The 70,834-nt window shown below is 32.8% G+C and overlaps 7 protein-coding genes and 1 long non-coding RNA gene across 14 annotated transcripts in view; 5 read left to right on the forward strand and 3 right to left on the reverse strand.

Moving 5' to 3' along the window:
- The first annotated feature begins 1,664 nt into the window (after positions 1-1,664).
- LOC108483419 (protein disulfide isomerase-like 1-4) lies at positions 1,665-5,652 on the forward strand. Its single transcript, XM_017786800.2, has 12 exons — positions 1,665-2,384; positions 2,522-2,651; positions 2,843-3,008; positions 3,096-3,214; positions 3,311-3,391; positions 3,556-3,642; positions 3,786-3,860; positions 4,002-4,070; positions 4,166-4,246; positions 4,326-4,460; positions 4,568-4,624; positions 5,201-5,652. The coding sequence occupies exons 1-12, from the start codon at positions 1,804-1,806 to the stop codon at positions 5,390-5,392; spliced, it is 1,773 nt and encodes a 590-aa protein (XP_017642289.1). The 5' UTR covers positions 1,665-1,803; the 3' UTR covers positions 5,393-5,652.
- A 3,488-nt stretch (positions 5,653-9,140) lies between these two features.
- On the forward strand, positions 9,141-10,025 carry LOC108481589 (classical arabinogalactan protein 6-like). The gene is made up of 2 exons (XM_053026420.1): positions 9,141-9,198; positions 9,355-10,025. Exon 2 carries the CDS (start codon positions 9,364-9,366, stop codon positions 9,847-9,849), a length of 486 nt encoding a protein of 161 aa, XP_052882380.1. The 5' UTR covers positions 9,141-9,198; positions 9,355-9,363; the 3' UTR covers positions 9,850-10,025.
- A 1,116-nt stretch (positions 10,026-11,141) lies between these two features.
- LOC108481028 (uncharacterized) lies at positions 11,142-15,301 on the reverse strand. Of its 4 annotated transcripts, XM_053026749.1 has the most exons (9): positions 14,951-15,235; positions 14,778-14,826; positions 13,744-14,232; positions 13,490-13,652; positions 13,054-13,348; positions 12,649-12,721; positions 12,477-12,567; positions 12,015-12,094; positions 11,142-11,772 (listed from the first exon to the last, which is right to left on the reverse strand). In XM_053026749.1, exons 2-9 carry the CDS (start codon positions 14,778-14,780, stop codon positions 11,512-11,514), a joined length of 1,455 nt encoding a protein of 484 aa, XP_052882709.1. In that variant the 5' UTR covers positions 14,781-14,826; positions 14,951-15,235; the 3' UTR covers positions 11,142-11,511. The 4 variants fall into 4 exon arrangements, with proteins under 4 accessions (XP_052882709.1, XP_017639678.1, XP_017639677.1 ...); XM_017784189.2 differs by lacking the exon at positions 14,778-14,826 and having other exon boundaries at positions 13,054-13,333; positions 14,951-15,301; XM_017784188.2 differs by lacking the exon at positions 14,778-14,826 and having other exon boundaries at positions 14,951-15,098.
- Positions 15,302-24,194: 8,893 nt separating this feature from the next.
- Positions 24,195-26,077, reverse strand: LOC128291366 (uncharacterized). The gene is made up of 2 exons (XR_008281170.1): positions 25,657-26,077; positions 24,195-24,922 (listed from the first exon to the last, which is right to left on the reverse strand). It is a non-coding gene; the product is annotated as an uncharacterized LOC128291366 (long non-coding RNA).
- Positions 26,078-28,831: 2,754 nt separating this feature from the next.
- Positions 28,832-34,117, reverse strand: LOC108483811 (zinc finger CCCH domain-containing protein 24). Its single transcript, XM_017787402.2, has 14 exons — positions 33,471-34,117; positions 32,984-33,076; positions 32,565-32,894; positions 32,403-32,475; positions 32,101-32,233; positions 31,876-32,029; positions 31,646-31,726; positions 31,266-31,388; positions 30,932-31,105; positions 30,706-30,840; positions 30,368-30,463; positions 29,916-30,230; positions 29,326-29,369; positions 28,832-29,234 (listed from the first exon to the last, which is right to left on the reverse strand). The coding sequence occupies exons 1-14, from the start codon at positions 34,005-34,007 to the stop codon at positions 28,988-28,990; spliced, it is 2,535 nt and encodes an 844-aa protein (XP_017642891.1). The 5' UTR covers positions 34,008-34,117; the 3' UTR covers positions 28,832-28,987.
- Positions 34,118-36,978: 2,861 nt separating this feature from the next.
- LOC108483271 (UBP1-associated protein 2B-like) lies at positions 36,979-41,181 on the forward strand. 3 transcript variants are annotated; one of them, XR_008281405.1, is made up of 3 exons: positions 36,979-38,718; positions 39,524-40,767; positions 40,932-41,181. XR_008281405.1 is itself a non-coding variant. In XM_017786557.2 (2 exons), the coding sequence occupies exon 1, from the start codon at positions 37,213-37,215 to the stop codon at positions 38,716-38,718; it is 1,506 nt and encodes a 501-aa protein (XP_017642046.2). In that variant the 5' UTR covers positions 36,979-37,212; the 3' UTR covers positions 38,719-38,730; positions 39,524-41,181. The 3 variants fall into 3 exon arrangements, 2 of the variants coding, with proteins under 2 accessions (XP_017642046.2, XP_017642045.2); XM_017786557.2 differs by having other exon boundaries at positions 36,979-38,730; positions 39,524-41,181; XM_017786556.2 differs by having other exon boundaries at positions 39,524-41,181.
- Positions 41,182-42,882: 1,701 nt separating this feature from the next.
- On the forward strand, positions 42,883-51,042 carry LOC108483188 (la-related protein 1A). Of its 2 annotated transcripts, none has more exons than XM_053026756.1 (16): positions 42,883-42,927; positions 43,309-43,553; positions 44,489-45,050; positions 45,238-45,397; positions 45,927-46,017; positions 46,219-46,290; positions 46,631-46,913; positions 46,992-47,181; positions 47,326-47,392; positions 48,482-48,586; positions 48,706-49,046; positions 49,257-49,400; positions 49,627-49,690; positions 50,090-50,235; positions 50,345-50,449; positions 50,627-51,042. In XM_053026756.1, exons 2-16 carry the CDS (start codon positions 43,335-43,337, stop codon positions 50,769-50,771), a joined length of 2,694 nt encoding a protein of 897 aa, XP_052882716.1. In that variant the 5' UTR covers positions 42,883-42,927; positions 43,309-43,334; the 3' UTR covers positions 50,772-51,042. The 2 variants fall into 2 exon arrangements, with proteins under 2 accessions (XP_052882716.1, XP_052882714.1); XM_053026754.1 differs by having other exon boundaries at positions 42,889-42,999.
- Positions 51,043-67,566: 16,524 nt separating this feature from the next.
- LOC108480242 (leucine-rich repeat protein 1) overlaps positions 67,567-70,834 on the forward strand; it is a 3,350-nt gene continuing 82 nt past the window's right edge. The window contains exons 1-6 of the mRNA XM_017783156.2: positions 67,567-68,079; positions 68,983-69,054; positions 69,202-69,345; positions 69,796-69,867; positions 69,979-70,050; positions 70,615-70,834. The exon at positions 70,615-70,834 is cut by the window's right edge and continues 82 nt beyond it. Coding sequence (XP_017638645.1) covers positions 67,871-68,079; positions 68,983-69,054; positions 69,202-69,345; positions 69,796-69,867; positions 69,979-70,050; positions 70,615-70,687 — 642 coding nt within the window. The 5' untranslated portion in view covers positions 67,567-67,870 and the 3' untranslated portion in view covers positions 70,688-70,834. The remainder of the gene's footprint in view (positions 68,080-68,982; positions 69,055-69,201; positions 69,346-69,795; positions 69,868-69,978; positions 70,051-70,614) is intronic.

Consider the following 70,834-nt stretch of genomic DNA (forward strand, 5'->3'; position numbering starts at 1 on the left):
AAATTTTCTTTCTATCAATATGCCTGGTGGGTAAGATGGAAAAAAAAAAGAAAAAACAATTTTTTTTCTCTCAATTGTTCAGTAGAGTTGAAAGGAAATAAAATAAAACAATTGAAAAATACATAATTTAAAATAAGATGCACTTCTTTTGAAATGATTGGTTTTTATGCAAAATCATCTCCCCTCTTATTTTCTTTTTTCTCACTTTTCTTTTCAACCAAACATACTAAAAATTTATTTCTTTTTACTTTTCCACTCTCTCCTTCCATCCCTCTATTTTTCCACTCAACCAAACACATTCTTAATGTTTTATTTTAGTATTAATTATTTATTATTTTAAATTATTTTTTTAGAAAATTGTCGAGCATGCTAATTCATGGGCTAAATTAGCCATGTATTGGCTAATTCACATGCCAAAAAAAATTTATTGGCTAAATAGGTCGATTCTTTTTGAAAATTTAGAGAAATAGACCGTTTTTTGAGAGAGCGTAGGAAAACACGTCCAGTTTTAAGTTGCTTTTTTAAAATTTTTTAATATAATTAGTTTCTTTGGTTAAATGTTATTAATTTTGTCATTAAGTCTTAGGTTCAATTTCTCTCTCACTCACATTTATATTTTTTGTTTTAATTTTTTATATTTTCAATTAATCTTTTTAACATGTTAACTCTTTTGGTTAAATAGTTAAATAATAATTTCATCTTTGAGACCAGGTTCAATTCCCTATTCTAAACACATTTGTAATTTTTATTTCATGTTGATTCAAGATTTTTTATTTTAATTAATAAAATAAATATATCATTTTCAATTTTTTATTTTTAATTAATCTTTTTAATTAATAACTCTTTTATTCATAAAATCAAATAATAAATATGTAATTCTATAATAAAATATATATTTTACATATATCATTATGTTAAAAATATTTGAAATTAATAACTCCTTTATATGTAATATAAACATTAACTTTTTTGATATATTTTTCTTTATATATAATATTTATATGTCAAATATTTATTTTCTCCACATAGATTATGGGTATGGTGATTTTAATAATATAAAATGAAATAATTATTTCAAATATTATTATACTTATATGTGAAATATTTTAAATACGCACACAAAAATATATAATATTAAAATTTACTGCATTCATGATATGAATTGAAAAATAAATGTTACACATATAAAAATTATATTTACTAATAATAATATTTTTAATAATCATTTGATTTTACTGAATAAAAGAGTTATTAATTAAAAATTAAAATAATATATTTATTAATAGAAAAGCTTAAAAACATAAAATACAAATACAAATATATTTAGAAAAGGAGCATTATACCTTAACGATATGAAATTATTATTATTTAATTATTTAATTAAATGAGTTAATATATTAAAATATTAATTAAAAATATAAAAGCTTAAAACAAAATAAAATAGAATATATAAATTTAAGTGAGGAAAAATTGAGCTTGAGACTCAAAGAAAAATATATTTAATGTTTTTTCTCTCCCTCTAAAAAGGACTTATTTTTATAAATTTTCAAAAAAATCTAACAATTTAGCCAATAATTTTTTTTACAGTTAATTTAGCTACTAATTAGCAATGGAAAATGATGAATTAAATTAATCATGTCCGAATCCCGACTGAAAGACGAAAACGACGTCGTTGGACTGAGTTGTTGACCTTCTTGCTCAGTTTGACTTCCATCTTTTATTTCCTTCCACACTATAAACCCTACCCAGATCAGAGATCTCGTCATCCTCAGTTTTCTCTACCATCTCCGATCTCTTCTCGAAATGGCGTCGTTTCGGTTCTTCATAGCTATCTCCCTCGTTTCTCTCATCCTCATTTCAACGTTCACTCCTTCAATCTCCAAGACCGCCAAAAACGACGACGTCGAGCTAGACGACGACGAGGATCTCCGTTTTCTCGAAGAAACGGAGGGAAAAAAAGACGCCGCTCCTTCTCATTCCAACTACAAAGAAGAAGACGGCGGCGACGACGAGTACCCCGACCTGGACGACGAGGACTTCGGGAACTATCGCGATTTCGATGACTCCGATTCGGATCCGTACAAGGAACCCGAAGTCGACGACAAGGACGTCGTCGTTTTGAAGGAAGGGAACTTCAGTGATTTCATTGAGAAAAACAAGTTCGTGATGGTTGAGTTCTACGCGCCGTGGTGTGGCCATTGCCAGGCGTTGGCTCCGGAGTACGCTGCGGCGGCGACGGAATTGAAGGGAGAAGAAGTGGTGTTGGCCAAGGTGGACGCCACGGAGGAGAATGAACTGGCGCAAGAGTATGACGTGCAGGGTTTCCCTACTGTTTACTTCTTTGTTGATGGAAAGCATAAACCTTACCCTGGTGCTAGAAATAAGTAAGTTTTGATTAGGATCATGGGTTTTCGATTATCTATTGAATTCACGATTTGATTTTAGCCAAATCATAGTAAAAATGTAGAAACTAGAATGTACCGTCTTTGTTTAATTGAAGATTTAATCATTGACAATTCAGGGAGGCCATAGTGACCTGGATCAAGAAGAAGATAGGGCCTGGTATTTCCAACATTACCACCATCGACGAGGCTGAACGCATATTGACTTCAGAATCTAAAGTTGCTTTGGGTTACTTGAACTCTTTGGTGGTATGATTTACCTTTCTCTGGTTATATTTCTGTAGTCAGCTATAGTTACTTGTTAGATTGGGGTGGCTGTTGTTCAATCAACATATTTGGAATTGTCATTAGGGGTGGCTTGATGCTCGATCTCCATTTATTAATATACCCCTTTCCCAAATGATGTTGTAATTCGATTCAGCTTGTTCTAATGATGACAGGGTCCTGAGAGTGAGGAGATTGCTGCCGCATCACGACTCCAAGATGATGTCAGCTTCTATCAAACTGTGAATCCCGATGTTGCGAAGCTTTTCCACCTAGATCCTCAAGTTAAACGCCCTGCATTGGTCTTAGTTAAAAAGGAGGCTGAAAAAATAAGCTACTTTGGTTAGTTTCTAGACAGATGCAATATTGATTGGAATCTTGATCCAACTTCATAGGGGAAGTTTTATACCCAATTGCTTTGTCTTGCAGATGGCCAGTTTGTTAAGACTGCGATATCCGAGTTTGTATTTTCCAACAAGCTTCCTTTGATTACAATTTTTACTAGGGAAAGTGCTCCTTCAATTTTTGAAAGCGATATTAAGAAACAGGTATTCGAATTATAACATTTTCTCCTATTTATGAACTTTTGATTTATACATGCCTTGGATTTAGTTTATTTGACACTTAAAACGTTCTTCTTGAAGATTTTGATGTTTGCTGCATCAAACATTTCTGAGAAGTATTTACCATCATTCCAAGAAGCAGCGAAATCTTTCAAGGGAAAGGTAACATTAAATCATCTAAGTTAAATAAAAGTACTCTTCAGTATTTGTTTGTGTTGATTTTAATAAACTATTGGCACGTGCGATTTCCATAAACTTCATTTCTCTCTAGTCCTGTAGATGGTAGTTACATCTTACTAATTTGTGTCTTGTATGTCTATTTGCAGCTTATCTTTGTTTATGTGCAAGTCGATAATGAAGATTTTGGAAGACCTGTTGCAGATTATTTTGGTGTCAGTGGAGACGGTCCCAAAGTATGTCTTCCTTACCCTTTATGTTCTTTTACCCCTAGAAAGTTCAATTTTTTGGATGGAAGATGTGAGAATGGGTGAAATTTTGTTGTATACTCCATTTGCAATGAGTTTGATGTTCACTATGGTGTTATTTTATCACACAGCTCCTTGCATACACTGGAAATGACGATGCTAGGAAGTTCGTCTTTGATGGAGAAGTGACGTTGGATAAAATTAAGGTGGTCTTTCTCTCCATGTCTTACCATATTTAGATTTATCCTACTCTCCTTAATGTGATTGGTTGCCAATACTTACTCTTCCAATCAACTTGTAAGCAGTAATAGTTTGACTTCAATTTAGAGGGTTCTACCTTTGTGTAGGCTTTTGGGGAAGATTTTTTAGAAGACAGGCTTAAACCTTTCTACAAGTCGGATCCAATTCCTGAAACAGTAAGTAACTTCTTTCACTTTATTGAGTTTCTCATCGTTGATTGTAATCTAACTTCCATTTTTCCTTTCCCCCCCTGAATTTCTATTTGACACAGAACGATGGGGATGTGAAAGTAGTGGTTGGCAATAACTTTGATGAAATCGTATTAGATGAGTCAAAGGATGTCCTTCTTGAGGTATTGCTGTAAGAAACAAAAAAGCTTAATTATATCTTTCTTTAAATGCACTCATTCTGTTAATTGCACTGAATACCAGATCTATGCACCTTGGTGTGGCCATTGCCAAGCACTTGAGCCGACATACAACAAGCTTGCCAAACATCTCCGCGGCATTGACTCTTTGGTTATTGCTAAAATGGATGGTACAACAAATGAACATCCTAGGGCAAAGGTAAAAATTAACTCAAATCCGTGCTTCAATTCGTCGTTAAGCTCATGATCCTATTCAATTCCTATTTTGCACTTGAGCTTGAGTGAACTTCTCTTATTTTTTGGCAGTCCGATGGGTTCCCGACAATTCTGTTCTTCCCGGCAGGAAACAAGAGTTTTGATCCCGTAAGTACTATATGATATTCTGCTTACAACATCCTTCCTATGAAATATTTTTGGACAAATTATGGTTTTGGTCTCTCTACTATGCTTAAATTTGGAATTTAATCCTTAGCACTTTAATTTGGTATAATTTGGTCACTCTACTTAATGTCATTAGTAGTCAAAGTAGCTAACATCATTAACTATTCTGATAAAAACCCTACATAGCCAATTGAGACTTAGCTTGATCGGCATGTGCATTGTTGCCAATGTAAGAGGACTTGAGTTCGAGTGTGTTGAAGTGCATTATCTTCCTATTTATGGGTAACTCTAGATATTGTGTTAAAAAAGAGCTGATATAATTAGAACTTATAATAAGATTGTTAGAAAAAAAACTGACATGCTGATATTCATTTTTTATATGTATTTTTTAATTTCAGTCAGTATTTGAAGGGTATCAGCTATTTGAGCTAACTAATAACATTATTAATGGAGATGGATTAAATTATCCCAAATTAAAGTATAGTTTGAGTATATTCATCTGTTTCTCTTTGTAAAAAGATTGAATGAGAAAATGTGTGAAATACTGGGCATTGACAGATAACTGTGGACACTGATCGAACTGTGGTGGCATTTTATAAGTTCCTAAAGAAACATGCATCAATCCCATTCAAGCTCCAAAAACCAGTGTCAGCACCCAAAGCTGAAGCAGCATCAACCCCAGAAGCAAAGGGTGAGGAGTCGAAGGAGAGTGATAAGAGCAGCAATGGTGGTTTGAAGGATGAGTTGTGATCTCACAGTGAGGTTATATTATATGAATAGATAGAGTAAAGAATAGTGAGTAGGAAAGAGGAATCCGAAAATTGTGAGGGTTCCTAGTGTTTGGTGTAAGAGTTTTTTTTTTTTTTTTTTCTCAGAGGACAGCAATTGGCTTTTTAGACATTGAAGAATAAATGGCCCATTGTTCTCTTGCTATCATGCCACCTCATCTAAACATCTTTCCTTCCCTTTTACCTATTAATTTTGATTCCATATTGCTTTCGGGGGCACAATTACTTTTCAATACCTTAAGTAATGTAATGCTAAATACTTCACTTTTGATTGTGAAATTTAAATTAATTTTATTGTTTTCAACTAATTAATGACTCTTTCAATAAAAATAATTTTTTATCATAAGAAAATAATGTATTAAACATATTTTCATTATTGAAAACAATTTTGTTTTTATTTATCAAATGTGTTTTTAATTTTTAAAAATAAAAATCAAATCAAAATTTTAAAATGAGAATAGATAATATTTTCCAAAGCCAAACGAAATTTAAGATTTAAGTTTGTTTTACTTTTGAAATGATATTATCGAAATGCAGCTATTTATATTATTTAAAATTTTAAATTAATTTATATTGTTGCATTAAATTATTTGGTGCATTACCATTTATTTTAAAAATAATTTATATTTATTATTTAAAATATATATTTTATTTATCATTATATTAAATAATTTAAAATCTAAATATTTTTTAATTTTAATATCATATCTAAAATTAATATTGTAATTGTTAACCGCAATGCTAAAACTTGAAATTACAAATCAATACTTTTCACTTACATTTGTAAGGCATTCTTAAATCAGTAATTTTCAATTGTAATAACAACTCCAAATTAACTCTTAAATAAAAATAATTTAAACTCAATGCTAGTAATGAATTTAAATTCAAAATTATTCAAATTTCAAATAACTCGAACAAATAAATTATAATAACTCAAATTAAGTGTGAAATTTGAGCGATAAAATTCAAAATAGTCTCAAATTAAAAATATTTCAATTCAGACAAATTTAAACACAAAACAATATAAACCTAAATTAATTTGAACTCAAAACAATTTAAACCCAAATCATCAAACTTAAAATAATAAATGAATTTTTTAAATATAAATTAATCCAACTTAAAATCAACTTCATTCCTCCCATTATTTGTATCAGTTCACCTTTACAAGCAATACAAGCAATGAGAAATGGGATATTTGGTGGGGAGGCTGAAGAGCATGTGAAATCATGTGCCTTGGTCCATGAGACTCGGAGTTCACCGAAGATCGTGTTCCCTATTACCCGCCGCTGTAATTTGACCTTAATAAATTGAGTCGGTGGGGGTCTAAATGTAATCCTCAATAGGTCCAACAAGTTCAAGTATTAATTCATTCACCAGTTGCCCAATGAAATTTTGAGTTTTATTAGGCGTAAATATTAGGTCTGAATTCTCTTTTAATTATTTTGAATTTAAATCTGATTATTTATGATTTTCTTTTTAAATTTATTTCAATTTTCAATTTATTATGCTTTAGATTAAGTTGTCTCTAATTTTAATTAATCTAACATATATTATTTATGATTTGAGTCGAGATTTAAAAAAATTACAACAGTTTTATTTATTTTCCTAGTTTGCTATTGGTGTTTCCTCTCACCAATAAATTAATACTCTTTTTTAACTTTTTTTAATTTGTTATTAGTGTTTGTGGAGTGTCCAATCCATTAAAAATAAAAAATCTAGAATTAAAATAAAATTAAAACTCATTCGATTAGGGAAATAGGATCAATCTTACATAAATTGATCATTTTATGAATAATTTTGTACCCACGACCTTTACAGCCTTCTAGAAACTAAAAAGGGAAAATTAAATCAAAATACAGATACAACTTTAAGCAAAAGCATGAAAACTCTAGTCTCTAACACGACTTTGATTTTGGTTTTGATTTTATCGCAGATAATAGATCTGATCACGGATTATGCATCCTATAAATCGGTTATAACGATCTAGGAATATCCTTAAACTTCTTCGTAGTGATCAATTAACTACCTCAAACCTCTTCCTAGTGGAAGATCCCGACAATTAGCTCTTGCTCCCACAATTCAATTATTCGACAAGAATAAAAAAATTCGACTTAAATCAACAATCTCAATTATGTGGATAATTTAAACTAAATCACTAATTTCCTTAACATTATTTAAATACATCTAATTAAATCACGCAAATTTATTTTTTAGTAAAATAAATATCAATTACTATCTATTATTCTCGGGCTTGTTCCTAATTCACTTTTATAAAATTAAATATTTATTTAACTAAATAAAAATAAAAGATACGAGTATAATGTATTTTTAATGTGTGAAAATTATAAGTTAAATCTGCTACTAATTTTTGTATTATGTATAAGAATGTGGATTTAGTTTTTATATTTTTAATTTTTAAATTTTAATCTTAATCCAATCAGTACCAATAAAATCGATTAGGTCAAATTCTACTATTAATTTTGTACTATTTGTAAATTGTGGATTTAGTTTTGTTCTCCAATTTGATTAGTTTTAATCTTTACATTTTTTGAATTTTACTATTAATCATGACTAATACAATAGTAGTTAAATCTATTAACAATATAACGTGGTATTTTTATGAGTATTATGTGAAAGTAACAAGCTAATACAACATTACACATATGATAATTTATTATTTGTATAAAATTTTGGAAATAACATAATTTAACTTAATGAATTTAACGGCTACTCTTTGGGTTATTATTGAAATTTCAAAATTCTAAAGTACAATAACTAAAATGATCTACTTAGAATACAAGGATTAAATCAGTAACTTAAACACAAGACAAAGATTAATAGCGGAATTTATCAAAATTATATAAATTTATATTACTCTAACTTATAAAAATAACACAAACACAAACATTGCACGAAAAATAAAACAAATATATACATTATAGATTGTGTCATACTCATTACGTGGGTGAAAGAAAGACTTAATAATAAATTATATTTATAAAAAAATATTTAACAATTGAATCATAAGTGTCTATTGAGTTTTAGCTCAATTGACATCGATATTATTACTAGTGTAGGAAGACGTCGGTTTGAACATGCTGAAACGCGTTTTATCTTTCTATTTAAGGATTAAGGAGATGTTATGGATAATAAACCTCTTTTAGGCTCTATTTCAATCTTTAAACATTTTTTTAAATTGTTTAATTTAAATATTTTATATAAAATAAATTCTTTTATTGAATTGGTATCGAGCTAACTCCTTATATCAATTCAATAAAGCACATTATATATTTTATAGATATAAAACAAGAACACAACAAAATTATGCTAACCATGAGATAACTTGAGACATGACATAAGAATTTAAAATAATTTAAACAAATGATTTCGTGAAAAATCACATAAACACGATATTTTAAATACATGAAAAAATAATAAAAAACACATAATTAACTTCCTATATATTTATGATTTCATTTTAGGCCATCTTAGACGTTATCTTAGCCAACCTTTACAGTTTTATGAAAATAAAGATATCAAATTAAGCTAGACTAAATTGAAGAGAATAAATCTTAGATTTCAACATAATAGAGGGATTAAATCACAATTAAACCAAATGATACTTGTTTTGTCTGTCTTTAATCTCTCATTAATTGCCCATATGCCCCCTTTACTTAATCATTAAGTCCCTTAAATCTCTCATCAAAGCCGTCTCTTTTAATTCATTGTTTGGCTCCGTTCGTTCGCTCTCAACTTTCCGTTCAACGTGTATTCAAATTTTCACATTGTTTCATTTTCGCCCCCCTAAACTCCCGTTCCACTATATCTACCCCGTTTTCGTCCCATTTTTTCATTAAATTCTCCCCATCTTCAAATTCTCTCTAATATTCAACTGCTTCTTTTTTTTTTTTTTTCCTTTTTCAGATTGGTGAAATGGCTAAAGTCGGATTTTGTCTTACCTTTGTTTTGTTCATTGTTGCTGAACTCACTTCTGCTGCTGAACCGCCGGCGCCTGCGCCTGCGCCGTCACTCGGTGCAGACTTACCGCAACTCGCTCCTACTCCGGTGACTGGATCTCCCGACTCCGCGCCATATATCTCACCGGTAATGGATGCTTCGCCACCGGCACCAATGGGGCCATCTCCATCAGATCTGGCGCCAGGAAACTCGCCCGCGAGTTCTCCCGCTCCTTCACCGGTCGATGCCAGCGATATCAACCACAGCGACATCAATGCAGAAGGAAGCGAAGAGAAGAGCCGCGGCGATGGAAGAATGAGCGGCGGAAAAAAGGCGGGAATCGTGTTTGGCGTAGTGGCGGCAGCGTGTTTGGTTGGCTTCGGTGGATTGGTTTACAAGAAGAGACAAGAGAATATCAGGAGATCTCAGTACGGATACGCCGTCAGGAGTGAATTTCTGTGAAGAAGATGATGAACAGTACAAAGGTTTATCATTCAAATGTATTACTAGCATTTGATTTTGATTTGATATTTATTTTTTATTCTTTATAAAGAGATTTAAACTATTTTTGTATGAGATTAAAGATTATCGTAGCAGAAATTTTCAGTGAGTCCCGTACTGTTGTATTTCCATTACAATTATCATCTCTCAACGATGTCCGTTTGTTTTACCACTATAATCCATAGTTATTAATATAATTAAATTTTGAAAAAAAACCGAACAGTTATTAAATTACGTTTTCAAAGGTTTTTTCTTTTATAATTTAAATTATTTTTAGCTATTGTTTTCTAAAATAATTTAAATTATAAAAGAAAGAAAACCTTGAAAACGTTGTTTCTAATTTTAATTATGTAAGTAATTTAATTAAATTAGAGAAAGTTATTAGATTGATTGAGTTTATAATAATTTTGAATGTATTTAAAATTGAGGATGTCATGTTATTTTATTGGTGCTTAAAATTATAGATTTTATGATTTCTTTTTATCTTTATATTAAATTATGATTAGAAGTGATTATGAGTCGGATCGACTTTAGTATAATATTAAGTTTATTTTCTAGGCTTAAGCTTTGTCCAAAAATGACCAAAGCTTTGTCCAAAAATGACCAAAAATGAGCTTAAAAATTTACCTAAATTTAGTTCGAATAAAAATGTTAAAACTTAAGTCCGATTCGGTTCGTGGGATTAATTTTTTTAATATTAATATTTTTATATAAAATAAATTTAAAAATATAATACATCGATACATTAAGAACACTAAAATAAATTCTCAACAAATTAAAAATAAATAAACAAATATTTAATATTTATGCTTAAATAACACTAATAATATGCAACTTAACAATTAAATGCCTCTAAAATAATAATAAATTTAATAATAAAACAAGAATTATACAATATCTAAATAATAATAATAAATTATTAACAATATAATAACAAAATGAATACAAAATGGTGACAAAACAACACTAAAATAGTGGAAACAGCAGCAAGGTTTTTTTTTTATTGGCTTCAGCCAATGTGGAAGGTGTTAATGTGTTAACAGCAGTCTCGAAGGAAATTCTTGAAGTCCTTAATAGTGATAAGGCCAGTGATTTTATTGATATTGTATATTTGTATAGAAAGTTTAAAGTTTTTTAGTCTTTTCATCACAAATATAGTGAAATATAGAGAGTGGCTTTTATAGATAGGACCGACTGTATAAGTACTAAAATTTATCAAATTACAAAACATAGATTAATAAGATAATTTAAGGTTTAATTTTTATATTACAATTTTCATTTTTTATTTTAAAAATTAAATTTTAATTAGTAAATAATATCTCACACAAATCCTATCTTACCTCCCAATATATTTAGGGAAAAAAACTTATCTAAACCCAAATTAGACATTCTAGGCCGAGCAAATTTCTCGACCATTAAACTAAGTTTACTTCAACCCTAATTTTTCCTTTGCTTCTTCACTACCTAAACTCTAAAAAAAAAGCATTTTACAGCCTTGGGAAACAAGAAACCGCAGTAAAACAATGCAAAATTGCAACCATGTATTTCATTATATACCCCTTTCCATTTTGGCCTAAATGAAATCTGGATAAATTTCATAATGTAGTGTTGGAGAACCTGCAATTAATTCAGCTCCCACCGAACAGTTTCTGTATTTTGCTGGTTTACGTTATTAGGATCCGTCCGAGGCGAATTAACAGCTCTAGGGGATTGGACCGGAGCTCGAGTTATCACTTGTGAACTATGCTGTTGCTGCTCTAACCTAGCCCGCTGCCATCTTCTGCTACATCGTTGGATCTCAACGATGATGGAACTCCCACTCATTGTGACACCAAACCCGGAAAACGTTGCGAGGAGAATTGATAGTATTGCTTGTACCTTCACCTGCATGCCGCAGAACATTATGAATGAAACGGCTTTACGAATCCACCATGTCTAGAATGTCCCATTTTGGGTGCAAGAAGGAAGCTATAGAGTCAAGAGTATGTGGTCTAATCACCATTGCATTGAACCCGAAGCTTAACTCATTTCATTCATGCAGCCACCCATAAAAGATGACATTCCGGAAACCATTTCATTGATATTCCGGAAAGAGGAATGTCCTTTAATACAAGATAGACACTTACCTGCGAATAAAATATATGAGCAAAGATGACCACCAAAACAAATTGAATCGATGCGTAAATCCAGACAAATCTTCGTGTAGCTGAATACAAAGATTCGAGTAGTTTTAAGTCAGAGAACCTTAAGAGAACAGTGTGCCGTAATTTCTTATCAACTTTTTGAACTTCCTATAAAATTCAGAGTTTTGACAGTCAATGGTATTCCCACGTTTCCCAGCCTAGTCTACTATGGCTTCCTGATTGACATCAAGTGTCAGCATTGTGTGCAAGCATGTATGTGTGTTAAAGTTAGAATATAACTTCTAACCTACAAAATACATCGGTGAAACATGAAACGAGAGTTATAAACAAAAACTTAGACCAATTGGCGACGATCATATTCTGTTTCGGGTGGATGGACACAAAAACATGTTAACCGGACATTGGCAATAGTAACTTATAGCTCAGGTAAGTTTGCGAGCCTACCCATTGTTGATGAAGTCATGGATGAAAGGAGGCCTATCACACAGGCGAATGGAAGAGATATAGCAATTGCACCTATGCCCATTTTAACAATCTGCAGGCGAACGAATAATATGTCGAAAGTATAAAGTAGTGAAACTGGGGAAATATACAAATGAGAAACTACTTATCCTACCAGAAGCTGCTCAAGGAAACAAAAATATGATAGCATGCTGAGGAAAACAAGAATAGGGACCTCATGCCAAACCCTGCAAACATCTAACTGAAATTGTTACTTTCCTCTTGGTCACTTATTGAGCTCACGATAAAGAAGAATAAGAAAATATAGAAATACACTGCAACAATGAAACAGGCGAGGGATGAAACAAGTTCGTAAAACACCCTTCCTCGAAAAAGTGCATAACATACTAGATGTGATATTATTCATGAGTATTGCATCTCTTTACCAACACCGAAAATAACTTCCAACGAATGATCTAATCAATGTTCGAGACATATATACTAGAGTCTAGAGGTATATGTATATAAGGCCATCGATGAGGAGAAAAGCTAATGAGTCGGTAACAAATTGATTATTTACCTGTATCCTGGAACACCAGCTCCAACATTTTGAGGTCGAGTACTTTGGATTCGTAGAAGAGTGACGGGTAGGTTCTGGACCTCTTGGTTACACACATCACAGTTCTTGTTCCCTTTGATGGTAAACCATTTCACAGCACAGTCTTTGTGGGCCAAAGCGAGTTCGCCTCTGCAGCTGCATTCCATCTTAAGCGTTTCACCTCCTTCACATAGTTCAACCAGACAAATTCGGCAAACAGCCTCTTCTTCGGGTATGTCCTCACCATCATGATCACTGTTTTCTGAATAACGAGATGCTGTTAAGACATCAGCTGGTACGATAGTTACGAATAAATGTAAAACCTATGGTACTAATAAAATGATGACCGGAGGCAAGTTCGCAAACTTAAACTTATGCATACATATGTATAAATGCATAGACAAAGATGGAGAGATACCAGTATCAGGTCCCACCGAAGCATTCGAGTTTATTTCTCCATCCTTTACTCGTGAAGTTGAGGGAACCACACGAAAAAATGAATCCATTCTCCTTAAGTTTCCTTCTTTGCGGTTGAGAGGAAGTGAAAGTGAGCGAGAAAACTGCCACATGCTTCCCTTTCTCTGCAAGGAAAAGTTCTACTTCACATTAATACATACAGTTTCGTACGCTATTTATTCAAAATAAATCATGACAAAATATCACAAAACTTGCATTAGAAATACTTAGGCTTCCAGTGATTGCAGACTCCGAGTTCAAATGTGCAATACGAGTTACAGGCATCGAGGATGTCCTTTTCATCTGAGGAGTAAATATCTTTGTAAGCGACAATGTACTTGCAATGACGGGTTTCTCCCCTTGTGAACTAGAAGAAGATTCGGGGTCAAAGTTTGCGGCCTTTTCGATGTCTGAATTAGGATTTCTATGCTTAAAGCTTACTTTTGGTAAAAGACTCTTCAAGGACGACTTGCCTCTCGACGAGGAAGGACCCGAGGACCCCGTAATTCTCGCATCGGAGGGACTAGGTGTCAAGAAAAAATTCACTCTCCTGGGAGTCAAACTAGGTGTTGGGGGAATCTTTATTGCCACGGATTCTTGACAGGGTTCTTCCAAAGGTCTTGAGGGTATCTCTAGAACGAGACCACTTCTCCGTCTATTATGAACACAAGCTGTTTCCTCGGTTATTTCTAATGAATCTTCAACCTGAAAAACAAATCATCATTATGCAAGGAAACATAAAAAGGAGACTGCAGTTGATAGATACTTTAAGTAACTATAAGACCAGCTAACCTTATTTCTTTAAAGTGCATCAATCAAAAGAAATTTCTTACAAGAAAGAAGCTTTAATATACATACACACACACACACACACACACACACACACACACAAAAGTACAGAAGATTCTAATTCAAGCAGGGGTTTGAGGAATGCTCTGGCTGCAATTGACATATAGACTAGCTCTGAGTTTCGATCAGTTTCAGATCCGGGTTAGTCTCACATTCGGGTTGTTGACTTTTATGGTCAAATGTGTCAGGTTCAAATTCAGGTTCCTACACTCATATCCGACATACAGATATAGAAATATGAACTCCAAGAATTTCTGGAAAGAACTTAGAAAACTTCTATCATACACGTCGGACACATACACTTAAACCCGAGTCCAAGTAACATAAGTTGCATCAATGATCAACCACAAGAAGAAAATGAATTTCAAAAATGAAAACAAAAAAAGAAAAAAAAATCAAACCATAACTGAAGTTGGCCATGAAAATTTCTCTGCAAGGTCTCAAAAAAACCTTCGGAATGAAAGTATGAAACTAAATTCAGAAACAGTAGCAATCAACCAAAACATTAAAAAGGAAAATGGAACTTAGATTATAATAGAAGATTCAAAGGTGAAACAAAGAAGCTGGAAAATACCTGTTGAAGGCTATGTTCCTCCTCCATAGCTTTCTCTTCTGACCCCATTTTTTTCATCAACAAAATCAAAGAAATATCCCAGAGAGCTCAAAAGATATATAGAGAGGTGAGGGATCCACTTGAATAGTTATACACTGTATCATAATTTTTCTGCCATTAATATTTTAATAATTTTATTAAATTTATAAAAATAATTATATTTACCAGTTTCATAAATTTTTGAATTATTTTAATATTACATTTTTATAGAATACTTATCCATAATTAATCTTCCCTAAAAAACTTCGTTCACAAATATGCATGTGAAAGTGAAGAATAAAATATGGCATACTTATTGACACTCTTCTTGCCAAACTACGGTCCACAGCATCAGTAGAAGTTATAACTTATTCATTTTAGCTTTTTGTTATTCGTAACAATCCAAAAAGTTAAATTTTAGGTTAAAATTTATTGTTAGTCCCTATGTTTTGATAAAGTTTGAAATTTAGTCTCTACAAATATAAAAATAAAAATTAATTTCTCTCACCTTTTTCAATGTAAAAGTTTTAGTCGTTAATATTTTCTAGTTCATTAATATGGCATGTTGATTACGCCAACTTTATATGATATGGTATGCGGTTGATAGAAAATTAACATACTAGATTGAAATATTTTGACAAACAAAAATTAATAATGTTAATTATTGGATTAACATTTTAAATTGAAAAGGTAAAAAGATTTTATTTAGAGACTAAATCTTAAAACAAACCAACTATAGGGACAGGTAGTACATTACAATTAAATCTTCAAACTAAAACATTATCCCAATCAAGTCCTATCAATTTATTCGTAAGCTTTGGTATTAAATGTCAATTTTATGTAAAAATATGTATTAATTTCTACAAAAAGGAATCATATTAGATTCAAGCTGATTGTATTTTAGTTCTAGGATTCGATTGAAGGGCTATAAAATTTAGAGGTTGATTTAGGATTGACTCAGAGTTTAAGGATATTTAATGTAATTAATCCTAAACCTAAGAATGAAAGTGGGAGGGAGTGATAATTTTAACTTGGAAAAAATAATTACTCATAATTGCAGTACTTATCCATGAAAGTGTGTCCTAACCAACAATTTAAAAAAAAAATCAGAGTCATCCCGTCATCAAAGGGGGAGAAAAAAAGATCACCATAGGTAACTGGAAATGCAAGAAGCAAGGCGATTGCACCTGTTGTTGGCGTGAATACCTCTATTAAGAGACCATGCCACGATCACCCCCTCCCTTCACAAAAAAAAAAAGTTGTCGGTCACCAAAAAAGTTAATCGATGAGCGGCGATGGAAAAGATCCACTGACCATGAAGTGGACTCGACTACCAAATAAAGGTGTGCGGTATGACGGAACCCAAAAACCAATGAAACTCTGGCAAATGAGAAAACCTAGTGGTAACATCCAATAAGGAGATCGGTGCCTTATCGGTAAGAAAACGAGCCTCGACAAGAAAATGAGCCTAAAAAAAGAAAAAGAAAAGGAAACTACCCCAATCTCGAAGACTGAAAGCTAAAAAAGGAAAGGGGTGAGATTGGTCGACCGCAACCAACCAATGTAAAAGTAAAACGCACTTCAACGTACTTGAACTCGTAGTCAAAGAAAAACACCTTTAGGCGAGACCAAAACAAAAAGTGTTGGTTTTTTTTTAATGTTTATTTTCACTCATAATCCTCATTATCCCTTAAATCAGTAAAAAAATGCTTAGGTTCGCTTGAATTCATGTCTTTCTCATTATTGCAATAACTATTATGTCGATTGAACTAAGTTCAATGAACATAATCATGATTATTTTTACTTATAAGAAATCGGTAACAAAAGATAAATCAAATATTGAAATCTTGATAAATTAAATTATGATTAAATCTATTCAAGTGCCTAGTGTAACACCCCTAACTCGTATTCATCACCAGAACAGAGTTACGAGGCATTACCGGACTTATACGCTAGCATTTATAGAAAACAGAGTCATAAATTTCCATTCTAAATCAAAACTTTTCAAATTTCACCATAAAGTCCTTAATATAGACCTACGGGGCCCGTTACATGCTTTAGAAGTGAATTGGAACTAAACTGGTAACTTTGGAAAACTGTGAAAAATTTTCCTTGAAGTTAAGGGCATACGCCCGTGTGGCTTCCACAGCCGTGTGGCCAGCCTGTGGGCAGTTCTGACTTGTAATTTCTTAAGTATCAGAGAGGCACACGGCTTGGGCACACGCCCATGTGGTTAGGCCGTGTGATAATCTGATTTTTTACCATTTTTAGGCCATTTTCACATGATTTTGACACACGACCGTGCTTGAAACCCGTGTTCTTCACACAACCAAGGCACACGGTCGTGTCTTTTGCCTGTGTACTATCCTGACTTCATATTTAAGGATATTGGGGACACACGGTCTATCAACATGCCTGTGTGCAAGCTGTGTGTCTCACACGGTCTGATCACACACCCGTGTGACATGCCGTGTGGACTCAAAATGAACCTTATTGTTCAAGTTTACCAACCCTGCAAACCTTGAATAATAAGTAATTTAAATACAATCTTTGAACCAGTCCAAAACATGATTAAACATATCTAATACTATAATAGTACAACAATCCAACATAAGTATATTATCAACCATTAAACAAAGCAACTTTAAATTTACACTTAAGAACCATTCAAATTAGTTTAAAATGGACTATGTTATATCATTCACTTTACATCTATGAGCTAGCTATTAACAATCTTCACTAACATCTCTTATGTTCAAAATAACATCAAAAACAACCTAGGTTCATGTCATTCCTCAAGATAAGATACATCACCAAGTATTTGAGTTCGGGAGTTGGCTTGGATGCTGAGACGTTAGTCACTTTGTACCTAACCTGCGCACGGAAACAAACCGTACGCTGAGTATACACTCAGTGGTATTTCTATAAACCAATACTTAATTTATGCATTTATACTTAAACCATATATTTCAAAAAATAAACACATCATGAACATTTAATTAATTATCTTCATTTCATAATAACATTTATCATTAGAATTGAAACCAGTAAGATATACAATTTAGTCAATATCATTCAGTCTTCAATGCAGTAATTTACCCGTATTAACATAACTCAGACCTAGATGGATACACAGACCCAACCTATACACCGAGATAATATACAGTGTTTCATCAATGAAACCGAATACACCGTAATAAAGATAAGATAAAGAATAACGATACGATACGAGTACCTCATCGGAACAAATCTAGAACAGTAACAGTAACAGTAAGGAGACACTTATAGTGTCTCATCTACACAAAGTCGGAATATCCCTGAACACTTCCAATCCTATGGCATTCTAACTATATCTAACTAGCCCGACACTGTTAATAGGATTTTCATTTCACTTACAATTCATCATCAAAAATCAATATACATTTCAATTCAAATATTCATAAATCAACACAATACCACAATATCAATACTTACCTTAATTTCAATAGCCATACATAATATCAATAATATGTATCAAAATAACTATTAAGTTTGATTATAGAAATACAAACAGTAATTCTCGAGTTTATTCGTTATCTTCGCTCACTTTCTCTTTTCCCTTCTTTGATGACGTTTCCGGTGCTACGTTAGCTATGGAAAAATTAACATTTAAAATCATCAATACATATCATTTAAAAACACACTCTTCTATTTTCCATGTAACTTTTACAAAAATTCTAATTTAGTCCTTCCATCATAACCATTCTTTTTCTTCAAATAAATCTCATATTTTCATTTAATACCTACTTTAAACAAGTTTCAGCTCTTCATATTCAATATAAAACATCAATTCTACAATTTAGACAATTTAGTCCCTACTATAACAAAACTTATATCTCTCTTTACAATTCAATCCTTCTCCCACTTTTAACTTGAATTTGTATCATTTTATCTCATAATTCATCTATTTATTCAACTTAATTAATATCTAAAAATTCACTAACTTCCTAAATTTCAACATAACTTTGTTCTAGGATTCCAAAAACATCAAAATTATAAGAAAATGGACTAAATTAACTTACCAATTAAGCTTTAACCTTCAAAACCCTAATTTCCCCTTTTCTTTTTCGTTTCCTTTCTTTCTTTCCTATTTCGTTTCATTCTCTGTTCTCTTTTTCTATTTTGTTTCTTTTATTTATTTTAACTATTATATTATATTATTATTATAATAACATATTATATATATAAATATCTTATACTTAAAATATAAGTAAATACATATATATTTTACATTTGTATAAATAAAATTATTACAAATGTATTAATTTATACCACACATTTGTCCCCTTTTGGTTTATTTACTAATTTAGTCCCTTCACTTTTCTTTAGTCTATAATTAAACTTTTACACTATATTCAATCTAGTCCTTTCACTAAATTAACATTAATTCAAGCTAATTCGCCTAGCCAAAATCTAATTAACTACACTGCTAGCTTCGTAAATATTTCTAATAAATATTTATGAATTCATTTTACGGAAATAATGACCCAAAAATTTGATTTTTCGATACCTGTAAACTTTGGGTCATTACATTTCTCCCTCTCTTAATAAATTTTGTTCTCGAAATTTACCTGAAAAGAGATTAGGGTACTATGATCTCATTGTATCCTCTGGTTCCCACGTTACTTCTTCAATATTATGACTTCTCCACAACACTTTTACTAAGAGAACTCGTTTATTTCGTAATTCATTTACCTCACGTGCCAGTATTTTAATCGGTTCTTCTTCATATGACAAATCAAGTCGAATCTCCATATCTTCAGTTGAAATTACATGAATAGGATCATATATGTATCTTCTTAATATAGAAACATGGTAAACATCATGAATCTTCTATAATTGAGGGGGTAAAGCTAAACGATATGCCACCGGTCCAATTCTTTTTATAATTCCATACGGTCCAATATATCGTGGACTCAATTTACCCTTCCGATCAAATCTCAAGATTTTCTTCCAAATAGAGACTTTAAGAAATACTTTATCTCTAACTGAGTACTCTATGTCTCGATGTTTCAGATTTGCATATGATTTTTGCCTGTCAAAAGCTTCCTTTAATCTTTCTCGAATCTTTTTAACAGTACTTTCTGTTTCTTGAATCAACTCTGGACCAATCACTTTCCTTTCATGTAATTCTGTCCAACACACTGGTGATCGACATCTCCGACCATATAAAGCTTCATACAGTGTCATTTGAATACTTGATTGGAAACTATTATTATATACAAACTCAACTAATGATAAATAACGTTCCCAACCTGATTCAAAATCAATGATACAAGCTTGGAGCATGTCTTCTAAAATCTGAATGACTTGTTCTGACTGTCCATCAGTATGTGGATGAAAAGCTGTACTAAAATGAAGTCGAGTACCAAGAGACTCATGCAACTGTTTCCAGAACCTTGATGTAAACCGTGGATCCCGGTCAGAAATTATCGATATAGGAATACCATGTAATCTCACAATTTTCTGAATGTAAGTTTCTTCTAATTTCTGAAGTGACCAATCCGTTCTAACTATTATAAAATGAGCTGACTTTGTGAGCCAATCAATTATCACCCAAATAGCATTTTTCTTACTTGCTGACAATGGTAACTCGGTTAAAAGTCCATCGTGATGCAGTATCATTTCTATTCAGGAATATTAATAGGCTGAAATAATCCAGTCGGAACCTGATGTTCAGCTTTAACTCGTTAACATATTAAACATTTAGCCACATATTCCACTATATCTCTTTTCATACCTGGCCACCAATACAGTTCTAGTAAATCACGATACATCTTTGTTCCTCCGGGATGTAATGTAAAAGAACTGTTATGTGCTTCTCGGAGTATTAACTCTTTCAATTCTGAAGTAGTTGGAATACAAAGTCGATTTTGATATCTCAAATAATTATGTTCATCAATGCTAAAATTTTCTATCATATCATTCTGCACCATCTTTCTCTTCTTCATTAGCTTTTCATTTTTAACTGTGCTGCTTTGATTTGATCAAACATTACTGGTTTTACTCTTAATTTAGCCAGAAGAATTCCATTATCAACAATACTGAGCTGTGCAAACATTGTTCTCAATTCAGTTGCAACCTTCCTACTTGATGCGTCAGCTACCACATTAGCTTTACCCGAATGATAGTCAATAACACAATCATAATCTTTTAAAAGTTCTATCCACCGACGCTGTCTCAAATTCAATTCTTTCTATATTAGAAGATACTTGAGACTTTTATGATCAGTGTAGATATAACACTTCTCACCATACAGATAATGTCTCTAAATCTTTAAAGCAAAAATCACCGCTGCTAATTCCAGATCATGAGTCGGATAGTTACGTTCATGCGGTTTCAATTGCCGTGAAGCATAAGTAATTACCTTTCCATTTTGCATCCGTACACACCCGAGACCATTTAAAGAAGCATCGCTGTACACAACAAAATCTTTTCCCTACTCCGGTAAAATAAATATTGGTGCTTCTGTTAACATTTGCTTCAACGTTTCAAAACTTTTCTGACATTGTTCACTCCAAACAAATGGAACATTCTTTTGTAGTAAATTTGTCATCGGTAAAGCTATCTTTGAAAATCCATTTACAAATCTTTTGTAATATCTGGCTAAAACCAAGGAAACTACGTACTTCTGATACATTTTTGGGAACTTTCCACTGAATTATGGCTTCAATCTTCTTTGGATCTACTCTAATCCCATCTACTGATGCTACGTGACCAAGAAATACAACCTTCGGTAACCAAAACTCACACTTACTCAATTTCCCATACAATTGCTTCTCTTGCAATATTTGCAAAACAATTCGAAGATGCTGTTCATGTTCAGTTTCAGACTTTGAATATACTAGAATATCATCAATAAAAATCACTATGAATTGATCCAAATATGGCTGAAAAATTTAGTTCATAAGATCTATAAAAGCAGTCGGAGCATTTGTTAAGCCAAATGGCATTACCAAAAATTCATAATATCCATACCGTGTACGGAAAGCTGTCTTCGGTACATCACTCTCCTTTACCTTTAACTGATAATATCTCGACCTCAAATTAATTTTTGAAAATACATAAGCTCCCTTTAGTTGATCAAAGAAATCATCAATACGAGGTAACGAGTATTTATTCTTAATAGTCACCTTATTCAACTGTAGATAATCAATACACAACCGCATCGAACCATCTTTCTTTTTAACTAATAACACTAGAGTTCCCCACGGTGACGTACCAGGTCGTATAAACCCTCGGTCCAATAAGTCTTGCAGTTGTACCTTCAGCTTCTTCAACTCAGTAGGTGACATTCGATATGGAGGTATTAACACTGGATCTATACCCGGGTATACTTCAATTACAAATTCCACTTCCCAATCAGGAGGCAATCCAGACAATTCTTCAGGAAACACATCAGGCAATTCACATACATTTCGAATTTTACTACACTGACTTTCAACTGAATTGGAATTAATAACATATGCTAAGAAAGTAGCACATCCTTGATAAAGAAGCTTACTAGCTTTAATTGCTGCAATAACACGAACTGATCTACTGGTCTGAATACCATTTTTACTTCAATCTGATCACCATTCTCATTCTGAACAGTAAATTTCTTTCTATAACAGTCTAAAATTACTCCATGTTCTGACAATCAATCCATACACAGTATAATGTCAAAGTCGCTGAATGGCATAATTAACAGATCAACAGAAAAGATTTTATCCTGAATCATTAATGGACATCTTCGACATATCTGATTCACTAATATAGTTTACCCCAATGGACTAGACACTTCTATCGTTATTCTAGATAATTTAGGTTTTAAATTTTTCGTCTCTACTATTTTTTATTAACATAGGAATGTGACGATCTTGGATCTATTAAAACATAAACGGGTTCTAAATGTAATAAGAATATACCTGTCACTACATCATGAGCATCTCCCTCATCTCGAGTTCTTACAACATATGCTCGGGCCGGAGCTCTTACTTTAGATTGTTGTGTAGCATTTTCACTAGTATTTCTAGTACCTCCTCTAGCAACTGGACCACTTTGGCCTGATCCCTGGCCTGTAGAAGCAGATTCAGATCTTTGTGATACCGTTGGTGCTACCTTACCAACCTTCGGACAGTCTTTTACAAAATGATCAATGTATCCACATCGGAAACAACCCCCAGTTAATCTTCTACATTCATCCCTATGTCTGTTCTCGCAATGTTCACATTCTAGAATTTCAGTATAATCATATTAGGGTTTTAAGGCAACTAATAAAATCTTTTAGGGTTCATGTGTACGGTTCACATAAGGCTGAAGCAATAAAGTTTTGTTCGAGATGTATCACTATAACAGTTCAATTTTTATTGGTGCTAGAAAAAGTAGTTTTGGAATCTCATTTTCATAAATTGGACCCGTAAAATATTTACGAGATTGGTATAAAAGTTTATTAAAGTTTAGCCCAACAATTTGTCTATTAATTGCTTGATTAACGTATATGGATCAAATTGTAAAAGTCTTATCACTATAAATTTTTAATTGGTCAAAGAATTAGATACTTAAATTACAATTAACCGAAGGTCCCAAATGATAATTAAATCATTTTATTTTATGACTTAGTGGATTATGATGTAAGAATCCACTTGTTTTGATTAATGATGATTATGTTTAATTAATTAAAGTTTAATTAAAATAATTAAGTAATTATAAAATTTGGTGGAATTTTACTCTTTTCTTCTTCCTATCTTCATCAAAACAAACGTGAAAACCTAAGGAAAATCATTTTTAGCTAAAAATTCAATCCCTAATTGGTAAGTTTTTGTCTTTTTTTTTGTAATTTTTATATTTTTGAGATTATGGGAGCTTAATTTAGTTAGTTTGTATATCAATTGTAAAATTGTTAAAATTTTTAAAGTTTTCATTATTGGTTTCTTCCAGAATTTGGTGTTAAATCAATATATTTTAAGCTTAAATATGAAAAGGACTAGATTATAATGTTTAATTGTTAGTTTTGTTAAAAAATCAAAGTGAATAAAATGTAAAATTTATGTGAAAAATATTAGTAGTAATGAATAATAGAGGATCCCTAATGGATGTAATTGAGATCGATTTTAAAATCAAGACTTAAAATTGAATAATATAATTATTTTAATTTCAAGGACTAAATTAAAATTTAAGGGCATTCAGATGGTACTTGTACTTTCAATTTATCCAATTTGGTATCTATACTATTTTTCCGGTGTTAAGTTCTGACAATAAATGACTTGTGGCCCACTGTTATAATGCCACATGGCCTTGTGGGCCACAGCAAAAATTGAACGTTCTGACCATAGGGACTTGGTAGAAATTATCCATTTTCATTTTTAAGGTCAAAATCATTTTTTAAAAATAAATAAATTAAATTGAAACGAACTCCCTTTTGGTCGCCGCGGCTGTCGACCAGACTTCCAATTACTTAATCCGATCACTGGCACCAACAGAGTCTTCCTCCTCCTCTCTTTTGCCTCTTTGCCTTCTCCATTATTTGGATCACCATCAACCTTACCACTCTCCTAATCTCCCACACCTCCACTGCTCACCATCTCCTCCTCCCAACAACACCAATTTTCACTCTCGCCCCCTCTCTAAACTGCACCACTCACATCCCTTTAAAACATCCAATCCCTTCTCTTGATTCCCACACCGTCTTTAACCCTAAATACTACAACTTACACTGCCCACCACCATTACACTAACCACACAACCTCAAAGCCCCACTCGATTCCCATACCCACCACGATCGTCCCCCAACCCATTACCCGATTCCATCTTCTAGCCCCAATCTTGTCAAAGACTCACCTAACCCATCATGAAAACCCAATCAAAATTCAACCAATAAGCTCAATAAAAACAATCAATCTTCAAAGAGAGAGGAGGCTTCAAATCTAGCGCAAACTGGAGAAAGAAAGGGAGGCTCTAGATTAGTTTACAAGGATAGGAGTAATCAAGGAAAAGGGAAGGGGTAAGAAAAAAAATTATTTATGAATTTTAATAATTTTTACCTAAAAAATAGTAAAGGGAAATTTTTTATCAAGTCCTTATTTTGCTTTTTAAGTATGTTCCACAATGCCACACTTCTATGTTTTAAATTAGCGGTGCTAGATTGGAGTACCAAAATAATAGACGGAACAAAAGTACAAGTATTACATTGATTGAAAAACATAACTACCACAATGAAAGATTTGGTAGAGTACAGGGGTAATTTTTGCTATTATCCCAAAATTAAATATACTTTTAACTATATATAATGATAATAAAAGATATATAAACGTTCTGCAATCAAATTTTTATATTAAACTTGACATTTACAAATTCAAAATATTTCAAAAAATATTTTCGTTGAATCTGAAAATTATTTTTAACAAACATAATTTTGAAAATGATTTTTTGGTATAAAATAAATTAAGTCATGCCTATAAAATAGCAAACTTAATGCTTCTACCATCTTCCACTATTATCTGGTAGATATTCTAATGTGATGGATAATCAAAATAACCAAACGATCTATTTGTCTTCATCTACTTTAGCTAAATAATCAATAACTTGATTCTCATTCTGAATGCACCGAAATTTAACTTATCGATTCTTGGAGCACCATATATCATTCTAATCTCATCAATGTTACTTACTGCTGCTAGATTGTTTCGAACAACTTTCCAATTCCACTTGTCTAAAGCATCGACCCCAAGTTAGTTTCAGACCTTCTAGGACAGCCCAAGCCTCTCACCACCTCACCTATTGCCGCCCTTGATCTGCTTCTTAACACTGAACCATCCCTGTTGATCTTAACCCATCGAGGAGGAGCCGATGGTTGCCATCTTTTTACCGTCATGGACTTGAAAATGATATTAAAATTGGTGAAAAAGCTATGAAATCATGTGTTTCCATTTTTTTTCAAAACCTATGGAATCATGTGTTAATCAAGAAGTGATGTTATCTTTAATAGCTAATGTTTTTTTATTCTCCTCTACCCAATAGAGAAAAAGCCAGAAAAAGAAAAAGGTGTTACTGTCAATCTATCAAGATTCTGGGAATAAAAATCTATGGTTTTAAATTAAGTTTGAGAAAGTTTTTTCTTTTTAATAAATATTTAATCAAAGTGGCCTGAAAAATGAAATTTGAATGTTGGCCACCACTTCTTGTCGTCGTTTTGACAGCAACTGCAGCATCCTGTTTTAGACTTTTGATTTTGAAGTCAAAATTATCGTTTTGTGAATTTCGATTCACTGTGAATCACAATTTTTCATTTTTTTATTTATTTAAAACAGATGAATGTGCCAGAATGAAATCCAACAGTGGAATTTATTATTGATCTTCTATATGTTTACGCTTTTAATACATACTAAAATTATAAATATGTGAATATATTATACTAAAATTATATATACTAAAACCATGTTCCTGAATAAATTATAGTTTATTAATAAAATAAGTTGATCAAATTTTGTTATAAAACCTTATATTGTGCTCAAATTATAAATTTAATCCTTGTACTCAAATATAATTAATTTTAATTATTATATTTTTGAATTATAAAACTTAACTTTTAACTTAAAGTGTAATTATTGAAACCACTAACTAAAATAGTGTTTGCTTTTTTACGAATAATACGTAAAAATAATAAATTAACGTGACATTTTATATATATGATAATATGTTTATTGCATAAGATTTTGAAAGTAACAAATTGAAACAATTTAATAGAAGCACTTATATCGTTATTAAAATTTCAAAATTTCAAAATTTGCAAAATACAACTATAATTGACTAAATTATAATACAAAGCAATGTTCTTATAATCAAACTGATGATCAAAACAGTGAGGTGATCAATACTCTATTCAAATGGTTCAACCATTACAAATTAAATTTTTTAAAGTTTTTCTTTATTTTAATAAAATAAGAAAAATTAATTAACACAAATAAATAACAACATAAAAATTCAATTTATAAATTATAATAAATTAAACATTTATATTAAATTAAATTGGACTCAACTAACACTTCACTTAACCAGTTGAACTGATTTTACATAAGTTAAATCCTTCTCCAAATTTATGGTAAGGATCCCATCACCAATTTTTAATTGGTTACAACTGAATTACAAAGACTAAACTTGACAAGGATAAAAACAAAACAAAAAGCAATTATAAATGAGTGACATCCATGATGCTAGACATTAGCAGAAGTAGATAAGGCAAATTTGGTATCTCCAACAAGCACCAGTTGAGACTAACAAGTCAAATTTGGTATCTCTTGGATTTCTTTGTCTTACTGAGAAAGAGATGTCTACTTTTCTTTCAATTTCAATGTGGGTTGATGTCAGCCCACTACTTTGTACCTTTTCATGCTTAACACCTTAAGCTCTAGCAGTAACTAATATTTATTACCATAAAATGATGTCAGAATCTGTAATTTTTTAAAGATAATTTGGCGGAAGAGTGCAGTCATGTAAGAATGTTCCAAACATGGTGGGGGTGGAGGGAATAATTTGGATAAAAAAACTGAGGGGGGCAATTAAAAGAATATATAATAAATGTCCAGAGGTGGGAAAGGGAAAATGGAGGGACCCCAACAAGACTTTCAAGGCAGCTAAGCGTTATAATGGTTGAAAGAAAATAATATACATGTATTCATACAAGAGTTCAGAAAAAGGGACACCCCCCACTAATACTATCATTAGGACTAGATGCACACTCAAATTTCTATTTTTCATTAACAAAGCTGCAAGATATTTGTCAAGAAAGAAAACAAGGGTATATATATTATAGGTCAATTTATGACATTGATCCCTATAATTGGATTTCTCTACTTATATATTGTAGTTAATTAATCCAAATAGTTAACAAAGTTAACTATTCCAATTAAAATGCTAGAGTGAGTTTTTTTTTTATTTACAACTACCCTTCCAAAAACAGCATTATGTCAGCTCAATGAGTTAAAATCATTATTACGAAGAACTGACTAAAATATTGGTCCGAAGAGTTGCTTTAAACCATTAGATCAAGAACCAATACAAACCAATTAAACTGCTGATTGAACCGTGTTTTTTTATTTTTTAAAATTTTTAATCAAACCTATTAGACTGATCAAACTGGTGGCTAGACCAATTCGACCACCAATCTGAATTTAAAAAACATTGGTTAAAATAGGTGTTTTTAAGAAAAATCCATGATAATATTTTAACTGGAATAGTTAACTATGTTAATTATTTAAACTATTTATAATGAGACTAACCTCAAATTTAAACATTTAAACATAGTAGAGAGACCAAGACCATAATTTAATCAATATAATATACATACACACATCAAAAGTGTTGAAAAGAAGATATGAACCATGAAGAAGTGCAGAGAAAACCAGTTAGTCTATAACTATGAGATATGGGTTTTTTTTTTTCCAATATTTAAGGTAAAATTATATGAAACAAAAGAATAAACAGACAGAAGGAACTACTGCATAAAGATATAAACGTATGAAAATGGTGGGATGGAACTTGCCTTGGGAGGGAAAGAATGGAAAAATAAAGGCCAGGGCAGGCTCAGCAAATAAAACTCAAGCGACTGCACCACTATCATATCCCACAAGTCCCGTCATCCACGAAATCTTACTATTCATGGTGGAGACAAGTCCGTCCTAACTTTTCCTCTTTGAGGTCCACTAACTCCATTAGTGTGACAAACAGGTTGAACCAACGACATATTAGTAAGAGAGACTTACCAGAATCAAGGGGTTCAACTTCAATGTTTGAAGCAAGGTCGACCAAGAGAATTCTTATAGTAGCATATATGAGAGAGACCAACAATAAGAGGAAGTTCACCCATGCCAGGGAAATTTCATTATGGAATTTAAAAACAATAGTCAACATGAAGGATTCAACTTTGAGCATCAAAATTTATGTTGCTAGACTGTCGACTAAATCTTCTGCAATATATTCATGTTCCACTGAGTGTAGGCCATACTATCGCTCCAAGAGCATTACCATTTCACAGTGTGGAGTATGCGGGAAAAGGTCGACAGCCATGGCTTTTACAGGTTGGAAAGGCTCTGAAATAGGCATAGACTTGGCTCTGTGCCGTGCTAAACCGGCACTACTCATGTTCCTCCAGCCCCGGTTGTCTTTCTTCCCTTTCTCAACTTTCTCGGGAGATGGTGTGCAGAGCTCAATGGCATTTGCCACTAAGCTTTCGGGATTGCAAGAAATATACCTACGAAACAGAATGAGGGTCGAATTCAGGTTTGCTAAAAGAGGGAATGAAACAGCCAAAATAATAAAATAAAAAGCTCACAAGAACTTACACAAGCCTGCGTAATGGAGCATGAGTTCTTAAAACTTTGACCACCTGAATTTTCAGAAAACAATAAATGAGATCCAAGATTACAAGATGAGATAGATTTGCATTTAATTTTTTTTAAACCTATAGGTTTGCAAAAATTAACTGATAGTAGAACAGTGTCTAATACTAAAGCCATCCAAGGTTTTCAAACTGGACCTGTTGTCAGACAGGTCAGGCCACCAATTCTCAATCCGACTGCTTTGGCCGGTTCAATTGAATAAATTATTAAAAATCATAAATATTAAAAAAAGAAAAAAAAAAGGTTCAACTGCTGGTTCAACCAGTTCGTGGGTCAACTGGTCCAACCCCTTGTTCCAGACCGGAACCCAAGCTAATTCCTGGTCCGACCGGATGGTCCGGTCTGGTTCTGAAAACAGTGAAGCAATCTAATTTTAGAGAGAACTCAGTATGGATCCAGAATCTTCAAAATAACTGCTACTTGACAGGGATCAAATTTAAACAAGGCAATAATGAAATACAGGTCATAATCATAGAACTTAAAGGAATTGGAACAAATAAAACTGCTGGTATATCAAGAGTACAAATACTTACAGTGGGATGAAGTCCCATACGTGGAGGATCAACAATAGCAACAACATTTTTGAATTGTGGCACCAAAGAATTTCCATCTTTGGATGTGGAACTTTCCTGAAGTTGATTTTGGATCTCTTTTCCATCATTTTCTGAACATTTTTCAGGCTCTTGGCACGAGCTCTCTCCATCATTATGTGCATTGGTTATGCATGTATCTATCTCTTCACCGGTTAATGTTCCTTTCTCACTACTTTCTAAGGCACTTGAAAGTTGACCTTGTTTTTCAGAAACATTGAGGTACTCTTTCAACAGAGACCCTATTACATCCTCAGCCTGTTCCTCATGGAGAGCAAATAAGTAAATAACGAAACAAAGAAATGCAGTTGGACAACTATACTCCCTCTCCCCCCCCCCCCTCCTTTCTCTCAAAATAATTAAATCAAGCAAGGAGGCAAGCAGGAAAATCAAACCTTTGAACATATGAATCTACAATTTTTTATCCCATTAATCTCAGCATTCTTATACGCATCTTGAACTGCAGAAGCATTCATTTCAATGCCAATAACCTGCAGATTTTAATGCCGAGACAAGTTCAGCTATTAAAAAGGGAGAATCGGCTATGTATATACAGTTTAACTGAAATCATAATCAACTAGTTTAATACTTCACAAGAACAACATCAACAAGCCTCAGCATAGTAACTCTTTTCAATTATTATCCAACATGGAGCTCAATCTATGTCATATATTCAGGGATGTAGAGTCTCAATCGTGCATGATGAAGGGAGGGAATTGGATGGTGTTATTACCATACCAACACGATGCGCTAACGTGAGTCCAATCGTGCCGGTCCCACAGCATATATCAAACAGTAAGGTATCAGGACCCAAACCAGCCCACTCACCAGCAAGTGAGTATAATTTCTCAGCAGCAAGAGTATTGACCTGCAATAGAGTTGCAGTTGCAAATTATCCAGATTTACCACCAAAAACGTTTCAACCAGAAAAGAAAGGAACTCAGGCTCAAGGTCCGAACCTGAAAAAATGCTGTTGGAGATATTGAAAACCGAAGGTTGCTTATACAATCCTGAATTCTAGCTTCTATGATGTTATTGGCTGTCTCTAGCTGAAGGCTGCTTTCCGTCTTCGGGATGGGTATTGAACGCAATGGAGCATCAGTTGGTGCCACGTTTGATATTCCTTGATGATCCTGGACGAAAACAATGACCACAGGGAAGAGCCATTAGATGAGGAGACAACATATGCTACCTGGCTTAGATCACGCAATTACAATGGTAGAGAAAAGAATTATGACTGGATGCAAATATAGAATTCTGCAGAATACAAAAGAATTATAATGGAACAAGTACCTGAACAACAAAAACATTTAAAGGCAGAGGAGGAGAATTTGCGGCAGCACCTGCTGCAAATGCTTGAGCGAGCCTCTCAAACTCATTGGTTACTTGTGCCTCATCAAGCCCAACTGAGCAAACCTAAGCAATCAGTACATAACAAATAAGTTAGCAGATATGTAGTATATGTTTGTCTAAGGTAGTATATTGGTCATTTAACTTCATCCATGATGAAAAACTTAGTCTACCCACCCAACTGAAAAGATTACAGCAACTTGAGGCTTAAGTATTTTCTCCTTCCATTCTTAATCAGAGTACTTCCATGCATCTTAATAACAAGATACGGCTACAAAAGTAACCTGAAAGATAAGAATTGAGCTTTTGGAATAGACACAGACCTGAACAATGAGCATGACCTCTGAAATATTGGCCTCAAAATTTTCATCTGCAACCTTCCCAGCTGATCTTCCTTCCCGGACCTTGTAAATTGAAATAGAATTTGAACATACAATTAAACAGACTTTACCACCAATTTGATTTAATGCAGCAGAACTAAAGGCAGCAATAGTACTAGTACTAGTTTGGTAAATTTGTTATGCTCAAAGCCATTGCTCAAGAAAAAACATACCGCTAACTGACGCCAAAATCCTGTATTTTTAAATCTGTTCCAAATTGGGAAGCTTGAATGTTGCAAAAACTCCTGAAAGATTGAAGCATATCTGCAAGCAATTTTAGAAACATTTGGGCAGTCCACAGGTTCTTCAACAGCTGTCACACCCTCCCTGAAAGGATTATTGTCTTTAGAGAAAAATACCAGCTAAAAAGAGGTTCCCAAGCAGGTTAGAAGTATTACCTAAAATTCCCAAGCATGAACCCCACAGTTGGTTTTCCCTGTTGAGAATATCCAACAGAAAACTCACACTTATTACGGTATCCATTTACAACTGGTGATTCAATTATACCTTCTACTTCACATGGAAGACCGCCTATACAAATCAAGATTAAAGACAAGCACAGCCATTAGTAACCCTACCATTCATTCTGATTTAAAGAAGAACTGATGAAGTACTTGTTGAACTGCAAATTAAAATTATTATAATCAACATATAAGCTCAATGAGAGGATCAGTTTTTAATGAGTAAATGTGAAACATACCTCTTTCCCTAGATTGAAGAACCCACTGAGGAAGTGAAACACCGTTAGGACATGCTTTACGTGCATTTCTCGTCTGCCAAATAATAAAGGACAGTGAGTCTGATATAATTAATAACGAAAATCATCCTAGCAAAAACAGAGCAGAAGAAAAGCGTTTCTAACAAGTTTTTTGAGCATCTGCATGACAGAATTCTTCTTGTGCTCCAATTGATCACTATAAGGCATATGAGCAAGGGGAGTGACTGCATCACGTGCACATTTTGCCTTTGAGGTGGAATCATCAAGTGCAGAACCATCATCATTTGTAGCACCATCTTGTACCTCGTTTGAAGCGATAGGGACACCTGCATTCTCCTTGATCGATGCATCATCAATAGTCTGTTGAGAGCTCAGAGTCGCAGCCATTGCCGATTTCACTTTCCTCTCGAATGGTCGAGGAATGACGTTTGCAACTTTCAAATTTTTGTTGCCAAAAGATTTCCCTTCCAATTCCTTTCAAATTGAACAGAATTTATTATGCCAGTCAGAAACTTACAATATTGGATCACTGGGTTTCTATATAACTGAAACATGAGATATACCTCAACTGCACTTTTCAATTGTTCTGCACTTTCAAAACTCACAAAACCAACCACCATGCCTTTCTTTTTCTTTGCAGATTTAAAAGTAATTCCCTAGGAGAAGAAAACAATTCATATGAAACACAAAACCAAAAACAAACAAAAAAAAAAAACTTCGGGATACATTCTGTTGCAATGCATGGAATTTATCAAATTATGCAAGTCATGAATGAACTTTAACTATCAACAAACTAGGTCACTTGTCCAACTTTGGTGAACTATTTTAATGTAAAAATTGCCTTAACATGATTTAGGACTTACTTTCTAAACAGAGTGACAAATATATTTGGAGCTAACTTTTCATGAGAATTACTTAAAATTAACATACATGACTTAATTTGTTAATAATAGATCTACGTGAAAATTAACATTAAATTAACTGTGTAAAATATCCAAGAAACTTCAAACCGTTTATATGAAGACTTCAAAATTAATAAAACACACTTACTTGTTCACTAAGAAACTTCCTCAAATTATCCGCATGCCATTTCCTTGGCAAATGCACCAAGCATTTACTCAATTGAGGGTCTCCACACGCTTCACCATCCTCCCCGCCAACCATAACCATCTCCGTCATCATAACCTCCTGCTCCTCCTCTTCCTTCGCTGCCACCTTCTCCCCATTCTCCCCTTTCATTGCCTTCTTCGCTCGCTCTGAGGTCGGGTCCCACGTGTTATCCAGACGTGGTCGGAGCTCCTCCTCGCCGTGCGCGTACTTGCACGTGCTGCCATGAGTGCAGGACCCATCTTGACGCCTGAAGTAAGAGCAAAGGGTGGTTTTCCATAGAGGGTGGGGAGACGAATTCTGGGTCGGGTCATCGTCGTCCCGCTTGCGCTTCTCTCCGGGGTTGGTGTCGGCCGTTGATTGGGGATCGGACGGCGGGACTGATTCGCAATTAGGTTGGGGTGAATCTTGGCCGTTGGTTTGGGCGGCCGAGTCTAAGGTTTTAGTTTCAGAAAGTTGGTTTTTTGGTGAAGCCGCCATGGGAGTTATCGGAGGACTACTAGGTTTAGTTCAGTTCAGTTTCAGTTTTTCTAAAGTGACAAACGTGATTTTATTTATGCCCAAATAAATGGTTATAGGTAAATAAAAGTTAACTTCTTTATTTTGTGGGTTTTTTTAGATGATAATAAAAATTTTAATTACGAAAATGAGAATGTTGTAAATGATATATTTTTATAGTGAATTTAGATTACTTTTTTTTAAGAAAAGAGATAGTAGTAGGTAATTATAATAATCAATTCATAAATTAGATGAATCTAGATCTATTATGATCTTCAACCAAGAAATTTTTAATCGAAACTGGCGAAACTATAAATAAACGGAGCAAAGAGTCTCTTGTATCAGCACATTTAGCCATATGATCAACAATCCCATTTTGATCCTCAAAATATGTCAGACACGAACCTCTTATCTTCACGGTAACAATTGATGTAATAACCTTAATTCCACTAATCTACTCATCATTCCAAGCATCCTCAAACAACTATACGCTCCTCGACAAATTGAGAATCACCTTCCATAAGAGTTTTCTCGAGGATCCTTTTAAGGTCACAAACCAACTCTTTTATTGTCGACTTCAACTCAGTCGAATCATGCAAATGATTCCCCATCATCTCATCCGATGGTCTTCCTTGCTACCCGGAAATTATATTATGAACTCTCAATTGCAACTCTTGAGAGGTGTCACTTTTTTCACTGAATCTAAACATCTCATTTTCCTTCCCATTATGCGCATGCAGCGTACTTCTATTTCTTCAAATACAATGACACATCTACTGGTTGCATGGCTATGTTTTTTCCCCAGTCAATAGCACCCACAAGTCCTAGTTCTGATACATCAACCAAGTCCCAACTCAGGTAGGGCTAATTAGATTAATAATCTTAAATTTACTAATCAACCAATTTTTTTATATTTTAATGTATTTTTATTTTATTATATACACTTTATTATCTTTCCATCAATTGTATATATACTCACAATTTAATCTAATATTTTTGTACATTTTATTATCGTATATATTATTTCATGTGTTATTATGATTAATTAATTTCAAACCATATGTTTCATTATTTATTGTATATTATATATAAACACGCCTATATTCTAAATCATGGTTTCCATACGCATACATGTTATAGGATCTCTAATTTTATTTAAGAATTATAAATTCTATCACATGCCTACGCTCAATGGAAACTAGTATTTAAAACACAAAGGTTAGTTTAAAATAATATATAATAAATAATAAAATGTGTGGTTTGAAACTAATTAATACATTAAAGTGTGAGTAAAATAAAATTTAAACACGTTAATACATCATATTAATAATACCAAATGCACTATAGTTATTTATCACAGTGTTGTCATCAATCTTGCATCGATGATCACTTGAGTTTGTGTCAATTTAACTTGTGACATCAACTCAATCAATAAAATTATTAATACTTAAAAGTATGCTAAATTAAACATGTCTGTTAGGATCGACCCGATTAAGCAACGAACAAGAAAAATAGCAGAATAAATTGAGAAATTGACACACAAATTTAACGTGGAAAAATCCCTCCAAAGAGGATAAAAAACCACGGGCAAAGATAATTTTACTATAATTGCAAAAGAACAAATAGTACAAAAGATGGAGATAAAGACTAAACCCCGAAAACCCAAAAATAAAGAACCCTCAAAACGTAAACGCAAAATTCTCTAAATGTGTTATGAGTTCTAATCTCTAATGGGTATATTTTTCTAAGGTTGTAAACAGCTTATTTATAGGCTAAATTCATATGTCAAATAATAATAAAATAATTTAAACTAATCAGTGTTTGATTGAAACAAGTAACAGAATTTAACTGAAAGATTATTTTTCAAATTTGACTGAAAATAAGAATCATATTTAACAATGTCAATTTAAAATATTGTTACAATATAACTATCATCGTCTTTTATATTAATCTTTTTCTCATTCAATCTATCATTATCTAAACCCACTTACTTTTTACCCAGCCCAACTCATGATCATGAGTAAATTTAATTATCTTTAATCAATACTAAGGCATTGGACTTCTGATGCAATCAATTGCTTCAGAATTACAAATTATAATTACAATACTATATTAGAAAAATATATAAATTAAATTTAATCGGAACATTCACATTAGAGAATGATACGGGGAGGTAAGGGTGAATTTAAAACAAATTCAGTATAACATGTATTGTGAATTAAATAAATATGTAATGACGATGAATGGATATTACAATTTTATCTCAACATTAATTAAAATAATATTTAAAATAATATATATAATTAATAATTAATATCCTCAATTTTATAGTTCAAACCAATATAAACTCTATTTTATATAAAAAATCATATGATTTTATCTATTATAAACATTATTATTTATTTCATTTTTTAACGTCATATTACTATAATGTATTTATGATCATGAAGGCACTAAATTGTTTGTGTCTGTCACTAATATTAAAAACTCGATTATCTATAATAAAATTCATTTTCGAGTTTATTTATATGCCCTTAATATATATATTCTTAGGTTCTCAAATTATAAAATATTATCGATATTTCGAATTTAAATAATTTTTGAAATAGATCAACACCTAATTAATAGATAATTACTTGAGTACAACTAAGTATATTTTTAAACATATATAATGTTTAATATAAAAATATTATTTGGACACAAGAATTGATTGAATTAATAATGAAAACTTGACCTATTTCAATGTGTGGGTTGAATTCATTTTAGTTAAAATTAATTGTATCGGTTTAATTTAAAGTTAGAATTAAGTATTAAAATTTTATTATTTTATTAAAAATTATTACTAAATTTTATAAGTGTCCAGCGTATCAAGTGGAGTTATGTCAATACGACATTACTTTGGGTTTCAAATGTTGTGTTTTTATTACCATTCAAGTTGAATGGAATTAAATTCAAAGGGATGGAGTTGAAGTTTTGGTTGGAGTCAAAATTCACTCTTAAATTTTCTTAAGATGTCGGGAAGATAAATATAGATAAAAAGGCCCAAATTTATTGAGCCCAACAAATCCATGGGCGCCCGATCCGACCCATACAAAATATGATACCAATACTTAAAAGAGTAAACCCTAGGCTGTCCCGATTCTCAGTTTATCCCTAAATTTGATTTTGCAAATCTTTGAATTCCTCCATGGCCAGAAAGCGAAAGCAAAGCTCCTCTGATCCAGAACCCCCGAAAATAGCGTCGGAACCTCAACCGGCCCAAGAAAAACAGCAGCAACAACCCGTATACATACCCGAAGATCCGAACCCGAATCCAAACGTGGACGAAGAACAGCAATTACTAGAAGTGGAAGAGGAAATCGAAGAAGAAGTAGAAGTAGAAGAGGAATTTGAAGAGGAGGAGGAGGAGGAGGAGGAGGAGGAGGAGGAGGAGGAAGATGACGAGGACGACGAAGAAGCGGAAAACGAAACCTTAGTAGGTTCATCATACGCCGCCGTTTTAAACGGAGCACGAAGAGAAACGGGTCGAGAAGATGAATGCGACGACGAACCTGTCGAGAAACTTCTAGAACCGTTCGCTAAAGATCAATTGATTACCCTTATTAAAAAAGCGGTCGAGAATCACCCGGATTTTATCTCGTCGGTTCGGGAGTTCGCGGATGCGGACCCGGCCCATCGGAAGATCTTTGTACACGGGTTGAGTTGGGATACCACTGCCGAAACCCTTACCGCCGAGTTTTCAAAGTACGGCGAGATCGAAGAATGCAAAGCGGTTACCGATAGGGTTTCCGGGAAATCGAAAGGTTACGCTTTTATTCTATTTAAACATAGGAGTGGGGCGCGGCGGGCTTTGAAACAGCCACAGAAGAAGATCGGTATTCGAACCACTTCTTGTCAGCTGGCAGTGCAAGGACCGGTTCCTGCTCCGCCTCCCACGGGTCCACCGGTTTCCGAGTATACCCAGAGGAAGATTTTTGTTAGTAACGTATCGCCTGAATTGGACCCGGGGCATTTGCTTGAGTTTTTTAAACAGTATGGGGAAATTGAGGAAGGTCCAATGGGGCTTGATAAGCAGACAGGAAAACCTAAAGGGTTTGCTCTTTTTGTATATAGGTCGGTCGATAGTGCAAAAAAAGCATTAGAGGAGCCTCATAAGAATTTTCAAGGTCATGTTCTTCATTGCCAAAAGGCTATTGATGGGCCAAAACAGACTAAAGGTGTTTCTGGTGGGCATCATCAGCAGTATCAGCATCATCACCAAGGGCAACATCAGAGCCAGTCTCATCACCATCATGCTAAGAAGGGAAAGTATTCTACTGGTGGGTCAGAGACTGGTCATTTGATGGCACCATCAGGGCCTGCTGGAGCTGGGTTCAACCATGGTGTTGCTCCTGCTGGGTTTAACCCTGGAGTGGCTGCTGCTGCTGCACCGGGTTTAAACCCTGCTCTGGGACAAGCTTTGACTGCGTTGCTCACTTCACAGGGAGCTGGTTTGGGGCTCGGTAATCTGCTTGGAGGGTTTACTGGTGCGGCTGCGAACCAGGGAGCACATGCTGCCGGTTATGGGAATCAGGTTGCAGGAGGCTATGGAAACCAGATGGGGGTGCAGGGTGGGTATCTTAACCCACAATTGGGGCAGGGCGGTGCTGGTAGGTCTCAACCTGGTGGTGGTGCTCCTTATATGGGCCATTAGGTAAGCCCCAAGGTAAATGTATAAAATTTCGTGGTTGCTTTTATATAATTTCTATAGCTATTGATTTGCATGCGTAATTGACCTTCAAAATGATAAACCTAATATAATTGACTGACTTGTGATACTGTATGAATCTAATCATGAACTCACACTGTTTGAGATGAGTAGTGTCTAGGATCAGGTAATGTAATTTCTAAGCATAAAAAGGAATTGCATAAAAATGTAGTACAAGCTTGCTTTGCCTTTCTGAAAGCACATAGGTGTTTATTCTGTAAGTTCAAAAGAGTTCAATTGTTGATTGCTTGAGATGACTTATGTTATATTGTTTGATATTTTAACTTTAAAATTAATTGTTTATAACTAGTATTAAACAACTGAAAAAAAGCTCTTAGTATGTTTTAGCTTTGGATTTAATTGTTTAACACTAGTTTTACAAACTAAGTTTTGTTGTTTGAGAAAGATTGGTCGTCTTAAGACTGGTATATTGAGTCTTAGCTTGTCTATCTCCCGTGCCATCAAGGGTTATTATCAATTTCATAATCATCAACATTTTGTTTAAAATTCATTCATAATTTAGTTCCTTTCAAAGTTAAGAGAACATCATCTCACTTTATTTTATTTATTGAATTTCATTTTGTATTCTTGCATTTGCTGCACTAGAAATTTTAGTTAGTTAAACCATGAAAACAGAGTCTTATTTGGTTTTGCCTAAGATATGAAATCCTAGTTCATCTTTCTCATGTACCATTTTTCCATGAATCTTTTGTTTTATAAACTCTTTTTTATGCTTCTATTTATTGTGCAGATTCTCTCATAGATGCATCAATCATTTTGTTTTCGACACTGGTGATTCTGAAGTTACTGGCACTCTTTGCAAATGTGGTCTTTAAATTTGTAACAAAAGTCAACCTCAAACCTGTATTTTTATTTCTATTTAGAACTCTTTCCCCCTCACGTGTTTTAAAAAAAGATGTACTATTTCAGCTTGGATATTCGTTTCTTGAAAAGTGTTGGGGAACAGGTAGAATTTCTTCTCAGAGGACACAATTGCTGTTTTCAGGTTTTCAAGTGTTACGCAAACAATGACCTTTTTTTTTTTTTTTTTTTTTTGAACTTTTTCTTAAATTGACAGATGTTTTATGGTGACTATTTCTTATATGAATCAGAATGTTTTTAATTTAGTTTTATGCGAGACAAAACTTTTCCACGGTATTGTTACATTTTCTTGGTTTCTTGTGATTTTTTAAACTAGTTTTACCTTATCATAAATTGCCCTTTTTTTTGCTGGCGTTCCTCAAGTTTAACTTCATATGGATTGCTGTTTCCATTACTTTGATGGTAGTCTCTGTAGCATACCAGATTGTGAAGTCGTTAGCTCCAAGTATTGGACAAAATGAGATTTCGAACTGCAGGTACAATGGCTATATATAGTCCTGACCGTTGCTTTCATGCTTAGGCTTTGCTTGGTATGAAGAATGGAAAAGAGTGCAGATGGATATTTTGTTAATCTAATGATTAAGCTACAAAGTATAAAATGATAATGGATCTAAACAATTTGATTAACAAATTTTACATCTTCACTCCTTTCCATCATTCGTACAAAGCAAAGCCTTACTATATTCCTAAGTTAGGCACCCCCAGCTCCTACCAATCTCCCAAGTTCCCAACCCCTTTTCTCCATATATTTCTCGGTGGTTGAGGATCCTTGCCTTCAGAATGAACAAGTGAAGTTATTGATGTTCCTTTCTACAACGACTTGTGAACTGGCACCTTTGTCTTCAATGACAATTGTTTGTTCATGTAAATTATTTTGGTCAACATATTTTGTACTCGATTCGAGATGGGGAATGGAACCAGCCAACATGTTTTGAGGATGCTCTGACCTGTTGTTTATTTTAAAAATAAACACACAAAAAAAAAAGTGCCCAACATGTCTGGAAATTGTGCCTTCATCTTGTTTGAGTTGATAGAGTTGAGATTCATGAGGCAAAGAATTTGTTGTTAGGTGAGTTGCTGGGACCTGACAGGCAAAGGATCTACTTGTTCCAGGTATGGAACTGGTCTTGGTTGGTCCTCACCCCTTTATGAAAGTGAACTGTCTACCTGCCTGCATCTTTAAATTGGTTGCTCCTAATATTAATGCCTTCCTTGATGTACATATGTTTATACGGAAAGATAAGTGTTAAAGATAGAAAGGAAATCGACTTGTGCAGGTAATGATTTCATCGTGACAATGTGCAAAAACAAGGCACTCCATGCATTATAATCACAATGTCATGGCATTACAATATGTTGTAATTATAGAACTAGAGATAAAATTTATAATGTTTTTGAAGATGGAAAGTTGTTTAGTATTTGTTTAATTTAATTTCTTTTTTATTTAATAGGAAGATGTGTATTCTAATAAGATGTAAACAATTTAATTTAACAAAAATACCTATCTATGAATTAATTTTAAGTAAACGACTGTGATGTGATTTGAGAATTTCATTGACCTTTTAAGTAGAATACTAGATTCTTTTCTCATAAAATGCGTTTATTTTTGTAACTTATAAAATGAATAATATAAAAATTTAGAAAGGTAAATTATAATATTATGTTAAAATAGAAAAGATAAAACAATATGTTATATTTATGATTCATTATAAGTACAAAAGATATTAAATATGAAGATATTTAAGTTAAATTAATAAATACATTTAATAAGGATAATTAAAAACAATGTTTGAGGTTTTATATGGTCGATATTTTTAAATATTGATCAATTTAGTAATATGATAAAAATAAATGATATTTTCGTCCTACTTTTATATATTATAGATTAAATATTAAAATAGAATGTCTTTGTTGATCTATACTAATATTATTATGGGTAAATGAGTTGGTACGCTATGTGTGGGCAAGAAATATTTTCCAAATGAATGATAGGTTATAATGTAAGTGATATTTTAATAAAGGTAGTTATTCATATGAAAGTGTATTGAATACTTTAAATTATTTATTTGTGTTAAAAATAGGATTTTTTTAAATAGAGTTGGTGATATAAAGGTGTTGTTTGATAAATTAGGAAATAAAAGTTAAATTTTTAATGTTGAGTGTAATAAATTATGAACTTAAATTATAAGAATAGTATGGCATTTATGGAACATTAAGTGTTGAAAATGATATATTATTTGATAAATATAATTTTAAAAATGAGAAATCTAAAATGTCAAATATTAAATAAAAAAGTAAACATCCAAATTAATAAAATATTTAATTTAAATTATTATGGTTTTATTTTTATTTATGGAATCTCTTGATATTTGATTTTTAATGTAATATTTAAAGGTTTTTAATGAAAACATTGAAAATAATATTTTATAAAATATAAAAGATAGAAACTCTTAATTTATTTATTTTTTTGAAAAATAAGAAGTTCATAGTTATTTTTAATCAAATTGGTATTCATCTGCTTAAATAACACCATCTCAATTAAGAGTTAAGATAATAGTATAGATAAATTGAAATTCTTTTGGAATGAATTATCAAACAAGTCCTAGTAATATTAAATCCAACAGTATTAATAACATAACACTTTAGCTGTATTTTTAAATTTAATAAATAAATTAAAATTTAAAATATAAAAATGTTTTTAAGTGAATAGTTATTTTTATTATTAAAAATTAAAATAAAATATAAATTTAAAATTTAGAATGAGTAATTTTTTCTTAATCAAAAGTGTTTACTGGTCGAACGGCTCACTTGAGTTTAATTTTTAAATACCGTTGATTTGATTTACCATTCAAAATTTAAAATCTATAAAAAATAAATTTATATTAATATTTATATATTTTTATAATATTTCTACCTTTGTCTTATTTTAATATCGTGATCTTAATTTAAACATGTTTTAATACGTTCGAATTTACGCCTTTCTATGAAGATATTAATCAAAGTAGAACTCATAATTTGTTTTTTTAAATAACTGTAGGTGTGTTTTTTATTTATTAATAATAATAAAAAAAACCCTACATAATTTGGGCCATTTCTAAATATATAAGGGTCTCTTATTATAGAAACGGATCCGGGCCGACCCAAAAGCTCTGAATCTAGGGTTTTTGATGTGACCCATCCTACGCAAAATCTATCTTCCCAAGCCACGTTTTCTTTTCCTACTTCCAATCCAATTCTATTTCGTCTCCAGCAATATAGATTGCGTTAGCTCAAGTGTGTAAATAGTGAAAACTTGCCCTGGCAATAGTTATTTCTCTCTCAATGCTATAAAACCAAAGCAAAAAAGTAAAGCAGACATTCATGCCTTTGTTGGCTTTTTGAAGTTTTTAACCCTCACTACTCTCACTTTTGCAAACTTCCTTGGTCTCTCTATCTGCAACTGTCAATCTTTCTCAAATACTTCCCAAAAAAAAAAAAAACCCCACTTTTTTTTACTGTTAAAAACCCACCCCAAAACCTTTGATCTTTTTGAATTACACCTTCATTTAGTGAATCAAAGAGTGCTTTTTTGTTTGTTTGTTTGCTTCTTTTTTTTTGTTCTTGTTACGAATTGAATTGATTTACTGACTTTGGGTTTTTTTTGGTTTGTTGGAGAATTTTGGTGGGTGGTTGTAGAGATTATGGTAATGGCTGATAATGAAGCAGGGGATGGTCATAACGAGGTCAAGTCACCATGGAAGACTCCTGCAATTGATGGGGAGAAAGTGGGTGATGCTCCTGTTATGGGTACCCAATCTTGGCCTGACCTTGGTGGGAATCAACAAACCCCTCAAAACAACAACCCTCAGGTTGCTGCTGATGTGTGTGCCCCAGCAGCTCCACACCCATCAGTAGAGCAGGTTCGTCATTGCTTTTTGGGGTTTATTTTTGTTTAATTGGTGATTGATCGCTTTTAGGAGTGAATGTATAAAAATCTTTAGATGTAATTTGAGTTTGTTTTGGTAGACTAAGTGTGTCATATGGAATTATTAGGTTTAATGTGGTCTCAAATGGACAATTTTAAAGACCAGTTTTTTAGCCTCTTAGAATTTTGATTTGAATATCAGTTTATCTCCCAACCCTTCAGTAGGTCAGGTTAGTCTTTGCATTGGTGATTGATCACTTTTATGAGTATGAAATTTGGATAAATTTGATCTAGCTTTAGGTGTAATTTGAGTTTGTTTTGGTAGACTAAGTGTGTCTTATGGAATTATTAGTGCTAATGTGTTTTTTTTTTAATTTAGAAAAAAGGACAATTTGAAAGACCAGGTCTTTAGCCTCTTTTACTTATATATTTCATTTGAATATCAGTCAATTGCTTTCTGGTTTCTTAAATTTCTTTGATCACTTTATACCAATTAAAAGTCTTCTGGAGAGACTAAGCTATATTGACTAATGAGCAATGACCACCCTTTCATGACCTCCGCTTGTTAGACATGTTAAAAGGATGATTGTAGGAGTTGTTTTCACATGTCAAGAAGAATTGAAATATAATGTCAGATGAGTGTTCTTAATAAACCTTTGTGGAATATATCTTTCCTTTGAAGAATTCCCTATATCATTGAGCCATTTCTGATTCTCAGTCAGTCTGGTTGTCTGCGTTTGCTTCTTCTTTGCATTTTCCGTTACCTTTATGCATGATTATATTGCGGGTCATCATATTGAGGCCTGATATATTTAGTTGTTGCCAATGTACTTGTTTTTTTCTTCCTTGCAATTAAGAAGAAAAATTGAACAAATTGTTATCTCAGTGTACCTTAATTTTATCATCTTTCTCATTTTTTGGGTCTTTCAGAGAGCAGCTGGGCAGCCGAAATCAAATGGATCTGGAAACCCCAATGCTTCTTATAAGCATTCATCAGCACGCCATCAGAAGTCAGACTCTAAACGCAATCCTAATGCTGGGCCTCGTTTTCCTGTACCTTTACCTTATTATCAACCACCGGTGCCAGCTGTTTTTCATCCTATGGTACCCCCACCACACATTGCAGTTCCTGGACCTGGGTATGCTTACCACCCTGTCCCTGGACCTTTTCCCGGTATTGATCCTCAGTTGGTAAAATCTGGATCTGAGACAACAATGCAAGCCTTTGGTCCCCCGGTTCAAGGTGTTGATGCCAGCAGAAATATGCAGCTTCCTCCCAGAGGAGATCCCAATGCTTATCCTGCCAACTTCTCTAATAGAAGACCCAACGTGCAAGAACCTGGTGGACATTTTAATCCTGGCTGGAACCATCAACGGGCATTTAATCCTAGAGAACCCATTCCCATGCAGCCGGGTGTTGGACCGAGATCTTTTGCTAGACCTCCATTCTTTGGTCCAGCTCCTGGGTTCATGATTGGTCCAGGTTACCCTGGTAATATCTCAATCCCCGTATTTTTGTTTAAAACACTACAACATGTTTCATTACTTCTTACTTTGTCAAGCTTCCTTGCTGCTTATGTCTGCCAGCAAGGTAAGGCATGTATTATGCCATTTGTTCTTGTTTCAGCTCTTGTTTTGTATTATGCCTTTCATAAACTCCTTTTTATTATGACCTTCAGGAGCTTTGTGCTATGTGCCTATCGCTCCTCCAGGCTCCATTAGGGGACCACATTCTCCACGCTTTGTTCCATACCCTATAAATCCAGAGTCTACTGTGCTCCCTCCGGAGATGGTAACTTTGAGGGCTAATATAGTGAAACAAATCGAGTATTATTTCAGGTGAGGAAGGCTTCTTTGCCTCCTATTTATTTAATATCTTTTTGTCTGGGTACCACAGTCTAGAATTGCTTCTAAATTCCTCCACTTCCGCCATTTATAGATGCCATTATCAATGTTGGCATTTATGGGTATTTTTACTTAGTGCTTTGCTAGTAAGTGATTGATTCATTCGCCGTAAATCTTTGCACTTCCAAGTCTGATTTTGTGCACACGTTATTAATGGGGCCACTGAAGGACAAGAACTCTTACAAAAAACTGATATTGTGGTAGCCACTTTAGAAAATTTTCAACCTATGACCTCATATCAATTATCTTTTGTATGTCATTGGAGTTTTTGGTATAGCAATCATAGTCTTAGGTATTTGGCATAAGTTTCATGCACCATGTAATTGGCTCACATTGAGAGGCCAAAAATATGAACTTTTTGATTGTTTTTCATTAATGATTTCCGTAGAGTTAATTGTTTTTCCAGCTCTACATAATGTGCATATCTTTTTGTTTACCTTTCTTACCCTCTTATTTTTTTCAGTGATGAAAATCTTCAAAATGACCATTACCTGATTTCCTTGATGGATGATCAAGGTTGGGTTCCAGTCTCCACAATTGCAGACTTTAAAAGAGTATGTTAACTCACTACTACTTAGCTTATATGGCGGCATGGATTATATGCCACTGCTGTATTTTGTGTTGTTGGGTTTTTTCTGTTTTATTTATGGTTGTTGCATCATTAACTGATTGAATAGATTTTCTATCATCTTCATTTTTTTCCTTAGCCCGAGAACTAAAGCTTTTGTGTGGTTTTTTCACTTTCTGAGTTGCAGGTTAAGAGAATGAGTACTGACATACAGTTTATCCTTGATGCTCTTCAGAGTTCTAGTACTGTAGAAGTGCAGGTTAAGACTTTTATTTCTCTTTTGGGTCTACTGTTCTGAAATTTGATCTTTTACTAATGTATGCAAGTTCGGATCAGGCCACATGTTCAATTCTGAGCTCTGAATCGATATACTTTTATCTTCTCCATATGGTTAACTTTATTTTACCCATTGAACCAAATTCATAGTAATTTTGGTTAGCTATCAACCGATGGTGGTGATGGTGCTTATTTTCATACCTTAAGGTTTAAATTGTGTCTTATCTGTCATTGTTGTGTGGGTACATTGGTTAGTGATACTGCCTTTTGATGCTGTTCTTCACCTCAATGACCTTGTCTCTACTTGGTAATTGATATTTTAGGGTGACAAGATACGAAGACGTGATGAGTGGTCCAAGTGGATCCCAGTTGGTTCAACAACATTGTCGTCAGAAGCTCCGGCTACTCAGTACCAGCCAAAAGAGAATGTTACTGATTCCTGTGGAAATTATCTGAATGAAGATAATTCAAAGGACCTCTGTCAAGAAAACTTTAATATTCCTTTGGAAAGCGGGAGCTTGGATCATGTACCAGCTGAGGGAAATCATGCAGAAGTGATGTATAGAAGTAACAGAAAACATGCAGCCGTGCAAGTTCAATTAGATGGTGAGAAACGAGCATTTTCTGGTGGAAATGGTAACTTGAACAGGAAATTAACTGTTGATTCCAACATTAAATTCTCAGATATTGATCAGTTACAAGGAATTGATCGCATAAGGTTCAATTACCACAGAACTGAAAGTGTGGAATTATCGCCAGATGTAATAGTACAGAATGCTGCTGACCTGTCAAATGATTTTGCACATACATTTATGCTGGATGAAGAGCTGGAGCTTGAGCAAAAAACAACAAAAACTCTTTCTGCATTTAACAGGTACTAGATTGTGTTTGTATTTAATTGGCTTATCTCTTTCAGTGTTGAGCTAGGGAAATTTTTCATCTGTATAAAGGCTTATTTCGATGCTTTCAAATGCTAATAATGATCCCTTGAACATCTGAATGGCATTTTTTTTTTCAGACTGGATGAGGAAGAGGATGACATGGTCAATGATCGGGATGTTCAGAGACTTGTGATTGTTACCCAGGTAATGCCTTACAGCTCTGTATGGATTCTTTTTCAGCCTTATTATTATATTTAATGTTTAAAGATTGGTTCATCGGAGCATCTAAGTTCGTGTTTTTACTTAGTAATTTATAATAGTTGTTCTTACTATCATGACCTTCAATAGTATCATATTGATTGTTCAATATCATCAGAGAAGATAAGAATCCCCGACTTATATTTGCTATCCAATGGAAATCCAATTCAAAAAAGAATATACATATGTATAGAAAAATTACCCCATCTAAATCAGTTTTTTCACAGGCATTGAATTTATGAAGCATATACATGAATTATGTAATGCTTCCATTTTGTGAAGTTGAAGCATTCTAAACTTCATTCAAGAGGGACAGTGTTCTTCCTCAGGTGAAATTGATGGATAACTTTTTTTTCTTTTCACATCGGTAGTGATTTAGCTTTTAGAGACATTAAGAGCAAATAGTTGGCTCTGCTCACTCCTCTCCCCTCCTCTTTAGGGGTGTAATCAAGCCGAGTCAAACCTGAATAGTGGCAAGCTCGAGCTTCACTTGAAATTCAAGGCTCGAGCTTGATCAAACATCAATTTCTAAGCTCAAACTCAGCTGGAGACATAATTGAGCTACTCAATCTCAATTAAGCTTGTTTGTTTTTAAGCTCGAGTTTGTTTGTACTTAAAACTATTTCTATATAATAAGGGTAAGAATGTCATTGCATAATATAAAAATATATTTAATGAAAAGCTTGATTAGGCATGTGAGCCATATGGTGCTCGAATTGGGCTTTGATCGATAGCTCGAGCTACTTGAGTTGTAGCTCGGCTCAATAATTACCGAATCAAATTTGAGTTCTTTTCAAGTCAAACTCAAGTAGCTTGCGAGCATCGGTGTCTCATTACACCCCTACTCCTCTTTCATCTCTTTCCTCCCAATTTCTTCCACTTTTCTTTATTCTTAATTGGGACTGGTATGTTCTCTCTGTTTTTAGCTTATGCCTGTAAGCGTATGCTTTCTTTGGGTAATGTTTTACTTGTATTATACCGTAGAATGGTTCTGGTTCCATTTTTACGGAACATATCTTTTCTTCTGATGTGCAGAATAGTGGGATAACTGAAGGATCAAAAGCTGGTGCAAAAGATTCAAAGGCCATATCCAGTGAGCTTGCTGCTATGATAAATGATGGTCTTGTCTTCTATGAACAGGTTGGCACTAGTTTTTTTCTTATTTATTTCAAACTATGTTATGGTACATATTAATAAATTTCTCGTTTGGTGTTTTATTTTCTGTAATCTAATTATCGGAACATGATTGTTGCAAGCAGGAGCTGAAAACTAAACGATCTAGTCGTAGGAAGAATAATTCTAATTATGAAAATAAAGACGGAAATCCAAGGTCTCCAAGGGGTGCATTAGGAGTATCAAATCTGAAGACGGGTGAAAATGCTGCTGGGAGCAGTAATCTTGAAGAATCTGGAGGATCAAGTTCCCGAAGGAAGCAAAATAAAGGCTTCTCCAAGCAACAGTCATTCCATAAGCAGAGATTTTTCTCCGGCAATTCAAAGAATCATGGAGCTAGTCGTAATTCCATTGCAATAATATCAGAAAGTCCGCCAAGTAATTCAGTTGGATATTTCTTTGGTTCTACTCCCCCAGATAGTCACGGGTTAGTTATAAGTGACCATTTCTTCACTTTAAATATCATGACTTCTGTAAGTTCTTTTTGCTTTCTTTCAGTAGTAACTTCCATTACTTTATGAGTGCAAGAATATAGACTTGTTGCTATAGGTTTCAAATATAAATTAAACCTAATTAAATTGACTAGATGATGAGATTTTCCTGAGTTAATTGATGTCTAAGCTTCAATTTTTTACAGCCCTAGGCAGCCTTCGAAGTTGAGCTGTTCACCACATGGGAATCTTTCCAGCAGTCCACCAATCGGTTCCTTGCCAAAGTCATTCCCACCTTTTCAGCATCCAAGTCATCAGCTATTAGAAGAAAATGGTTTTAAGCAACAGAAGTAAGGAATGGTGGATCTTTTCCCTAATATATATGTATTTGTGTATACTTTTGCTTTTGCTCATCATGACTTGATGAGATTTTTGTTGCACGAAAAAAATATACTTTGTGGTTTGTTCTTGAGTCCGTCAGCGTGCACTTGTACTTCCTTACAGAGGGGAGGGAGCGATGGAGAGAGAGCACTTGTGAAGAAAAGTTGGCTAATTTAGTTATATTTTTACATTCAGGTACCTAAAGTTTCACAAGCGCTGCCTGAATGACAGGAAGAAGTTGGGAATCGGATGCAGTGAGGTTGACTTTATATTTGAACTTTCTGAGCTATTAAAGAACTGTTTTACATTAAATGAAAAAGCCACTATTGCACAGCTTATATTGTTTAATCTCCATTACAAAGAAACAAGTTGTTTGGTTTCTTTCGATTTTTTGCCCCATGGATACCATTTGCAATCACTGTACCACAACGGAAGCTGAAGCCCTGAATATGTGTTAATGTTTAATAGCTGATTTATCCTCGTACACACATATATATGGTATTCCTAAGACTTCATATCTGTTTGGACATGTTTCTTGTTTCTTTAAATCATATCATCATCAATGCTGCAAAGCTACTCTAGCTAAGCATTTGAATGCATTTTTCCAGTTGTTAAGAAATATAACTTTTCTAATGGTTCCCCTTGGTTATGCATGCAGGAAATGAATTCACTATACAGGTTTTGGTCGTATTTCCTCCGGGATATGTTTGTCCCTTCTATGTATAATGAGTTCCAGAAACTTGCTCTTGAAGATGCAGCTGCAAATTACAATTATGGGATAGAGTGTCTTTTCAGATTTTATAGGTAACATTGATGGTTATCTAAAAAAAGATAATTTTGGTTCATTTTTAGTTGTTTTCTTTACTTCTTTCTTTTCTATATGTATACTGATTGCGTTCTTCAATTTTTTCAGTTATGGTCTAGAGAAGAAATATCGAGATGATCTTTATAACGATTTTGAACAACTTACCCTTGATTTCTATCATAAGGGCAATCTTTATGGCCTTGAAAAATACTGGTAATTTCCCTTTTTTTGCCTAACATTTATGCCTTTAAATGAGCGCTGCATGCTAATGTTTGAAAATGAGTATGTAGAAAAAGAATCCTGATTCTTGGAGATGACATAATATTTCGGGTTTCTTGCTTGCAAATCTAAGGCTGTTAATTGAACTAGTATTTACAAAATATCCGGCAGGGCATTCCATCACTTCCGAGATCAGAAAGAACTGATAAAGAAACATCCCGAACTGGATAGGTTACTGAGGGAGGAATACCGGCGATTGGAAGATTTCCGTACCAAAGAGAAGAATACTAGTAGCACAAGAGAGGAGCGCCATTAATGAGTGACGTAATTGATCCCTAGTGTTATTGAACCCCAATTTTGACAAGCAACTCTGATGACCGGATCAGAGAGTAGGAAGGAGTTCAAGGTCTATATGAATTATGGTTTGGTTTATGAATGCAGAGGGAAGATGAGTTGTGTAATGTATATTGGAAGGGGGTCAGATAAATTCTGGTGCGGCTGCCGATTCTGGAGGCTATCCATTTTTGTGTTTCCTGATATTTGTGTAGGCTTTTTTGGCTCGAGGGTATATCTTTTTTCTTGAGTGATCTGCCAAGCTTGTGGAGATGCCATGTCAATGGCAATGGCATGCCTGTGTTTTTCTTTGATCATTTTAACTTCCCCCTTGAAATTGTTGTACATAAAGGAAACTGGACAAGTTTCAAGTTTTAAGCCCTCAACCCCGCCCCCACCCCCCAAAAAAAAAAACCAAAAAAAAAAACGTTGTAAAAACCTGGTGGAAATTGAACAATAAGAGATTTAATTCTTAATCTTACACTGTAAATCATTTTCTTTCAACTCGTTTTTACTCGCTAATATAAGATCATATATATTTTGGTATGGTAAAGGTTTATTGTGGATGAAGTTGGCTGGATTTTATTTATGAATTACCAATGATTGGCTTTTTATGTTTTGAGGTTTCTCCGGCATACGTTTAGATGCATTCACTAGATCCCTTCTTTATCGGGCAATGTGATGTTTTCCGTCCTGTTTGATCACGCTGAGACCGCAAAGGTTGTTATGTTTCATGGTGTGCATGCTACTTAATCTATGATATTTCTTTTAGGGTAAATTCCACGCATGATTGTTTTTATTTACCTTAGGTTACGTTTTAGTCACTTATGTTTGAAATATTACGTTTTAGTCATTTACGTTATCATGTTGTAACATTTTAGTCACTAAGTCATTAATCGTCGTTAATGGTGTAACGGTAAGCTGACGTGGCACATTAAATCATTATTTCAAACATAATTTTAGGTTGAATTATACAATTGATTCAATTTAATTTTTTCTTTTATGTTTTTTAAATTTCCCTTTTTTTTTTCATTCACTTTTGTTTCTCTCACTATTTTCATACCTTTTCTATTTCTTTTAACATATTAAGAAGTCGAATTGGTAGTGAAAAAAGAAGTAGGAAGTCGACTATCATCATTGCTTATAACCAAAACCCATAAACCCATACCATGCTTCTTTCTTCACTGCCAATTTGACTTCCTAGTATGTTAAAAGAAATAAATAAGGTAGGAAAATAGAGGGAGAAGCAGAAGAAAATGAAAAATAAAGAAAAAAGAAAAAAAGTTAAAAGAACATAAAAGAATTAAATTGCTCAAAACGAAAAATTATAGGGATTAAGTGTATAATTTAACCTAAATTTTTTGTTTGAAATGATAATTTAACGTGCCATGTCAGCTTACCGTTACACCGTTAACGATAATTAACGACTCAGTGACTAAAATGCTACAACAAGATAACGTAAGTGACTAAAACGTAACATTTCAAGCATAAGTGACTAAAATGTAATATAAGGTAAACAAAAATGACTATTGGTGTAGTTTACCCTTTCTTTTATGATAATAATAATAAGTTAAAAATGTTGAGGGCTAGAGACAGTGGCTGAGTCAAGGTGGGGCTGGTAGTAGTTTTGCTTTCTTAAAATAGAAAATTTTCTATTTAAATCTTTTATAGTTTATAAAATTTTAAATTAGTAGTGATAAAATTATATTTTGGTCCTCAAAATAATAAAATTTTAATTTAATCTTTTAAAATTATAAAGATATAGACTATTAAAATAATAAAATTATATTTTTACTATTATAAAAATATTCAATTTAGTTTCGCCTCTTATTATTATTATTTTTTAACTCCACCACTGGCAAGAGATGGAAGGATTTTAATTGGGATATAGGTTTATGCATTATAGTACAAAAATCTTGATTTTTATACTTTTAAAATGACCGCAAAGATCCCTCTACTTTATAATAACAAGCAAAATAGTCCTTTTGTAATAGCAGAAAAGAGATTAAAATTATGAAGTGGGCTTAATTAAATTATGTGACTTTAGTTTAAAATATAACATGAATAATTTCTATCTAACACGACACGTTAATTATATTCATTGTAATTTAATCGGAACCATTAAAGTTAATCAATGAATAGAGTATGGAATCATGTCGACTTAAAATAATAATTCAAGTTAAGCTATAATGAGTTGGGTGAATATACCATCAATAAAAGTTCACATTATGTAATTAGACCATTTTAATTTGATAATTCAACTAAAATATTTTAAATTTTATATCAATTTAAAATATCAACTCATAATTTAAGAACACATGTTGCAGTGAATGAAATAGGGCTGAGAAAAATTTAAGAAAATAAAAATAAAAATATTTAATTTTGATTTGATTTTATCAATTTCGGTTTAGTTATTATGATTCAATTCAATTTTTAGTATACAGGATTAAAAAAGCTTTTATTATCCAAACTGAATAAAATTATATTTTATTTAGCTTATAATTAGTTTTAAATTTTATATTTTTATAATAAAAAATAAATATTTAATATATATATAAATGAATGAAAATAACTAAAAGGGTATATATATTTTAAACTTTTAGAAATTAATAACTGGTAAAAATTTGGTTCGATTCAGTCACCTTTAATATTTAACTAATATAATTTTTGTTGATTAAATCTTAAGTCGATTAGTATCCATATTGTTCTCAGTCGGGGAGAACGTGAGTACAAAGGTTAAAATATGCTTCAAACCCCTATGTAGTTCATAAATTTCAAATTTAATCTCCCTACTTTTATTTTTTAAGAATTTAATCACTCTACTTTTCAATTTTAAAAATTCAAGTCTAGTTGTTGTCATCGCTAAAATTCTTTTGTTAAATTTACTGGTGTGACATTTTAATTTTTTTAAAAATCATTTGATACTAATGTAACAAAAAAAATAATGTTGAAAATGCTAATGTGGATTTCTTTTTTAGAAACACCCTTTCAATGCCATCATAATAATTTTTGTCGTCGTAATAGTGTTATTAAGAAACAAATGACATCAACATTGTAATTGAAATAGTTAGTAATATTAACTATTTAGGCTAACTAATGACATTATAAAAGTAGAGGGACAAATTATCTCAAAATTTAAAGTAAATGGATTCAATTCAAGTCTCAACATAATATAGGGACCAAAACTAAAATTTGACTATTTAATTATAATGTAACAAAGGAAAATCCAAATAAGACCGTTATGGCATTCAAATTATATATAATCACGTAATACTATAATAGAAAAGTTAACAATATTAACTAATTGATCTAGCTAATAAATTATAAAAATATAGAGATCAATTTATTTTAAAAATTAAATTATAAAAATTAAATTTTAAATTTAAGCATGATAAAGGAACTACAACTGAAATTTAACATTTTCATATGGTATAAAAAGAAAAAATCATATACCGAAATCACCTTCATTTTATATATAGTTTTGAATTATTAAATTAATTCCTGTTAATATTTTGCATATTAAATATATAAAAAATTTAAAATTTGCTTTTATTTTAATTATTATTTTTAACATATTAACTTTTCTGGTAAGATGGTTAAATAATAGTAAAATAATCTTTGAGTTCTAAGTTCAATTCCTCTTTCAAGCACATTTATATTTTTATTTCATATTGTTTCACGCTTTTTTTTATATTTTTAATTAATTTTTAATTAATAAATATATTATTTTTAAAATTTTTATTTTAATTAATAACTCTTTTATTTATAAAATCAAATAATTATTGTAAATTAGATAATAAAAATATATTTTTTATAAAATTGATATTTATCATTTTGTTAAATATATTTTATTTTTAAAAACATCAATTAATTTTTTGATATATTTTTTTATATATAATATTTTTATGTCAAATATTTATTTTCTCTACCTATATTGTTGGTATATTGATTTCTAATATTATAAAATTAAATAATTATTTCAAACATCTTATTATTTTTATATGTAAAATATTATAATTGTTTTTCACCGTGAGTATGATATTTCAAATATTTTTATATGTGAAATATTTCAAATACACATAAAAAATATATATAATATTAAAATTTACTACACTCGTGATATGGATTAAAAGATAAATATTACACATATACAAATTATATTTATTAAAAATAATGATATTTAGAAATAATTATTTGATTTTATAAATAAAAATAAAAATATATTAATTAAAAATATGAATTAGAAATAAATAAATAAAACTTGAAAACAATATGTGCTTAAAAAGGGAATTGAATCTAGAACTCAATGAATTGAACCCGAAATTAAAGGACAAAATCACTAACATTTAATCATTTGACCAAATGAGCTAATGAGCTAATGTATTAAAAGAGTTAGAAAATGCTTCCCACGTTTTCTGGTTCTCTCTCCAAAATTTAATTATATATGTTCTTTTTAACATAATACCTAAAACTATCTATAGTTCATTCCTAACCCATAAATAAGAGGATAATACGTTTCAACATACTCGAACCACGTCCTTCTACCTTAACAACAATGTCCATACTAATCAAATTAAGGCTCAACCTATATTTCCGTAAATATATTTTAAAATCCACATTTTCTCCCACAAAATGTGGAGTCCAAAATTACCCATTATTCATTTCCGCCAAAAACCCATCACCATGGCAATGCCATAAACACTAATTTGAATATATAGTTATATAAATTCAAATTCAATTATTTAAAAATTAAAATAACCATAATTTCATATTATAATCAATCCGAAGTCAGAAAATAATTAGGCGCTACAGCTTTGTGCGTCATTTTCATATGACAAGCATGTTTTCCCTTGATTGTCGCACAAAATTTCGTCCCTAATTTCCCCTTTCCTCATAAATCAACCTTTTCGGTGATTTTATGTGTATATTTTAAAATTAGTCTTTATACTTTTAATTTTAAGAAATTAATTTATTTTATTTTTAAATTTTAAATTCAATTATTAATATTGTTAAAATTGTTCAATTAAATTTAGGTTAATTAGAACACAATTTTTATTTTACATCACTATTAATTTTAACAAAAAAGTTAACAATAATATTAAAAGTCAGACCTAATTTTTGAAATATAAAAAGTAAATAGAATAAATTTTTGAAAATAAAAGTATAAATACAAAATTTTAAATCTATGAAAATATATAAACCCGTGACATATTTCAACTTTTTTATATAAATTATGGGTAATTACATTAGATACAAAGCTAAATTTGAAATCGAGTTGATCCAAATTTTCGTTTTATTGATTTTGGAGTTAAAAATTCCATTTAATATCTGAGTTTAGTTTAAATATTTAATTTGATATCAAAATCAAATAAAATCATATGGTCCAATGCATATTTGACACACATGTTCTAGTAAAAAAACATAAGTACTTAATTGGGATAGTAAAAAAAAAAAAGTTTAGGTACCAAATTAAACACTAAAGCTAAATTCAAGTACTTGATTATGACAAAAAACTCAAGTATCAAATTGAACATTAAAGCCAAACTCATGTATCAAATTGAGACAAAAATAACTCAGATACTGAATTAAACATTGAAGCCAAATTCAAATACTTAATTGATACCAAAAAAACCCAAATATCAAATTGAAAAAACTTAAATACTAAATCAATCTTTAAAACTAAATTCAAGTAATAAATTAAAAAAAAATCAAATTCAACATTCTCTTATTTTTATTTTTTGAAGTAGTAGATTCCACTACTACCACCCATATACCATTTGATGATTACAGTTGTCTCCATTTGCCTGAAAAATGATGAAACTTTTTCATACAAAAAGGTGTATGGTACCAATTTGTCTCTAATTTTGTTTGCCATGGATTTTTCTCCCAATTATGACTTGCTTTGGATTAGGTTTTTTTTTTCTTTTAAAAGTTAATTTGAAAAAAATCATTTAAGAGAATGAAAGAATATATCAAGAATGTAAAATAGTTAAATGATAATATAGTCTTTAAAATAATTAAATCAAATAACATATTCTTTATTGCGTTTTATGTACTTGTTGAAAATAAATTTTATTTTAAATTATCTAACGCATTTAATAAATTAAATTATTAAAATATTATTTTTCGATTAATTAAAATTTCCAGATACTTAATTTATATGTATCATAATACAATTTTTCATATAATGTTTCAAAATTTTAAATAAATGTTTGAAGATATGAAAGATTGAAAATATTTGTTACCTTTTTAATTATAAACTTCTAGATTTTTTAAAAAATACCTTTTAGTTATTGTATTTATAAAAAAATTATATCAAAATTTTATCAGATAAATATAATATATTTAAATAAATGTACTATACTGATAAAAAATTAATTTATTGTATAATTTTATGAACTTTTATGGTGTGTTTGGAGGAAAAATTTGTAGGAAACATTTTATTTGTATCAAAATTTTTAAAATTTTAAAATAAATTTATTTATTTAGGTAAATATATCGGAGAATTTCAAAATTGATAAGTAATATTGAGAACTCAATTTCCTTTTTGAATTCCACTTAAAGAGGTGTTTTTTTAATCTTCAAAATTTTATTTAATTAATACAATTTAAAAATATTTTTATTTAATTGTAATATATATTTTAAAATTTTATTTTATTAAAATATTTATAAATTTTTACATATATAACTATATCCATATTAAATATTTTTATATTTTTATTTTTAATATAAATAATTTTTATTCGTGTTTTTGGTTTTTGATAAAGAATTATGACCCGTTCAATGTGCATAATTTTAGGTGTTTTTCGTTAACTTTTATATATATATATATATATATAGCAAATGGACCAACTATTGCTAGGCTTGTCTTTTTCCATACTTTAGTGGGTCGCACCTTTTGAATAGAAATTACATCGAGTCAAATATTTGCATTTATTGAATTATTTAATTTTAAATTTTAAATTTTACTTAAAATTTGATTTATTCATCATTAGTAAATTATTAGAATATTATTATTTAAATTTAAATTAATATTATTATATGTGAGATATTCAAATCCTTAGAAATTTCAATACTTTTTGAATATCTAAATCCACAAAAATTCAAACTGGAATATGTTAAATTATTTGTAAGTAAAAATTATAAGCATTCTATAATGTGTGGATTTTGGTATTCGCATTTGAATACTCATCCATTATTCGAATAAGGGACATTCGATGTATCTATTTATATCCACTTCAAATTCGCAATATCTAAACTTAAAAAGAAAATGGACATCTGCAAATATCAAAATCCGCAATCCAATTTGCAATTCCTAGTTTGAACTCAAGTTAGGTTTGATATTACTTTGGTCAAAATTTGGTACGTGCTTCTGTCACAGACTTAGAGTTTTCACAAGCAATCCGTGCGGCCTTAGGCAGTTTCTTCGCTAAAAAAGGCCTAAGTCAGCCTAACTCGCAACAATTGAAGATTCAACAGAACTCCTCTAAGGCACCTACAAAGAACAACAGAAGAACAATGTAAGAACAAACTTCAAAGATGAACAAAAGCCACTGAAAAGCAAGAACACTTGAGAGAAAAGTTTGAGTGAATACTTTTATAATTTTATTAATAACTAAACGAATTACAATGAAAGGGAGAGGCCTCTATTTATAACTGAGCCTTTCCAATATCAACGATACACATCGAAATACATCAATGGCTAAGATTTAAAACTATATAGATATCAAATCTCTAAGATGACAAAATCGTATCTTCTAAATATTACATTTAATGTTTAGGATCACATATCTTTGAAGATCCCCTTCCATATTTGCCAAGCATATATTTGAAGATCACTTTTCATATTTACCAAGCTCTAGAGATGGGCTTTCAATCTCTCCAAGCAATGGACCAGTGCGATTAGGCCGAATGACTTCCCTCGAATACGATGGATCGCACAAGTTCATCATGGTTGCAGGTTCTCATGCGCAACCCATGACATTTTCCCCCACCTGTTCTAGGGACGCCCTCGTCGCGTCTCCCTCATGGAACTGGTCTATATTTTTTGGAACAACCATAATGCCTCAGCAGGTTCCCAACTTGCGTCGCTATCGGGAAGTCCCTTCTATCGAACCAAGTATTCATGTCGCGATCGAAGGTACCTTTGACTAATCACACGATCTGCCTCAATGTTTTCAACTTCACGATCGTAAGAGATCTTTACCCCCATTAGTGCTCGTTCAGACTTGCCTCGATTCGGACCCTCTTGATCCCCATGGAATGGCTTAAGCATGCTTACATGAAACACTGGGTGGACTTTAAGCTTTACTGGCAACTTAAGCTTATAGGCTACTTTGCCTACCCTCTTTAAAACTTTAAATGACCCTTCGTACCTTCGCACAAGCCCCTTGTGCGAACCTGTATATCGCAACATCAAGTTCAATTTGGGAATGACTGATTCACCCACCTGAAATTGTACATCTCTTCGATTCTGATCGGCCTACTTCTTGTTGTGCTTGCTTGCCTTGTGTAAACAAGCTATAGCCTAGTCATTCTTCTTTTGCCAATCCTTCACAAATCAATAAGCTGCAAAATTTGGTCCTGTATAACAAGTTGCAATATCGTTGTTTGAGTGGCTGTTGACCCGTCACTATCTCGAACGGGTTTTGATTTTTAGCCTCATTTCGTTGCAAGTTGTATAACAATTGGGCCACATCTAACAACATTGGCCAATCCCTTTGTGTGGCATTCACATAGTGCCGAAGATATGTCTTCAATAACGTATTCACTCGTTCGGTTTGCCAACCTGTTTATGGATACATGCTTGTGGAGAAGTTTAAGTCTTAGCTCAATGACTTGAATAATTCCGTCCAGAATCGGCTCGTAAATCACCTATCTCGATCACTGATAACAGACAGTGGCACTCCCCAATATTGCACCACGCGTCTAAGAAATAAACGGGCTGCCTCATCAGTAGGGTACTCCTTGGTAGCTAGAATAAATGTCACATACTTTGAAAACCTGTCCACCACAACAAGAATATTTGCAAACCCATCAGACTTAGGCAAACTAATAATAAAATCCATGGATACACTCTCCCATGGTCTTTTAAGAATGGGCAAGTGTTGTAACAAACTAGCCGGACTCTTTAACTCGACCTTGTCTTGTTGGTATACTAGACAAATCTTCACATAGGTCTCCACATCTTCACCCATGTAAGGCCAATAGTAACGATTCTCCAAAAGGGCCAAGGTACGGTGTATTCTTGGATGGCCCACCCATTTTGAGTCATGACATTCCTTCATGACTTCCTTGTGCAATTTTTCATAGTAAGGCACATAGAAGTGGTGCCCATTAGTGTATAGTAATTCCCTGTCAAGCCAAAATCTCATCGTTTTCCCCTCCTTGGCAAGCTCAATCAAGCTTTTGGCTATGAGGTCATGGGACAATCCTTCTCGAATGCTCTCTAATAAGGACCCATCGGGTTGGCTGATTGTCGCAAATTTCATCTTTCGACTAAGTGCATTAGCCATAATGTTGGCACTCATTGGGTTATATTCCATTATGAAATCAAACTCCGCTAGGAAAACCTGCCAACGAGCTTGTTTGGGAGACAACTTTTTCTGGGTTAGAAAATAACTGTTGGCAACGTTATCGGTAAGGACCACGAACTCGGAACCTAGTAAATAATGCCTCCATATGTGCAAGCGATGCAGCACAGCAGTCATTTACCTTTCTTGGACCATGTATCTTCGCTCTGTCTCATTAAGCTTTCAGCTCTCAAAAGTAATTGAATGCTCATCTTGTATCAATACTCCCCCAATAGCATAATCTGATACATCCATGCGTACCTCATAAGGCTTCGAATAATCTGGCAAAACAAGTATGGACTCCCTTGTCGTCGCTTGCTTTAATTGATTAAAGGCCCTCTCACATTGTAGATTCTAATCACATACCTTCCCCCTTTTCAACATGCCCATCAATGGTGTGGTAATTCTAGAGTAACCCTTGATGAAGCGTCGATAGTAATTTGCTAATCCAAGGAAGGATCTCAACTCTGTCACCTTGGTTGGAGGCTTCCACTCAGTAATAGCCTGAATCTTGCTCTCATCCATTCAAATCTTGCCATCTCCCACAATGTGGCCTAGGAATGGTACTTCTTGTTGGGAAAATGAGTACTTATCCTTTTTGAAGAATAGCTCACTTTCCCTCAAAGTTTGGAAAACCTCCCTCAAATGTCTCACATGCTCCTCGAGAGACTTACTATACACCACAATATCCTTGAGGTAAATAACCACGAAATGGTCGAGGAAAGGTTGAAGTACTTTATTCATTAGGGTGCAGAATGTAGCTAGGGCATTCATGAGTCTGAAAGACATCACAAGGAACTTATACGAACCATACCGTGTCACACAAGCTGTCTTTGGCTCATCACCCTTGGCTATCAAAACTTGATGGTACCCCGATCTCAAATCTAACCTGGTAAACCATCTTGTACTACCAAGTTGATCAATTAAATCCGCAATAAGAGGAATAGGGTACCTATTTTTCACAGTGATCTTGTTTAGAGCCCGATAATCGATGCACATTCTCAACGACCCATCATGTTTTTTTTGGAACAATACTGGCGCACCATTCAATTATTTTCGTAACTCTTCTAATCCCGGTAGAGACATACGATATTGGGCCCTTGCTGGCGGTACCATGTTGGACACTATCTTATCTTATGGTCCACCTCCCTCTTAGGTGGCAAACTTTTAGGCAACTGAGCGGGCATAACATCCTGAAAAGATTGTAATAATTCTCCCACTTCTTTCGGAATCTCACCAACGGACTTAACGACTTCCTCATTATTCAAGGTGGCCAAACAGAAGACTTCCTCTCTACATACTCCTTTAGCAAATTGAATTGCTGACAGCGTTTTTCCCTCCAAGCCTCTTTTCTTGTCATTTTCACCATACATTGATGGTTTGAATCTGAAATCACCGTGTAGTTACCCGAAGGGACAATGAAAGCATTAATCTGGTCAAGGAAACTTAGTCCAACCATAAAATCATCAAGTGGTATTACCTTAATGGATGCTTTACCGGTCCAATTGCCAAGTTGAAGATCCTGTAACAGTCCGTTTTTAGTCAAATCAAAACAGTGGTTTCAGGACTAAAAATCTAAAATCAAATTAATTATTTTATTATTATTTTAATGTCTACAGTATGATAATATATTTTTGTGAAAGTTTCGTTAAGAAATTTTATTGTTTGATTAGTCAATTTGATAAAAAGGACTAAATCGCGTAAAATGTAGAACTTGAGTTCTATTAGTTAAAGGTGTCTATTAGCTATGGAATATTAAAGTAGAAGTTTTTGTGTTGTAGTTAGACCATTATAATGGTGGGTGGACAATTATGGGCATATATTAAGTGATATTTAATGTTTTAAAACAAGGTTAATATAGTAATTTGTTAATAACATAAGTTAAAATAAAAAAAAATATGATGTTTTCATCTTCATTAAGCTACCACCACCAAAATTAGGGATTGAAAACACCATTTCAAAGCTTGGAACATTCAGCCATGGTATATTGAGCATGTAAGTCCATTTTTTGTCATGTTTTTAATGATTTCTATATTTTTAATATCGTTACAACTAGGTCTAGCTAGCCCAAAGATTATTTTGAAAAATTGTTCAAGATTTTGAATGTTTCCATTGATGAATATTGGTGTATTTTGATGTTTAATGGTAGATTATGCATGCTTGTTGTTAGATATACAAGTTTTGTTAAGTGATTTTTAGTGAAAAAGTAAATTAGGGATTAAATTATGAAATATAGAAACTTTGAAGTTAAAATGTGAAATAAATGAGAAAAACGGTCTACTAGGGACCTAATTAAAATTTGGCTAGCATGAGTTGTGGTTAAATTATAATAATTTGTGTTTTTATGAAATATGGACTAAATTGTAAGAGATGTGAAACATTAAGGGCAATTGTGTAAAAATGTTTTAGAGTGAATTTTGGAATAAATTGAATAGAGAGATGATTAAATAAGTTAATTTTGATTATCTATAGATCAAGAAAATCGAAGCTCGGATCTAGATCGAGGGAAAAACAAAGTTCTCAACTAATCGACTAGTTTAGCTATTTTTACATTCGAGGTAAGTTTGTATGTAATAAATTTCATTATAAATGTATTTTAAATGTTTTGATATTGCATAAATTGTGAATACAAGACTACGGACATATTCAACAATGATTCGATGACGATTCGGCATTAGAAATCCTTGTTGAACCTTAGGAATAGATTTGGATACTAGTAACATGTCATTAGGGAATTCATTGATTTTGCTCCGGGCCATGATATCGGCACTTCAGGTGCTAGTTACATTGATTTGGCTTCGGAGCATGATATCGGCACTTCGGATGCGAGTTATATTGATTTGGTTTCGAGCCATGTTATCGAAACTTAAAGTGCTAGACTCCCAAGTATCCAAAATTTATTCTGAATGGCTCAACTGGTAATTGAATGATGTGATTAAGTATGAGATTGATACGATATGGTACATGTATGTACACAAATCATATAAGCTTTAAAACGAAGAAATGGTGAAGAATACATGAAGTTTTGTGAATGAGTATTTGAAAGGTTTATTAGTTAATATGAATTATATGTGTTTATATTCAATTGATGAATTATGTGTTTATGGTTATATTAAGTCCATTTCATACGAGCTTACTAAGTTATAAAGCTTACTTTTTTTATTTTCCCATGTTTTGTAGTGAATTCAAAGTTAGCTCGAACTCGGGGATCTTCGGAGACATCGTCACACTATCCAACTATGAATTTGGCACTTTTGAGCTTATGTTTTAAGTATATGGCCTGTATAGGGACTTTGGTCATTTTGATTATGTGTTGTGCCATTTGAAATGGCTTGTAAATACTTATGTTTTGGTTTGTATATATATATATATATATAGCCAGGAGAGTTAGCTTAGTTTGGTTGGTTTGAATATGTATATAAATGTATGTATGTGGCTTATGTTATGAACTTGAGGTTGACTTTGAAATGTTTATGGATAGCACATATTATAGTAGTCAAATGAGAGAAATTTAAAATGATATATGCTTGTGAAATTGAGCATAACGATGCATGTTTAGAAATGCTTACATAGTTGAATTGTATAAATGAAGTTTAGTATGAATTGAATGGTATATTGTGGTATGGATATGTTTTTGTATTGGTTGGTGTTTGAAATGGCTTGAATGATGTTTGATTGAGAGTAGTTGAATGCATATATGTGCCATGTTTTATGCCAATTGGGTTATTGTAGGTATATGAAGTTTTGTGTGGTAAAATGGCTTGGTAAATAGCCTATTTTTGACCACACGGGCAGAAAGACGGGTATGTGTCTTAGCCGTATATGACACAAGATTATATTACACGGCCGTGTGTCCCCTGGTATTGAAATTAAAATCAAGTCAGTTTGCTCCACACGGCCTCACACACAGGCGTATGACTTAGCCTTGTGGCATAAGTCAGTATACCCTACAGGTTTAACACAGCCTAGCACACGGCTTGGTACACAGACATGTATGGCCATTTTTAGGGCACATGGGCTAGCCACACAGGCGTGTATATTGTCCATGTGACCCAAGTCAGAGAGTTACATAGGGTCAGGCACGGGTTAGGACACGGCCATGTGCTTCCATTTCAAATGTCCACACGGCTTGTGATACGGGCGTATTTGTTGGCCGTGTGTCTCACACGGCTGGGCCACACGGGTGTGTGTCCCCTGTATTTGAAAAAAAATTCTAAATGTTCTATGAGTTTTCAAAGTTATCGGTTTAGTCCCGAACCTCTCCAATGTATGTTTAGGGCTTCGAAGGCTCGTATTAGGGACAAAATATTTAGTTGTGAATGGAATGTATATGTTTTGATTAAATGTATGTGAAATGTATGTGTAATGTGGTATAAGTCCGGTAATGCTTTATAACCCTATTCCGGTATTGAATACACGTGAGGAAAAGAATACCTTTTTCTCACCCATATCTGAGATTTGAAGTATGAGTTCGCTAAATTCCTACACATAATCTCTCACAGTGCCTTGTTGCAAAAGTCGGCGCAACTTTGCCCGAGCCTCACCCTTGGCATACTCTGGATAAAATTGTGCCTTAAACTCGCATTGAAACTCCTCTCAAGTCTCAATTTCGGTCTCACCATGTCTCACATCGCCACCATAACAAAGCAACGTCAGTAAGATATATAGCAACAGTAATTACCTTAGTGGCATCGTCTGTAATGCCTTTGGCACGAAAGTATTGCTCGACTCCCCACAAAAAATTGTCCACATCTCTTGCGGACCTTGTTCCCTTGAACTCCTTGGGCTTGGGAACATCAACATTGGGCTTGGTTGCGACAACAACAAACCATCCATTGCCCAAAGTAGCCTTGTAGTTGTGAGTTCACCATTGAGCTCCACAATCTTGTCTTTCAAAACCGTCATCATAGCCTCAATGGCATCATCCCTACCAGTCAGCTTTTCAACAGAGTCCAACACATAATCTCTAATTTGCTCATTCATGGAAAGCAACCCATTATTGAACCTATCATCGATATCATCAATTCTCTCCTTGACATCCCCCACGAATTCCTCAAGAGTGACGACTCGATCTTCTAAATCTGACAGTATGTCCCTCGAATGACTAGCTTTCCTAGCCCTCCCACGGGTCTCCATTCCCTCAATGTTCTCAGTAACTTCTTTTGACATCTTTTAATAGTGCCTTCGAACCTGGCTCGGATACCAACTATCACGGGCTAAGAGTTTTCACAAGCAATCCGTGTGGCCTTAGGCAGTTTCTTCGCTAAAAAATACTTGAGTCAGCCTAACCCGTACAATTGAAGATTCAATAGAACTCCTCTAAGGCACCCACAAAGAACAGCAGAAGAACGATGTAAGAACAAACTTGAAAGATGAACAAAAGCCATTGAAAAGCAAGAACACTTGAGAGAAAAGTTTGAGTGAATACTCTCAGAATTCTATTAATAACTGAACAAATTACAATGAAGGGGAAATGCCTCTTTTTATAGCTGAGCCTTCCCAATATCAACGGTACAGATCGAAATACATCAATGGCTAAGATTTAAAACTATCTAGATATCAAATCTCTAAGATTACAGAATCATATCTTCTAAAGATTACATTTAATGCCTAGGATCACATATATTTGAAGATACCCTTCCATGTTTGCCAAGCATATATTTGAAGATCACTTTCCATATTTCCCAAGCTCCGAAGGTAGGCTTTCAATCTCTCCGAGCAATAGACTTGTCTGATTGGGCCGAATGACCTCCTTCGAATGCGATAGATAGCACAAGTTCGTCTTGGTTGCAGGTTCCCATGCGCAACCCACGACACTTTGAGTAAGTTACAGATTTAGTTTTTATACTTTAATTCCGTCAATTTTAGTTTTTATCGTTTGAATTTAAAATATTGGTCTTAAAACAAATGGTAACAATTAAATTTGTTAGGTCAAATTTTGTTGTTAATCTCGTACTATGCCTAAGTCATAGATTTAGTAGTTGTTCTCTAATTTGATCATTTTTAGTTTATATATTTTGAAATTTAGTTTAGATTCAAAAGCGTTAGCAGTTAAATCCATTAACTAAAATGAATTGTTTTTCCTATGATATTATGTGAAAACATCAAGCTGACATGTCACTTACACATCTGTTAATATATTTGCCACATAAGATTTTAGAAATAACAATATTTAACTTAAATTTACAGGCTATCGGTTGTTTGGGGGCTGAAATTTCAAAAGTCAACATTTAGTCCTACATTTGACAATTTTTCCAACTTATTGTTGTTTTCTTTTTCATGTTAGTCTTGAAAATCGACAACTTTCTAAAATTTGATCTATACGATGAAATGACGCTTTTAGATTATCCCAAGTCATCACATTTTTAAATAAAATTATAATTTTTTATGATGTTATCATATAGACCAAAATTAAAAAACCCTAAAATTTAGGATTAAATATTGCTTTATCTCTAAAATATATAAACATTTAACTATGGTTTTAGTCTACCCACTGCACTAAATTTTTATAATTATTAGTATGTCTAAATTACTAACATTTTTAATTGTTATGTTAAAATGATCTCAAGTTTATTTTTATATAACTTAAAGATTCTATTATCATATAAAATTATTATTGGTTTAATACGGTTATATTAAATTTTATGAGTATTATTTAAAATAACAAATAAATATTGTACATTTGTCACATAAAATTTTAAAAAAAATTTACTGCTTTTATTTTTATTAAAAAATTAATAAATTTAGTAGTACACAATAATTTTTTTGAATAATCTCATTATAAATTCTGATCATATTTGTTCTTTTTGGCACAATACCTAACTACTCATAGCCCTTTTTCAACCCATAAATAGAAGAATAATGCGCTTCAGCCTTCAGTACATTCAAACTCATACATTCCTACATTGACATTAATTATTGAATTACAAAGTATCCATTGCTTCGAATTCAAATTTGATTGCCTTCTATACTTCACAAGTAATAGCTAGTTCAGAACTCCATGAGCAATGTCATATCCCTCGTTACGAGTTTGTACACATGTTTTTAAAACTACTCGATTAGTTACGGCACTCGATACATTTCTTAAAATACCAATGTTAATCGAGCTAAGATTAAATTATTCGTAAATAAATTTTATACTGTTTAAATTCAATAATTATTGAACAAAAAAATTTCAATAATTAAATTAATCAGTCAACCCAAACCAAAGACCAAGGTCGAAGGTTTTTTTTTTCCCCATAAATTCACATGAAATTCAATTTTCCTTTCTCTTAACATAAAAACCCAGAAAAAGCAAAAGAGTTCCATGTTTTTCGCTGCCATTTCCAAAGCCGATTCTACTTTAGAAATTTTGATACAAGTAAAGTAATAGAATCTTAAAGAAGAAAAAAAAGTGCTAAAAAAGCTAGCTTTTTTTTTTTTTTTTCTATTGTTCCTTCTTTACTCTGGGTTCTTTTTTCAAAGCATAAAAACCTAATTTCTAACAGAGCAGCTGCAACTATCATCACCCATGGCGGCACCGATCTGGGTATGGGCTTTTTACGTAGCCCTAACTCTATTTCCTTCCGTTTTGGGAAACTCAGAAGGCGATGCTCTTTATACTTTGAGGAGAAGCCTATCGGATCCGGATAACGTGCTGCAGAGCTGGGATCCCACCCTTGTTAACCCTTGTACTTGGTTCCACATCACTTGCAATCAAGATAATCGAGTCACTAGAGTGTATGCCCATTTCCCTTCTTTGTTCTTTTTGAAGATCTACAATGTTTTGATTTTGGGTTCATTTATTTATATGGGTTTTCTTTTTATTTTCATTTTTTGGCTGGAGAGGGCTTAGTTTCATTGTTTGATGGTAGTAAAACTCGTTGCTTAAATTGGGTTTTAGTTTATTTAATTTAATTTATCGTTTGGCTTTTTACCCCTTTTTATATGGAAGAAATGATGGTTACAATTTCACTGTGAAACTGTGAGATTACCTGGGATTGTAGATTTTATTTTGGTGGGCTTATGGCAATGTTATGGTGGGGGAAAAAAGTGGGTGAATTCAGTGAAGAACTGTTGGATTGTATATGAGTTTATATTTTGCTCATGAGCAGTTATTGAACAAGGGCAAATATGGTGGTAAAAATAGTTCAATCTGGATTAATGATAGAGTTGGGATAATAACACTATTTATAGAAGTTTTTGGTAATGTTATAGGTTCTAAAATAGTGTTTTAATGCTTTTTTCTATTGAGGATTCGTGTCTTGGATGCAAGAATTATCATGTTTAGGCTGTTATAAGCTGAACTACTTTAGCATTTCTTTGGCATAGGTGTGTTCGAGTCGAAAAAAGCTGGAGAATTGACTCTGTCAATAAGAAATGTTTATGTATTATCTCCATTTTAAGCATTGGGTTGTATTGGAGTTTTTGTTTTCTGTTGAAATTTCAGGTTTTTCTTGATGTGCTTATGGTTTACTTGTTTTTTTAGAAGAATATGTTTATAATTTTTTGACATAAAAATGGTAGGTGCTTGATGGTTTTGATTATATGATCTTAGTTGTAGTTTCCAAATTGGTAAGTAGTATTCTGATGATTTTTCAATGGTAAATCGCTTATGGTTTCTTTCCCCCCTTTTTTGTACAGGGATTTAGGTAATTCAAACCTATCTGGACATTTGGTACCAGAGCTCGGGAAGCTTGAGCATTTGCAGTATCTGTATGTTCTGCTTCTTTTCTCTTGAACTTATTTCTTGCTCACCCTTAATAGTGGCATTTTGGGGTTTCCGACATTTACGGGATACAGCTGTTGGTATTCAAGCATTGTTATTCATTTTGGACTCTTTTTTTTTTTTCTATCATGCAGGGAGCTTTACAAAAATAACATTCAAGGAACCATCCCTACCGAGCTTGGCAACTTGAAGAGCCTTATCAGTTTGGACTTATATAACAACAACATCTCCGGCACCATTCCTCCTTCACTTGGGAAACTTAAGTCTCTTGTATTCTTGTGAGTGTTCAAGTTCAATGTTTGTCTCTTCATGCATGATTGGACTATCATGAAGCTTTATTTCTCTCGGTTGTCTTCCCTTCTCAGCTTCACTTGAAAAACCAATGATGAATTAATAGTAGATTATTTGGGGCTTACCTAAGCTACGAGCTCCTAGTTTTTTATGTGCCACCGTGATTACGCCGTTCCCAGTTAATTCTCATTTCACAAACTGGAATGCTAGTCATTTCTAATTTATTATTCTCTTAGGATTAGTTTATGTATTGTTGTAACATCTGATCATTTGTCTTTAAACCTTGGCTTAGCCAAAATGGTTCACCTTTCTCTCTTAGGAGTTCGATCCTCAACACTTGTAAATTTCCCTTACCTAGTGTCCCTTAGACCTTGGCCTACTTTGTACCGGAAATATATAAAAGCTAATCTCTCTCTCATTGTTGTTTCATGTTACAGGCGGCTTAATGACAACAGGTTAACTGGACCTATCCCTAGGGAGCTTGTTGGTATTTCAAGCCTCAAAGTTGTGTGAGTCTTGCAATTTTTCAAATAGTTTATTTCCAAAATACAATTCTCTGGTGTTGTTTTGCAAAGCATTAAAGATCACGGTTATCGAAACATTTACCTCTTTTCTTCCAGTGACGTCTCAAACAATGATTTGTGTGGAACAATTCCTACCAGTGGTCCATTTGAGCACATTCCTTTGAGCAAGTAAGTTCACCGTTGTTTCTTTTATTTGCTTTAATATTTTCGATCAAGTTACTGATGGTGATTGTTTACGATGATGTTGGAAGTATCTGCATGTTATGGTGCCAATTATTTATCTTTGAGGCACCTTGCTTGCTAGTCTTGATACTACTTCATTTCATTTGCATAAACTATACCTTGGTATCGACATATCTTCCCAATTGTGCACCGTTTCATATTTCATCCCGTACTCAAGGTTTTTAAAACATGCCCCATTGAAAACTATGTTGCTTGAACTGTTCATTCTTCTTAAGGTACCCAATTCCGACACTTATGGATATGGGGGTAGATTTCCAAGGATCCTCCAAATATGTAAAACTTGGAAAAATCTTACCATACCTGTGTCGGATACTGATCCCCGAGTCCAATTAGCATAGATTAAAATCCTTTCTATTCTTGTGTTTTTTGCTTTGGTGGGACCTCCATGTGAAGATGCTTTGACTTTTATGGAACTATGCCATTTGTTTATTTTTGTTTTCCCTGTATGCAAAAAGTGACTGATCTTAAATATTGTTCCAAATCGTATAGCTTCGAGGAAAACCCTCGTCTCGAAGGCCCGGAGTTGTTGGGGCTTGCAAGTTACGATACAAATTGCTCGTGAAGAAACCGATTGATGCTACAAAAGTTTGGAATTTAAATATGTAGTCACAAGATTTTAAGTGTATTATCAGAGTATAATGGGGTAATTGTGGAAATGCAATCTCGTATAAGTATCTGTAAATCAGAATTTATTAGCATATGTAACAAA

This window comes from Gossypium arboreum, chromosome 1 (assembly GCF_025698485.1).
Source record: "Gossypium arboreum isolate Shixiya-1 chromosome 1, ASM2569848v2, whole genome shotgun sequence".
Lineage (NCBI taxonomy): Eukaryota > Viridiplantae > Streptophyta > Magnoliopsida > Malvales > Malvaceae > Gossypium > Gossypium arboreum.

What these genes read in the sequence shown, in the direction of transcription:
- LOC108483419 (XM_017786800.2), top strand. Translation starts at nt 1,804, where the DNA reads ATGGCGTCGTTTCGGTTCTTCATAGCTATCTCCCTCGTTTCTCTCATC. An exon ending in TACCCTGGTGCTAGAAATAA is followed by an intron (nt 2,385 to 2,521) that starts GTAAGTTTTGAT and finishes TTGACAATTCAG; the next exon opens with GGAGGCCATAGTGACCTGGA. An exon ending in TGAAAAAATAAGCTACTTTG is followed by an intron (nt 3,009 to 3,095) that starts GTTAGTTTCTAG and finishes TTTGTCTTGCAG; the next exon opens with ATGGCCAGTTTGTTAAGACT.
- LOC108481589 (XM_053026420.1), top strand. Translation starts at nt 9,364, where the DNA reads ATGGCTAAAGTCGGATTTTGTCTTACCTTTGTTTTGTTCATTGTTGCT.
- LOC108481028 (XM_017784188.2), bottom strand. Translation starts at nt 15,007, where the DNA reads ATGAAAAAAATGGGGTCAGAAGAGAAAGCTATGGAGGAGGAACATAGC. An exon ending in AGGAACATAGCCTTCAACAG is followed by an intron (nt 14,233 to 14,950) that starts GTATTTTCCAGC and finishes TTTGTTTTTCAG; the next exon opens with GTTGAAGATTCATTAGAAAT. An exon ending in GTTTCCTTGAGCAGCTTCTG is followed by an intron (nt 12,568 to 12,648) that starts GTAGGATAAGTA and finishes GTTCGCCTGCAG; the next exon opens with ATTGTTAAAATGGGCATAGG.
- LOC108483811 (XM_017787402.2), bottom strand. Translation starts at nt 34,007, where the DNA reads ATGGCGGCTTCACCAAAAAACCAACTTTCTGAAACTAAAACCTTAGAC. An exon ending in CTCCAACAGCATTTTTTCAG is followed by an intron (nt 30,841 to 30,931) that starts GTTCGGACCTTG and finishes ACTCTATTGCAG; the next exon opens with GTCAATACTCTTGCTGCTGA. An exon ending in GTAGATTCATATGTTCAAAG is followed by an intron (nt 30,231 to 30,367) that starts GTTTGATTTTCC and finishes CATGAGGAACAG; the next exon opens with GCTGAGGATGTAATAGGGTC.
- LOC108483271 (XM_017786557.2), top strand. Translation starts at nt 37,213, where the DNA reads ATGGCCAGAAAGCGAAAGCAAAGCTCCTCTGATCCAGAACCCCCGAAA.
- LOC108483188 (XM_053026756.1), top strand. Translation starts at nt 43,335, where the DNA reads ATGGTAATGGCTGATAATGAAGCAGGGGATGGTCATAACGAGGTCAAG. An exon ending in GATTGGTCCAGGTTACCCTG is followed by an intron (nt 45,051 to 45,237) that starts GTAATATCTCAA and finishes TATGACCTTCAG; the next exon opens with GAGCTTTGTGCTATGTGCCT. An exon ending in ACTCCCCCAGATAGTCACGG is followed by an intron (nt 49,047 to 49,256) that starts GTTAGTTATAAG and finishes AATTTTTTACAG; the next exon opens with CCCTAGGCAGCCTTCGAAGT.